At 40.7% G+C, this 71777-nt stretch overlaps 3 protein-coding genes across 8 annotated transcripts; 2 read left to right on the top strand and 1 right to left on the bottom strand.

The window, feature by feature from the left end:
• The first annotated feature begins 26819 nt into the window (after nt 1-26819).
• brpf3a (bromodomain and PHD finger containing, 3a) lies at nt 26820-48448 on the top strand. 2 transcript variants are annotated; one of them, XM_026935374.3, is made up of 13 exons: nt 26820-27885; nt 32569-34084; nt 34221-34374; nt 35668-35799; nt 36632-36760; nt 38340-38652; nt 42317-42592; nt 43067-43519; nt 44116-44194; nt 44279-44364; nt 44458-44525; nt 44608-44762; nt 45705-48448. In XM_026935374.3, the coding sequence occupies exons 2-13, from the start codon at nt 32586-32588 to the stop codon at nt 45886-45888; spliced, it is 3528 nt and encodes a 1175-aa protein (XP_026791175.1). In that variant the 5' UTR covers nt 26820-27885; nt 32569-32585; the 3' UTR covers nt 45889-48448. The 2 variants fall into 2 exon arrangements, with proteins under 2 accessions (XP_026791175.1, XP_026791174.1); XM_026935373.3 differs by having other exon boundaries at nt 26821-27329.
• Nucleotides 48449-49605: 1157 nt separating this feature from the next.
• mon1bb (MON1 secretory trafficking family member Bb) lies at nt 49606-59080 on the bottom strand. Of its 2 annotated transcripts, none has more exons than XM_026935543.3 (5): nt 58859-59080; nt 57778-58404; nt 56536-57328; nt 55215-55362; nt 49606-50966 (listed from the first exon to the last, which is right to left on the bottom strand). In XM_026935543.3, exons 2-5 carry the CDS (start codon nt 58361-58363, stop codon nt 50799-50801), a joined length of 1695 nt encoding a protein of 564 aa, XP_026791344.1. In that variant the 5' UTR covers nt 58364-58404; nt 58859-59080; the 3' UTR covers nt 49606-50798. The 2 variants fall into 2 exon arrangements, with proteins under 2 accessions (XP_026791344.1, XP_026791343.1); XM_026935542.3 differs by having other exon boundaries at nt 58779-59076.
• Nucleotides 59081-60781: 1701 nt separating this feature from the next.
• On the top strand, nt 60782-71445 carry cxxc1b (CXXC finger protein 1b). 4 transcript variants are annotated; one of them, XR_008300572.1, is made up of 14 exons: nt 60782-61198; nt 61823-61935; nt 62033-62133; nt 65819-65946; nt 66116-66271; nt 66797-66928; nt 67079-67186; nt 67286-67464; nt 67597-67804; nt 67896-68006; nt 68152-68201; nt 68302-68398; nt 70544-70752; nt 70889-71027. XR_008300572.1 is itself a non-coding variant. In XM_053226935.1 (14 exons), the coding sequence occupies exons 2-14, from the start codon at nt 61841-61843 to the stop codon at nt 71322-71324; spliced, it is 1665 nt and encodes a 554-aa protein (XP_053082910.1). In that variant the 5' UTR covers nt 60786-61198; nt 61828-61840; the 3' UTR covers nt 71325-71445. The 4 variants fall into 4 exon arrangements, 3 of the variants coding, with proteins under 3 accessions (XP_053082910.1, XP_026791327.3, XP_053082911.1); XM_053226935.1 differs by lacking the exon at nt 70544-70752 and adding an exon at nt 71178-71445 and having other exon boundaries at nt 60786-61198; nt 61828-61935; nt 70889-71041; XM_026935526.3 differs by lacking the exon at nt 70544-70752 and adding an exon at nt 71178-71445 and having other exon boundaries at nt 60787-61198; nt 70889-71041.
• Nucleotides 71446-71777: the final 332 nt, after the last annotated feature.

Genomic DNA, 71777 nt, shown 5'->3' with positions numbered 1-71777 from the left:
GCTGAATGTTGCGTCCCTACTTTCAGTTAGCTCTGCTGTATTTACAAACAATGTTAGAGTTCAATCCTCGTGACTTGGTGGTATATATCTTCCACTATGTTTAACCGTCTCTGGCAGTCTTCCACTATTCATAGAACCACAGTTACACCCGTAACCAGCATTAGGTGCCGAAGATTTCCTATGGAGATAGTAAATCTAAACAGCGTCTCTGTTTGCCTGTTTGCTCCTTTAGACTCATTTTCGATTAGTGTGTATTATGAATCCTGACAGGAAATTCCACGTGACGTGCATGTGGGATCAATTACCAAATGGCCAATTTCACATCATAAGAATCGTGGTCGTAAAAAAAAAAAAATACACGGGAATCATAGAATTGAATACACAATTTAAAAAATATTAAAAAAACTAACAAAAAGAACACAAAATGCTCAGAATTGAAAACAAAATTGTGTTTTCCTTGGTTAACTTACTCTGATGCTCGCTGTCTCTGCGATTTTTTGCTCATAATTTAATTTTCTTTTCATTCTTGCTTCAGTTTTCTTTGCCCTTGTTTCCAAGTTCTTCATTTATGATTACAAAAGTTATGAAAGGAGATTCCTGTAGACAAGGGGTGGGATTAAAGTCTCCATTGGTCCACTGGTTATAAACTGACGGATCTTCTCTAGCCAATCAATAAGATGGGAGTAGATGACGTCATGGATGCACGACTCTGCCTTTTACTGTTCAAACATATCGTGAGCGGGTGAATATGGACAATCCCGCACAGCCACAAGTAATCAATATGAATTGTTGAAATATTCTTGTAAAATCGTATGCATAAAGTCAGTCTCTTCATGAGTAAAATGTACTAAATCATTTCTGAGTATTTTATCTCTTGATTGGACTTGATGGATTATATGATAACCATACTTAAATCATACCCTGATCAGGAAAATTCTTCTATAGAATTTATCTTGGGAATTTAATTGATACGCTTAATTCTTCTTACATGTTTGTCTTTTGTGGCTAAATATTAAATACCAGCTCTACTGAAAGACTGAGATGCTCGAATTGGCCATAATTGTAGTCTCATGTCAAGCATCTACTGTTAGCAAATGTACACAAGGTTTAATGTGCGATTGAAATTTTCAGTATTTTAATTAGTTAAAGAATATTTTAATAAACTGGACAAGTATAGCATCATTGTAGCTCAAACAGTAGTAGTGTGCTAGCAACGCTAAGGTCATGTGTTAAATTCCTAAGGATTGCATGAACTGATGAAATGTAAACCTTTAATTCAGTGTATGTTGCTTTGAATAAAGGGTCTGCCAAATGCATTCATGTAAATATAAATAATTGTTCTCATTATGTACTTTTAAGACACTCCTAATGTTGGGGGCTTTGTGTTTACTAGATCGAATATTCAGAGGTGGTTTCTGTAGCACAGAGTCTTACCTCTGTACTAACCCAGGCTCTTAATCAAATTCCTGCACCACCACTTCCACAAGCTCAGGACTGTCAGATACAGGGTCAGGAGCAGCATGATCAGAGGCACATTCAAGCATTAATCAGGACATGGCCAGGTGCATGCTGGTGGTAATATGAACTATAGGTGCATGTTGGTGGTAATATGAAATATAATATATATATATACGCTGCATGGCTTCCTGCAGTTGCGACAGGAGTCTCTCTAAAAGAAACCTCAGTACTGCCTATGGAGTTATACACAAAATGTTAATTGAAATCATTCAAACACAGAAAAACAAATAATTGTTAGATTTGAGTCCACAATTAAAAAAATACTGAAAAAACTAACAAAAAAGTAAATTTATTATCTGCCTTGATTGGGCAAGGAATTGTTTGTTTTTAACAATTCCTTGATAGATATTTATCTATCTATCTATCTATCTATCTATCTATCTAATGAACTCTACAAGCATTGGCACCCTATCTATCTATCTATCTATCTATCAACTCTACAAGTATTGGCACCCTATCTATCTAATCAACTCTACGAGTTCTCGCTCAACGGCAGCATAGCCACACTCATGTTGGTCAGCTTCCTGCTGATGTACAGGAGGTCTCAATGCGCACAACGAAGGGCTGACTAAAGTCGGGGTTCCGCAACACTGGCGATCTGGTGAGGGCCTTCTTGAGGGACTGGAACACCAGCTCGGTCTCCTCAGTCCATCGCACCTGGTCTGGCTGGCCTTTCCTGATTAGGTCCGAGAGGGGGGTGCTTAGGGAGGAGAAGTTGGGGATGAAACAGAGATTGTAGCCTGTGAGCCCCAGGAAGGCACGTACATGTCATTTGGTGGTGGGCCAGGGGTACTCTCTCACTGCCTCGATCTTCCTCTCCTGGGGTTTCAGCAGGCCCTGGTGGGACCGATAACCCAGGTACTGTGCCTCAGTCAGCCCCAGGTGGCACTTAGGGGGGTTGGTGGTCAGTCCCACCTTCCAGAGTTCTCCCAGAGGTGGTGTAGGTGATCTGTGCAGGTGGGGGAGTGAATGATGGCATTGTCCAGGTAGGCAGCAGCATAGGGGCAGTTGGGTCACAGGACAATGGCCATCAGCCTTTGGAATGTGGCTGGGGCCCTGTGCAGCCCAAAGGGGAGGACCCGGTATTGCTAGTGGCCGCTGGTGGTGCTGAAGGTGGTTTTGGGCCGGGCGTCTGGGGAGAGGTCCACTTGCCACAAGTGCCACAAATGCAGGCCCTTGGTCAGGTCGAGGGTGGAGATAAATCGGGTCCTCCCCAAGCACTCCACCAGGTCATCCATACAGGGAAGGGGGTAGCTATCAAACTGGGAGATCAGCTTCAGCTTCCAGAAGTCATTGCACAAATGCAGGCTTCCATCAGGTTTCGAAACTAGAACTATGGGCCTGGACCAGGGGCTATGGGACTCTTCGATGATTCCGTCCCACAGCATTCTCCTTACCTTCACCTTGATGGCTTTATGTCAGGCCTCTGGGACTCGGTAGGGCCGCTGCAGGACTACCACCCCCTGTGTGGTTTTTACCTTGTGCTGGACCAGATCTGCCAAGCCAGGGACCGTGGAGATGATGTCCGCGAACTGGTCCACCAGCTCAATCAGCTCTTGTCGCTACACAGGGATCAGATCTTCCCCCTTCTGGACCAAAGCACATTCCAAAGGCTCTGTAGAGAGACAGGGAAATAAGAACAGGGCAGGGGGAAGTGGGATCTATGTTTTTAAGAGGTTGATATGGTATAGGGTGCGTGCTTACTGGGCTGCTGCAGGTGGTATTTAACCAGGCCTGCCCTTTCAAGGACTGTAAAGGGCCCTTGCCAGCAGGCCAGAAACTTACAGTTGGTGCTTGGAAGCAAGAGGAGCACTTGGTCTCCTGGGTGGAACTACCAAAGCTGGACTGGCTGGTTGTACATGTGCTGTTGGTCTGCCTGATCCCGTGCGGGCCAGGGCACATATTGGCCTCTTGTTCCCTTAATTAATATAGGCAATTCCCCTGCCCATAGTTTTGGCTGTTGGAGCTGCTCCCTTGCTCTCAGGCACTTTTCTCCTTCACCCTGGATCCACAAAGGAGTTCTCTCTTCTTCTTCCATGTCTTCAAAATATAACTGTCCACCTAACACTTTCTTTTGTTCCCTTTTTAATGTTGTTACCTTTTCTATCCCTCACTGCTGACTGTCTGCTTCTTCCCTTTTTCTGCTGTCTAAGGTGCTCTTCTGTTTCTTGTAACTGCTCTTCTAATTTATCTATCTCCTCATCTATTTCTTCACCTATACTCTGTCTGAGTCTTTCCTCATTATCTCTTACCCACAATGTGCTATCTGCCTCCTGCTCTCCCACTGTTGTCATAGCTTCTCTTAATTGCTGATAGCAGTCTAAGGGCTTTTCCTTTCTTTCTCTATCACAGTGCCAGTCCCCACTCTCTTTCCTGTGTACTTCTTCTACACCCCATGTTTCCTGTTTCTCTAATTCAACCTCCCCTCTAACATGCACTGTACCTGTTACCATTGGGAACTGTCCACTGAGTGGCGCTGGAGGGGCATAAGGTGAATGCCTATTTCATCCGCTCCTCAGATTTTTTTATCATCACTTTTCAAAATCTTTCTTGCTTGCTTCATGCTTTTCCATAAAGACTCCCCTTCTTGTTTGAACAGTTTTTCTGTCTCTTTTTTGGCTTCCCTCTTCTTGCTTTTATCTTTTACTTTATGATTTTTGATTAACGTTTCCATCTCCATGCATAAGGACACATCAAATGATCCCTCACTTGGCCAGGTTGTGTTCATGCTTCTGGTTCTCTTTTCCCATTTTTTGGAAAATTTTACTGAGTTCTTTAGGGTGTTTGTTCCCTAAAAACTCAACAAGGGTTGTTGCCATAATGCATCTCTATAGTCTGAGCTTACCTATGGAATTATGAGAGCAGTACATATTTAAAGTCACTACAGTTTTACTAAAAGTCAGTCCTTCTATTGCTTATTAAATTAAACAGATATGTACACAGTGCTTTGAACTAGGCCCACATTGCATACATAAACCACTAACAGAACAATTTTTCTATGTCTAAGAAGCATATAAGCAACCCCCAAGGAATATCTGATTTAAAGTTAACACTTATCCAATAAGCTGACACACTTAACCATAATGTTCTGATTGGTTCCTTTGTTTCGTGTGTCATGTTCTCATTGGTTATTTTTGTCATGTGTTCACCCTGTTCTGTATAAAAGTTGCTCACACCTGCTCCTAGGTTGCTGATTATTGTTTGTGTGTTTATAGCCATTCCTAGTTTTCGTGTTTCCGTGTTTCCTAGTTTACCTGTGTTTTGACCCTTGGACTGTTCTCCTTGTTTTTGATTGTTTGCTGCCTGCCCTGACCATTGCCTGTGTTTCGGATTAGTCTTTTGTCTCTGCCTTTGTTTGTACTGTTTGCTGGTGCTCGACCCTGCCTGTTTTGACCACGTTTGTAAATAAAGCCTTGCATTTGGATCCCCAACTCCGTTGTCGACCCCACTTTACAACTGCACAGCACATTCAGTGCTTCCTCATAGCATGCACACTCTCACCCTTACTCTCTTTCGCTCCTCTACTAACAGTTCATATTATAGAACCAAGCACTTAAGAAAACTATGCCAAATGTCCCCGAATGGACATTCTACACAGTGTCTACTATACAGTGCAAGACATAGAGCATAAACTCAAAAGCAGATTTAAATGAGTTAGACCTTTTACACCCAGCAAAAACTCACATGCCACCCAGTAGAGGTTGCAGTTCCCTGTCTGGATCACAATGGCTACATTCAGACGAATGCCCAAATAAGGTAAAAAAAAAAAAAAAAAAACATGTATTTGGGATGTTATTATATGCAACTCTTTGTTCTATGATATATCTAGACCAATTTAACAAATATTCCAAAAACCTATAAAACTTTTATTGATGTTTTTTTCTCAACAGTCACAAAACACACAGAAACAGCTCATTTGTCTGTCATATGGGAGCACTCTGATTTGCACACACACCCACACTAGCATACACACTCCTTTTTCCTGGCTTACTGATTGGCTCACACAGTCGTACAGACCCCAAAGAAACTTTGGAACTCATCAGTCATAACTTGTCTCCTTAACTACGGAGCTCATCATTCACTCACTCTGGTCACCGTGATATAGTCACATCCGTCTCTACCAGTTCACACTTAAGTGATGGACCAGGAGAGGTACGTGTCTAATATCTGAGGCCCACACACATAATTCTTCCATCGCTCCTCACACAAATGCCGGCAAGGTGCTGAAAGGACAGCGCTGCTTCAGCACTCCCATTGTTTTGGACAGCCAGAGTGCGCGTGGCTGCGAGGCAGAGCAATCTAATGCAGCGTGTCTGGCAGCCCCAGTGATGTTCCCCACATTTCTGCCTCTGGGTGCTTGTGTTCGGCTGCCTCGTGATCTCATGTGTCACAGTGGTGGAGGCTGCAGGCATGAATACAGCACCTAGATACGTGATGGAAGCGGCACTGCAACAACTCTTCCAGGCGAGCCTGCAGCAGCAAGCCCTGACCCAGAAGCTGGCCCGCGGCCTCCAGGCAACCACCCAGGAGCTCCTGGAGCTGAGGAAAAAGCCAGATGCCACTGCAGTCACTGCCAGAGTCTCATGCTCCACAAAGAAGAAGAGGACCAAGACGAGGCGAGCAAGGGTCTGGCCAGCGTGCCTTGCCCAGGATGAAGGAGATGCCGGAGGGACCTCCACAGGGGAGCCCTCCTCTCCCTCCCAACTAGTCCTGTGTCCTCTGTGTATTCCCTCGCTCGAGAGGGAAATTTCGTCTGGGAGCAGAAGGAGGATGCCAGACTGAAGAACTGCTGGGCTCAGGTGCAAGTCATTGAGGGAGTACACCAGCAACCTGACCAACAGCTGCCAGTCACCTACTTCCTGGTGCAAGGGGGCCTGCTATATCTCAAGACGGAGTGCCTGAACCAGCCCTGCGAATTGCTGGTGGTGCCACACAGCCGCACCCAGGCTCTTATGCACCTGGCCCATGCGCACCCACTGAGGGGGCACCTGGGGCCCCGGAACACCCTCGAAAAGCTGAAGGACTGGTTCACCTAGCTTGGGTTGGACGCCGAGGACTGGGCCTTCTGCCAGCAGTGCCCCCAGTGCCAGAGGACGACCCTCTACAAAGCTGCTCCTGTGCCACTCATCCCTCTCCCCATTATCAGCGTCCCCTTAGAGAGGATTAGCATCGATCTGGTAGGGCCGATGCCTAAGTCGGCTCGGGGTCACGAGTACATCTTGGTCATCATGGATTACGCCACTTGGTACCCAGAGGCCGTCCTTCTTCGGAAGGCCACCTCCCGGAACATTGCTCGAGAGCTCCTTCTCCTCTTCAGCTGTGTGAGGATCACCAAGGACATCCTCACGCCACCTGCAAATTCCTGGCCCGCTGGCAGGGCCTGTTCACGGTCCTCAAAAGGGTGGGCCCCATCAACTACCATTGCAGCAGCTAGTTGAGCACACAGACACTCAGGTATATCACATCAATCTACTAAAATAAATGGACTGAGCCTACCCCTTTTGTGTCTGTGTTTGTGAGCCTTCCCACAGATTCCTCGGAGCATGCCTTAGTCACGAGCTCCCAGTACTGCAAAACCCCGACTTCAGCCTCACCTTCATCGTCCAAACAGACACATCAGAGACAGGGCTGGGGGCTGTACTCTCAAGTCTTCGAAGGGGAGGAGCACCCAGTCCTCTTTGTGAGCCGAAAGCTGGCCCCTGCAGAGAGGAACTACACCACCATGGAGAGAGAAGCTCTAGTCTTTGTAAGGAATTTAGCTCACTTAGATGTTGACTTTTAGTTTAATCTTACATTTATTACGGGAGTAAAGGTCATTGATGCAACAGCAATATTGATTATCTTGGAGAAATTCTATCAGAATTAATTTACGCCATTAACTGCTCATTTCGTCCACCAAAATGTTTAGTGAGGCGTCTACCAACTCTGGTAACTTATCACTACCGTGGCCACCGGGAGTAATACTTCCTCAGATGAAGACCTTTCTAGAACAGGGTACTAAGACACCTTAGGAACTTAGATGGTGATTAAGAAAACACAGCACAACATCACCCTGAACATTGACAAGACTTCATTACACTAAACTACTACACACATAGACTAAGACTACTACATACAACTAACACACACTCACAGACATACACTCTCACACACATAGGAATATGGCATGAGAAGAATATAACAATCAGTGATAACAATCAGAAGGTTGAGTTCTTAGACAAAAGTATGAGAAGTCACTAGACCCTGACCTGAATGAACCATCAATGTGTTGGCATTAACTTGTGAATTGGTTAGAGAATTCTTAGTGTTACTGCACCAGCTTAATGAAGTTGGGAGGTATCAATACTTGTTTTGCTTTGGTGGTGAATGGAAGTAGTTGTTGGTAGTCAGCAGGTTCTAGTCGGACCAGAGTTGGAGGATCTTGGAGAAGTTGCTGATCGTCGCCTGAGAGGGAGGATGGAGTCTGGACGGCTGGGTGAAGGGTTGAGTCAGGCAATGTTCAGTGAGGAAAGCCTTGGGGTCTTCTGGTGCAAGTTCTCTTCCAGCTCTGTTCCAGTTCCAGCTCAACTCACTTTCTTTGGCATGCAGTTTTTTATGCTGGTTTGACTGAGCGGGCCTCCTAAGGTTTTCAACCAACCGCGGGTCGGCTTGGAGACGATTGGTGGCCAGTTTGCCTGGGCATCGGGCTAATTTGCATGTCACCCCTCCTGGGTCACATCCTTCTTAATGTCCATTGTACCTTGGCCTTATTTGTCTTTAATACTTATAATAACTGTGTGATATGAGATACTAAGATTTGCAAACCATCAACAGCTTCAGCACATGAAAACAAACACGCAGACACCAAACACGACATACATAAGTGTGACCATTAGCTTCTGGATACAATGGTGTGTTTACAGAGTAACACAGGTCTAAGATTATACAATTTTCCGCGGCAGTACTGTATCGATACACGGATGCCAAGTATCAATATTTTATTATACTTTTTGGTAGAATAATAAAATCAATTTCTTTACAGTCCACTAGATGGTGGTGTTGAGTTTTTTTATGGCGAGGTCAGCTGGGTCAGCTTCAGCATGCAGTAAGTTAGTATAATAAAGATGGCAGCATCACAGAAAGTTATCAGGAAAGTCCTGTCTGCATTTAAATCGGATGTATGGACTTACTTCGGATTTGTAAACAAGGAGGGGACAACTGAGATGGATATGACATATGGGATTTGCAAGGAGTGTCATATGAAGGTAAAATACTCTAAGAATACCACAAACCTTTTACATTTAATTAAGGTGGACTAGACTAGATTGTAATACAAATAGTTGAGTTTGTCAGGTGCATACAACATTTATGACAGGTTTTCATGAAAGTGTTGGTCAGTATGTCTGCACTGCAGCAATAAAATTGAAGTGAGATAAACAAACTGAGAAATGTTTCTTTTCAGTTAAAACTGATGTTGCCAAAGTTTTCCTTTGGGGACATAATTTGAAGTTGGAAAAAGGTAATAAATTGCAGTATATCGCAGAATATCGCAATATATTTAAAATTGCAATAATATTGTATCGTGGGGCCTCTGGTGATTCCCACCCCTAGTTCAGAGCCATAGAGCTTAAAGAAAAACTGCTGTGGAGGTTGGGGGATGAGGATGAAAGAGAACATTTTAGCCCAGACTTACAGTAATTCAGAGGAAATTTCTTTGATCAGTTAAAACTGGACTTGTGGTGCAGTAAAATTCCATATTCAGCCTTATTTGAGTGATCCAGAAATCACAGATGAAGAGTTGATAGAGAGGGAAAACGAGGCTGCAAATCTCAAAAAGGACTGGCAGCAGAAACTGAGAAAGGCAGTTTTGGGTAGAGTCCCTAGACTAGGTGAGATCCAGGTTGATTTGCATTCCAAGAAGTAACCAACTGCTCCCAAAAGCCAAAAAGAGAGGTGGACTCCAAGGACTTGATCCAGGTACTGCCAAACTCATTGAGCGTCGTGAAAATATATTCACTAACAAGCCACAGCAGCAAGTACAGAGCTCCGCAGTCAATCATCAGAGGAGACCAGGTGGTTGTCAGGCCTGTCAGGGAGCACAGACTGGCAACATGTGGACAAGAGGGACAACATTCCTGTGGCTTTTGGCAAAAGAGAGGTCAGCAGGGAAATGGGAGGGGGCTGCTGGGTCGTGGCACTTAGTAGCCCTACTGTCCGAGTCCCAAATTAGCCAGTCACAGGAACAACAATTAGCAAATGAACAGAAATCAAGAGGCAAAATCAAGAGTGAAGCTATTCCTTCCACTTTCCTTGACAAGAATGCCTCTCCAACCCAGAACATATCTGTGGGATATACTATATCACCACAGCAAACAAAGCTACTGAATCTAATTGGAAATAGATGTGCTGTCCACTGTCTTCTGGATGGAAATGCTGTAGATGCACTGTGGGAAACTGGGGCAAAGGCCTCCATTATTAATGAGGAACGGAGAAATGTACACCTATCCCACTGTCATATCCGTCCTTCTTGAGGACCTCTTAGTGTCTAGTGAATTGGTAGGGCTAACCATAAATCATACAGAGACCTCTTTCACTGGGTAGATGAAGAATTTAAACTGGGCAGCAAACCAAACTCACCAAGACCATTGTTAACACCAGTACTATTTTCTAGTGATCCCAATATGAATGAGAAGCCAGTAATTAGGTTCAACGTAGTAAACATGGTGATTTGGAAGGAAGGAAAGCTAAGGTCGAATCACATCCAGTGGGTGAGCAGCGTATTCTCTGTGACATTCAGTACTGCTAAGTCATTGCTGAAATTAATACATACTCGAGATATTAGGAGTGAGGTGAGAGTAGCACAGACAGGAAAGAAGAGAATCCGCTTGGCAGCGCGGCATAGGCATCTAAGGCTAACACAGGACTGACACTTAGGGGTCAGGACCTGCTCTTCTACCTCCTGAAGCACTTACACTACTTGAGGAGTTAATGAGAGCTTAGTCACAGTCAGGGCAGAAAGAACAATATACATACATTTGTACATTATACATGTACATTTTTTTACACCACACTTTTTCAACACACTTTCATAAACTCAACAAAAAAGACAAACCAACAGAAAAGGGGCTGTCACTAGTTCACTTTTGCCTTGTTCAAGTTCACAGCGTGTGTGGGTGTGGGTGTTTGTTTGTACTGCACACTCCGCCAGCCACTGGAACAGATCTGGCACTTCATTTGTAGTGAGGTCAGTCAACAGGCTGGTGACATCTGAAAAATTATGCACAAACCTACAATAATAGCTGGCTAGCCCCAGGAACTGCCTCACCCCCTTTTTGGTCTTGGGTCTTGTGCAGACCGCAATCGCTGCTGTCTTATCAATTTGGGGACACACCTGTCCATGGCCCAAGTGAAAGCCCAGAAGCCATACTTCCACCCATCCACTTGCACACTTCTTTGGATTTGCTGTGAGTCCTGCCCATCTCAAGGATCTCAGGACAGCTCTCAGATGTTGTGAATGCCACTGCCAATCATTACTGTAAATGATAAGGTCATCTAAATATTCAGCGACATATGCATCATGCAGGCAGAGTATTCTGTCCATGAGATGTTAAAACGTTGCTCTGGCTCCAAACAAACCAAATGGAAGGGTAACAAATTGGTGTAACCCAGAGTGGAAAAGGCTTTTTTTCTCAAGGTATTGGAGTGAAGGGGATCTGCCAATACCCCTTGGTTAAATCCAGTGTTGAATTAAAAGTGAGCCGCATATAACTGATCAAGCAGTTCATCTATGCTTGGCATTGGGTATGCATCAAATTTAGACACTGCATTGACTTTAGAAAAGTCCACACATAAATAGAACTATCCATCGACCTTAGGCACCAAGACCACCGGGCTGCTCCATTACTCCCATGTTGAGCATAGCATTGAGTTCATCCCGAACCACATTTTTTTTGTGTTTAGGCAAATGGTAGGGGCAGCTGTGTACCACCACACCTGGAGGAGTCTTGATGTGGTGTTCTATGATGCTCATGCAACTAGATGCGAAAAGATATCAGAGAATTCCCCTTGCAACCTGGCAACCCGTTCTCTCTGGGACAGTGAGAGGTGGTCTCCACAGGGCACCGGTGTGAATTGGGCCATATCTTTTAGAATTGACTCTGGTCCCAGCTCCTTCCTCTCAGGAACCACCATTGCCAGATCCACAGGATCTCTCCTCTCCATGGTTTCAGGAGATTGAGGTATATTTGAAGCACGTCACCTCTATCCATTCATCTGACCTCATAGTCGACTTCTCAGACTCACCATGTGTAATAAAACAAATACATTATTTCCCAGTGCAAATTTCCTTAGCCAAGTACCCCAGTCATACATTTGGGACTGTTGTTCTTGGGCCAGATGATAATTCTCCTATGTTAGGTGACTTAAGGTGTGGAGTTTTGCTCTCAGGTCCATAATGTGCTGACTTTCATTTTTGCTGTTAGAAGGTCCCCCCTCCCAATTTTCCCTAATGATGTCTAAGATGCCACAAGGCTTGTATCCATACAATAGTTTGAATGGGAAAACCCCATGGAGGCTTGTGGGACCTTTCATACTGCAAACAACAGGGGTCCAAGTCACTTATCCCAATTCAGAGCATCATCGTGAAAAATTTACTAATCATATTTAAACCATTTGACCAGCCCATCTGTTTGCACATGGTAAACAGGAGTTTCCTACAGTAAACAGAAGTTCTGTATGGCTCTTTGTTACCAACAATTGGGTTGTCTCTTACTTGAATTGAGTGTCCTGTGTCACTCGATTAAAGGATGGGATAACGCAACATTAGACTGGATTTGTTGACCCTTAATGATTCTTAATTGATTGAAGGAGTGCTTCAGGGTCTTGTCACACAACTGCTCCATGGGGAAATCCCTGAGGAGAATCCCCGCAAAGGGTGGAGAGGCCGAGCCCTCCTCCATGTCCTCCTGACAGAGAGCTGACATCACCCCAGCCAATGCCGGGCACATTACACACCATGCCTCGCTCCTGCAAGACCTATCCACAAACATTTCTTGTACTAATGCGTGAAACCCTGGCCAGTTTGTCCCAAGAATTAGTGGACGGGTGAGGCAAGGACTAACTGCCACCTCTACTTTGTACTTTTGCACTGGAATTTAATAATGACAGGCACCAGCAGATACTCATGAATAACCCCGTGCACACCTCACCTTCAAAATTGTGCAAGTCCCAATGCCTTGCATTTAATCAGGTTTTGATGGATGGTGGTCTGGTTACACCCTGAGTTCACCAAGGCCTGATGTGTACTTCCTTGTATACTCACTGATCCACAGTTGTGGAAGCAGGGGCATGCTCGAGCACCAGTTTGTGAATGGAGAGCAGAGCTGGAGAAGGTGAGTGGTAAAGAATGCACATCTGTGTGAATTGTACTAACAAAGGTTCTGCATTGCAGTGAGCTGACGCAAGGATAAAAAGGAGAGAGATGAGCACCTCGAGAGAGAACCAACCAGCACAGAGCCGTGTGTTTGCATGTGCTTATAAAATAAAACCACTGAAAAGCGTAAGTAAAAGATAACAAATAAATCGCCTTTTGAGTTGTTCCAAGCCTGCCTCCAGCTTCCTCATTCTATCCAGGATCCAGATCAGTCACCTCATAGCAGGCCTACCACCTACACAGGACTCCCACCAGTTTGTCTGCCAACCGAACAGGTTGACAGTGGATGCAATTTTCATTTGGATGCTGTTCATTGACTTTGGCTCTGAATTTCACACTGTCATCCCCACTAAACTGGTCACCAAACTCAATGACCTGGGCATCAGCACCTCCATATGCATTTGGATTCTGGACTCTACATTGTTCCTGCAAAGCTCTGCATCTGAGGGTAAAGGACATGTGATTGCCCAACCTAACAGACTGAGATCTATTGGTTAGGACCTCAGTCTGTTAGGATGGGCAATCACATGTCACATCAGTGAGACTGTAGAGCGTGTCTCCAGCTTCAAATTTCTGGTTGTCCACAACTCTAAGGATCGGTCCTGGCACCATAATACTTCAATTCTGGTTAGAAATGCACAACAGCATCTTTACTTCCTGAGGAGAAAGTTCATCCGTCTCCCCAGATATTAACAAGTTTCTATTGCTGCACCATTGCGTGCATCCTGACCAACTGCATCACAATGTGGTATGGCAGCTCCACAGTGTCCGAAGAAAAGCAATGCAAAGGGTGATGAAAACCACCCAACACATCATTGGTGCCTAACTCCCAGCCATTGAACATCTACACCACAGGAGATGCCTACGTAGAAATGTCTTGTTGATAAGAGAGGTGAGAGGAAAATGGCCAGATTAGTTTAAGCTGCCAGGAAGGAAATAGTAACTCAAATAATCACTCTTTACAGCCATGGTGAGCAGAAAAGCATATCAGCATGCACAAAACATCAAACATTGAGGTGGATGGGCTAAAACAGCAGAAGACCACATTGGGTTCCATTCCTTGTCAGCCAAGAACAGGAATCTGAGGCTATCATGGGCACAGGTTCACCCAAACTGGACACTTGAAGATAAGGATAAAGTCACCTGGTCTTTTTTTCTGGTCTTCAGCTGTCCAGATGGAGTGAGTCTGTGCCCTCAGATTCTTGTTCTTGGTTGACAGGAGTGGAACCTGATGTGGTCTCCTGCTGTTGTAGCCCATCCACTGAAAGGTTTGATGTGTTACGCATTCTGAGATGCTTTTCTGCTCATCACAGTTGTAAAGAGTTCAATTTCAAATTCAATTTTCATTGGTCACATACATAACCATACACTGTATGACCAAGGCCGGATTATCCATATATGGGATTGGGTGAGTGCCATGGGGCACCAGCCAATGGGGGGCACCAAATGATTAAGATAATGAGTAGACCTTTAAAATATTTGTCATATTTTCTATATATATTATTTACTGAAACAGAACAGATACAAAATTAACAGTTAATACAATATACAACAAAGACAAAGACATCGCCAGCTTGTAAAGTCAGGGTGTGTTTTGCTGCTGTGTATCTCTATGGTGCTGAATCCAGCTGTTGATAAGGTTGCTTGCAATAGTCTTTCTTGGGCTTACCTTATTTGGTATATATGTGCAATGATTTTTTTAAGACATACTCTGTAATGATTTTGCATGTAGTCCTCATACAGGCCATTTATGATGGAAATAATGATATTTAGCATGACATGTTGATTTGAGAATCAGTGTAAGGGCTAGAATGGCATTTTATATATATATTATATTACATATTATATATATATATATTATATTACATTTTATACTTGTCCTGGTTGAGGGCCCGAATGGCCTGTGGGAAGAAACTCCTTCTTATTCTTTCTGTGTTGGCCTTCAGGGAGTGTAAGTGCTTCCCCGGCTGCAACAGAGAGAAGAGTCCATTGTTTAGATGGCTGATGTCCTTCACTATCTTCCTGGCTGTGGATAGACTGCAGGTCAGGGGGCTCAGTGTGAATGATACACTCAGCTGATCTCACCACCCTCTGGAGAGTCTGCCTATCTTGCTTGATGCTGTTCCCAAACCAGGCTGTAGTTCTTCCCATCAAGAGTAAAAGTTCCTTAGCACCTTAGAGGGCAGTTTAACATCCTTTAAGCTTCTAAGGTTTTAAAGATGCTGACAGGCCTTCTTCACCAGGGTGTTAATGTGACAGGCCCTGTGTGATGTTACTACAGACTTCCTGTCAGCTCCAGTCTGGTCATTCTCCTCTGATCTCTCTCATCAACAAGGTGTTTCAGCCTGCAAACCCTCGACACACAGGACGTTTTTTTGTTTTTCTTCCCATTCTGTGTAAAGTCACAGAGATCTGATCCTGGAAATGCCTGGCTTCCCCACCACACCAGCAAATCTGCCAGGGCTTTGCCCTGGTCCTGTTGGGTATGGAAGGTTCTACCTGTGTGGAGAGAGAGAGGGAGAGAGCTGGGGAAGACATCAGGGAAGGAGGAGAAGGGGGGAGGAAAAGCCAGGGACCAAGGACCACCACTAAATGATCCTCCACCCGCTGAACGGCTTGCAGGAGTTGAGCAATGAATTACCCCCAGCTCAATGATCTGTTCCATGTCCCATTCCTCTGCCATCAACCACTGGCAGCAGGAGTCCTTCAGCTGCTGTGCATAGCTGAAGGGGTAGCTGACCTTGGGGAGCTGTAGCAACCGAAAGCATTGGTGGTGCTCCTCTGGTGTCTGGCCAACCCGCTTCAGGACTGCCCTCTTTACACTTGGATACTCTAGCTGTGTCTGTGATGGCAGCTGCTGGGTGGCAAGCTGGGCTTCCTCCATTAGCAGGGGAGAATTGGAGAGCTCTTTCTTCCTCTGGCAATTCCCATGCAGCTGCCGCATGCTCAAAAAACTCCAAGAAGGCCTCCAAATTGTCAGAGGAGGCTATCTTGGTGAGCATCAGGTGTGGAATGGTGGCAGAGGACACAGCTGAAGATGTGGTGGGATGCAGGAGCTTCTGGAGTGCCTGCCAGCACTTGGCCTGCTCCTGCATGAGGGCTTCGAAGCACAGCTTTTGCTTGTTGTATTGGTCAAGAAACACTTGATGTTGTGTTTGGTGGAGGCTTGTGAGGGGCTTTATGATCTCACAGAGTGGGGAGGTCTCCATGGTGGCATCTGAGTCTTCCAAAATCCTGAGTTTTGACACCACTGTAGAAACTGGTCTGTAAGAGTGCAGAGGAGGCTGTGGGAGGCAGACAGAATTTTGGCAGAGCTCTGGGCTTGCGTTTATTTACACAGCACTTTTTCAGTGCACTGTCAAAAACTCAACAAAAAAGAAAAACCAATAAAAAAAGCTTTCACCTAGTTCAAGTTCCAGTTCATGGTCCACGGTGTGTGGGTGTGTGTGTGTGCTTCTGTGTGTATTGCATTCTCTGCCAGCTAGATCACTCACTCACTCTCTGGTTACGGCAGTTACTGAAAGCACAAAGAAATGCACGTAAGTAGACTGGTGGTAATAAGACACAGGTTAGAATCATCACGTTACCTTCCAGTTCAACCCACCTCCTCTCCATCTGCAGCTGATGCTCAACTACACCCCCGCTGCCACACGTGCACTCAGGGAAGTTAGAGTTTTTAACACTAAAATGGGCTATTAGTGAATGCTTCTGGGACTACCTCTATTATGCCCCACATTTTGTGGTCTTCACACACACCAATCCCCTGACTTGCAGTCTACTCTTGACTGCAATGCTCAGTGCACTGGCCACCAGTGGGTTGCCAAACTGGCTGATTTTAACTTCACCATAATGTATCGTCCAGGTAAACAATATGCTGATACAGACGGCCTTTCAGGGATGACCCTAGACATGGACAGTTTCATGAAACAGTGCACAGAAGAAATAAGTCAAGTAAAATACCACTACAGTGGGTCAAGACTGCAAGTCTGGATGTTGTGTATATGATGAAGGATATTCCTTTATCAACCTTAGGTAAACCCCTGACCTCAGATTAATTCATGAGAGCCAAGACATGGACACGGTGATTGGGTGGGTCCTCCAGTTTAGACAGGAGGGTCAATGGCCAGCTGCGCACCAGCTGAGAACAGAGCATCCAGATGTGAGATTCCTGTTACAAACATCCTATATTGGAAGTATGGTGGTAGACTCGAGCTTGCCCTGCCAAAAAAGCACCATCAGATAGTTTTCAGGGAGTTACATAAAGAAATGGGTCACCCAGGGGTAGAAAGGACCCATGAGTTAATAAGAGAGCAATTCTGCTGAGCTCAGATGCAGAGGGATGTGGAACACTTTGTGGCCAATGTCTTTGAGTGCTTCAAAAGAAAACCACCACGTAAAGTAAATCAGATAGTAAATCAGAGTAAATCTGATATTATACACATCAGATGAGATTGTCACAACACATCCATTGAACTAGTGTCAATGGAATTTTTATACCTGGAGAACTGTAAGCAGGGTTATGACTATATACTGGCCGTAATGGACCACTACACATGATTTGCCCAGGCATTCACCACCAAAAAAATAAGTCAGCCAAGACTTTAGTAGATATAATCTTTAATGACTTTGCCCTCTGATTTGGATTCCCTGAAAAGATGCACCATGACATGGGAAAGGAGTTTGAAAACCATAAAACTGGTCATACCAAGACAAAAAAAATAAACAAACAGTATTTTAGAATATAGTAAACCTAAAGCACAGGTAGCAAACCAAATGAATTGTGGATGTCATACAAATGGTTTGTTACTGCGTAGTTGTCATCTAGGACAGATGGATGGTTTACTGAACCTGGAAGAAAATGAATGGTTCATTTGTGGACACAAATGATACAAATGTAACAAATGGACATTGGATTTTTGCCAGTTGCAATTGAGTGTAAAACACTGCTGTGAGTTGAACCACTCCAATCCAATGATATGTACTGTTTAAGTTAACGTCAGGTGACATTCAAAGTTGTACAGGAGAGTGTGGCACCACAATGATTAATTGTTGATTAGGTGGCACCAGTTATTAAATGTTTTATTTAGTTATGTGCTCTTTGTTCTCTTTATTGAGTTCCTGGCTTTTTACGAAGGGAGAGATAATAGGTGTCACAATTAAATTGATATTATCATAGTTTACTGTTTTCACCAGTGGGTGGCAGTAATTGTCCTGCAGGTGAACATGTAATCAAGCAATTTCTGCAATTGCATTGTAATGTGAATATCTCAATGCAGGACATGATTAGCAGTGATACAGTCCTGTCTAGGATTTTTAATTAAATATCAGATAATTAAATATGTAGCACCAGCATACACCTATCAGCCATAACATTATGAGCACCTGCCTAATATTGTGTTGGTCCCCCTTTTGCTGCAACAACAGCCCTGACCCGTCGAGGCATGGACTCCACTAGAGCCCTGAAGGTGTGCTGTGGTATCTAGCACAAAGGCGTTAACAGCAGATCCTTTACGCCCTGTGAGTTGCGAGGTGGGGCCTCCATGGATCGGACTTGATGGCCAGCACGCCCCACGGATGTTCAATTGGATTGAGATCTGGGGAATTTGGAGGCCAAGTCAACATCTTGAACTCTTTGTCATGTTCCTCAAACCATTCCTGAACAATTTTTACAGTGTGGCAGGGCGCGTTATCCTTCTGAAAGAGGTCACTTCCATTAGGGAATACCGTTGCCATGAAGGGGTGTACCTGGTCTGCAACAATGTTTAGGTATGTGGTATGTGTCAAAATAGCATCCACATGAATGCCAGGACCCAAAGTTTCCCAGCATAACATTGCCCAGAGCATCACACTTCCTCCGCCAGCTTGCGTTCTTCCCATAGTGCATGCTAATGCCATCTCTTCCCCAGGTAAACGATGCACATGCACCCGGGCTTCCACATGATATAAAAGAAAATGTGATTTATTGGACCAGGCCACCTTCTCCCATTGCTCTGTGGTCCAGTTCTGATGCTAATGTGCCCATTGTAGGCACTTTTGGCAGTGGACAGAGGTCAGCATGTGCATTCTGACAGGTCTGTGGCTCCACAGCCCCATAAGTAGCAAGCTGCGATGCACTGTGTGTTCTGACACCTTTCTATCATAGCCAGCTTTAACTCTTCAGCAATTTGTGCTACAGTAGCTCTTCTGTGGGATCAGACCAGACGGACTAGCCTTCACTCCCCACGCGCATCAGTGATCCTTGGGCGCCCATGACCCCGTCACTAGTTCACCAGTTGTCCTTCCTTTGACCACTTTTGGTAGGTACTAACTACTACACACCGGGAACACCCCACAAGGCCTGCCATTTTAAAGATGCTCTGACCCAGTCATCTCACCATCACAATTTAGCCATTGTCAAAGTCTCTCTAGTCCTTACGCTTGCCCATTTTTCCTGTTTCCAACACATCAACTTCGAGAACTGACTGGTCACTTGCTGCCTAATATATCTCAACCCTTGATAGGTGCTATTGTAACGAGATAATCAATATTATTCACTTCACCTGTCAGTGGTCATAATGTTATGGCTGATTGGTGTATATGCCTGGTCTTCATTCTGAGGTCACTACATATACAAACAAGAACTTTATAACATTTTGTAAAAACAATAATACACCAATAAATGCATTGTATGTTGGCAGCATACATGCATTGCCACTGGAATTAAACATATGACATCACGAAAAAGCAAAAGATGGAACTGATATATTTAACTATACAACTAAAAACAATATTGTACTTTATATAATTACTTTAAAAAACTTCTGGCAATAGACAATAGCCATAAGAGCTTTGCTACTTGCTTGCTGTTTTTAGGTGTTTATTCATGTAACGTTGGGGGGTCGACAACGGAGTTGGGGATCCAAATGCAAGGCTTTATTTACTAGCGTGGTCAAAACAGGCAGGGTCGAGCACCAGCAAACAGTATAATCCAAGGCAGAAGCAAAAGAGTAATCCAGAACACAGGCAATGGTCAGGGCAGGCAGCAAACAATCAAAAACACAAAACAGTCCAAGGGTCAAAAACACAGGTAAACTAGGAAACACAAACATGGAAACATGGAAACTCGGAAACTCAGAATGGCAATAACAATCACAAACACAAAACAACAATCAGCCCCTAGGAGCGTGGGTGAGCAACTTTTATATAGAACAGGGAGAACACATGACAAAACCAACCAATGAAAACATGACACACGAAACAAAGGAACCAATCAGAACATGACACACAAACAAGGGTAGCACATGACACAGGTGGGGCAAGGAACACATGGGAAATGGAGCCCTGAGGACAATGGCAAGAGTCCGGGGTGGAGTGCCCTCTAGTGGAGTTCGTGGGCACTCCAGCTGGTGATCGTAACAATTCAGGTTAAGTACTTTTTTTAAAGGTGTTTTAGACTTCTGACCAAGCTCCAAAATTAAATGTTACAAAATGCATATCTTTAGAGAAATGAGGACCAGTTAGATACAAGACAGTCTGAGAAAAAAACAAATTCAGTTTAATACAGTTGTATTTATATAGTGTTTTAATAATAGACACTGTCACAAAGCAGCTTTACAGAATAGATTTAAAACTCTAATGAGCAAGCCAGAGGCAACAAAAAAAGGAAAAATTCCTGTCCTTGGTGAGGAAAAAGGAAAAATTGAGGAAGAAACATTGAGAGGAATCAGACTCAAAAGGGAACCCATCCTCTTCTGGTTGACATCGGATAGTGTGATCATTACAACAAGCTATAATTGTGCTCGGTTATATTACCAACAGAACAAATCACACATCACCATGTTGACAGTGAGGAAATTCCACAGCTGGTCAGCTTGAGGGAGTACAGATATCAAGACAAGGACTGAGAGATTATATATTTCAAGAGAAAAAAAGTCAGTGTTTTTGAGGAGTGGAGTGATGCATCCAAATGCAAATGAAAACATAAAAGGGAGACTTCTAGATTTAGGACATGACTATGTACAGTGCTTCCAGAAAGTATTCACTGCCAAATGAATATTTCTCTTTTTGCTGTAACGCAAAATCAAATTTATGCACATCAGAATGGGATTTTTTTCCCCTGCTTTTGCTGAAGTGACTGTCTATAGAAACTTTATTATAATGGATTTCATAATGCTCCTAAGAAAAGGTTCAAAGCTTTGCTAATGTTTTAATAACCTTCTCCATCTTTTTTCCTCTTAAAGCTTCACAGGCAGTTCCTTGGTCCTCATGAGAGCAGGACTGATCTGATCTGCAATTTTAGCTGTGACACCTCCCAAAGCCAGATATATTTATTGTGCAAGCCTACAACTGGACACAGGTGTATTTAAAATTAACACAAGTGTACCATATTGAGCTCTCGAAAATTAAATACCAGTGTGAGCTCTCTAAAATTAAATACCAGTCTAGTTTAGATTGCTAAAAGAAAGGAGGGTGAATACTTATCAATACTTTCTAGACTTTTTAAAAGAAAAACCACCATAACGTGCCTTAGTAAGGTGTTTGGGCCAGCACGAACAGTTTCAGTGCTCTCTGATACAGATTCTACATAACTCTGGAACTCTGGAGGGATGAACACTGTTCTTCTAAACAATTTTTCCCTTAGCTGTTGTTTTGATGGTGGTGGAGAATGCTGTCTTAACACAATCTATCGCAGGTATTCAGTTCAGTTAAGATCTGGTGGCTATAAAGGCCATCATTTTCATCTCATTCCATCCAAACAATTCAAAGACTACTCATGCCCTGTGGATGGGGCGGAGTCACCCTGAAACAGATAATGGCCATCACGATGAGAAAATTTTTTTACCATAGGATAAATTTGATTAATCAGAAGAATTTTGTTTTGGACTACAGTAACCCTTTCCTCTAAGGCAGGGGTGTTGAACTTATTTTAGGTGACAGGCCACATTACACTTCCACTGTCAGGTAGGCTTGCTGTTATTTCAAGCAAGGGATATGCAACTAAATATTAAGTGTTTTTTATTTGAAGACTATCTATTTCTATAATTTTGCTCACCAAAAAACTGGGTGGTCTGCAACCGAATGTTCTTGGTTGCTTAGTACATCTAGATATAAATGTCAGGAAATGAAACCTGAAATTCTGATCTATCATTTCATATTCATCTTTTGGTCCCAAACCCAAATATCTTCAGTGTAAGGCAAAAACAAAAGAATTGGCCAATCCTTCCAATACTTTAGGAAAAGACTGTATATCACCTACAAAATGCATGAACAGACTAAAATTCAAAAACATTAAAAAAACAAACAAACAAAAAAAAAACCATTGTGGTTTTACTTAGAGACGTATAATCTCACTATCCAGTGTCTCCCAGAAAAGTAAGGGTCCCCTTTGAGTCTGGTTTCTAAAGGTATTTCAGGGAGTTTTTCCTCACCACTGTCACCTCCGGCTTGTTCATTAGTGATCTAAATCTACATCTGGATTAGATTTAGATTGTAATGCTGTTTTGTGACAACATCTATTGTTAATTTTAATGTCTATTGTTAAAAGCACTATATAAATAAATTTGAATTGAAAAATTCAGAAGCATCCACACTTACGTTTTTTCAGTTATTTATTTATGTTTTCCTTTAATTTGTTACCCGCCTGTAGAATCATGGTGCTACAGAAATAAGAACAGATTATATAGTAAAGTGACTCATTTGTAAAGTGAGAGTAGAGTGCAGTAAAGTAGTTTGTGTACACAGAGTGGGAAATTAAATTTAATGGCCATCAGGCAGACCTGTTTGAGAGTCTAACAGCCTGTGGAAAGTAACTGTTCAAGAATCTGGTAGGCTTGGGCCAGGTGCTAAGTAGCCTTCTTTTAGATTGGAGGAATGTATACAGTTGATGAAACAGGAAGAAACCTTGAGTGAAACCAGACTCAAAAGGGAACCCATCCTCTTCTGGGTGACACCGGATAGTGTGATTATACATCATTTCACTTCTATAACTGTATACTACAAAATCAAATAGTGCTGAGTGTGTTAAAAGAAACTTGAGTATGAGCATCATTAGAGTTTTAAAGTTGAAGTTTTTGTATCAAACTGAAGTTATCAACTGTTCAATGATGGAGACTTGTCTGCAAACTATTCTTAGCAATTGCTGGCTTAAGGCTGTCCAAGAAAGAACATCCACAGCCATCTTTAGGGTGTCTGTGTGGTGTCATCCAGAGTCAACCCATGGTGATCTGTAAGCCATCAATTGCTGTTGATCCTCCAGTCCAGTCTGTTGTTGAAGTGGACACCAAGGTATTTATAATCACTAACCACCATGACTTCCTCTCCCTTAATGAAGATGGGCTGGGTTACCATCTTCTTCCTTCTGTAGTCCACCACCAATTCCTTGGTCTTGGACACAGTGAGTAGCAGTTTGTTGTTCTCGCACCACTCCACAAATCTGTCCACCACCATTCTGTAATCCGCCTCCTGCCCATTCTTAATGCACCCTACCACTGCAGAGTCATCACAGAATTTCTGCAAGTGGCATGACCCAGTGTTGTCTTGGAGGTCCGAGGTGTAGAATCTGAACAGGACCGGAGACAACGAAGCCCTGCGGTGCTCCTGTGCTAGTCACCACCTGTTCAGACATGCTGCTACCCAGTCTAACAAAGGTTAGCGCAGGGGGTTAGCGCAGGTTGAGATGGGAGGGTGTGAACTGCCAGTGCTCACCTAGTTTATTCCAGTCTGTGTATTCCAAACAGTCCATACAGGGCCATTGAAAGAGATCCATCCACCATCCATGTGATTGGTTGGTAGACTTTACTCAAACATACTCATAATGAAATATTCTACACTCATTCATTCATCTTAAATATACTATATGGCCAAAGGTTTGTGAACACCTAAGAATCATACCTATATGTGGGCCTTCCCCAAACTTAGAAGCACACAATATCCTAGAATGTCTTTGTATGCTTTAGAATTACATTCTCCTTTCACTGGTGCTAAGGGGGGCAAACATTTTCCACCATGACAATACCCTTAGGCACAAAGCAAGGCCCATGAAGACATGGTTTGACAATGTTGGAGTGGAAGAACTCAAGTGGTCTTCCCAAAAGCCCTGACCCCAACCCCACTGAAGACCTTTGGGATGAATTGGAATGCTGGCTGTGCCCCAGGCCTCCTTGCCTGACATTAGTGTCTGACCTCACTAATGCTCTTGTGGCTGAATGGGCACAAATCCCTGCACCCTTCCCAGAAGTGTGGAGGTTATTATAACAGCAAAGAGGGGACTAAATTTGGAATGGATTGTTCAAAAAGCACATATGGATGTGTTGGTCAGGTGTCCACAAAATTTTGGCCAAAGAGTTTATGATGCATTGGTAATCATATATTCATATAATAGAGCATCATCACTGTTGTGTAACACCTCACTTTTCTTTTTAAAACTTTAACTGACCTGGCTGTGGGTCGTATTTTATGGAATGGTATTTTAGTCAAAATTAAATGAATAAATATGTGTATGATATAAATAATAAAATTAGTAAATTAAAAAATAAATAGATAAATGTAAATAAGTAATACTGAATTCATTATTAGAAAACATTATTTCATAATACTCATTTCACAACAACTGTCACATTTCACCTTGTTTTTATTTCATAATATCAGGTTTTATTTCAATTTTTTTTCCAGAAAATTCCATGATATCATTTTTCATTTCATAATCAGTCTTTTATTTAATTCTGTTGTAATCTGTCAGTCATCTCCAATGGGACGGGGTCAGAGAAGATCATTGGTTGCTAACACATTCAGGCCAAAGCAATAGCATAGCAAATACAATCAATACATAGCCTGTGTTGTTTTTTTTAGGTGAAAGTGTATGTTGCTTGAATACATGGCCGAGAAGGCTATTATTGAACTTCTCAGAGAGGTTGCCAATCATTTAGATGGCATTCTTTCACCTCAATCTCGAAGACTGTCGAACAGCAGCTTTCAGAAGTCTTCTGTATGAACACGATGCTCAACCAGCCTTAAACATATGACAACTTATTTGTCAATATTTATATAGTGAAGAACACTTATGTGCCCGAGCAGTGGCAGCTGGTGGTGATATTAGATGGGAGGCTAAAATCTAATATCTTATCAAGATCTTGTCATTAAAACTAATGTTGAGCAATGTATTACATCACAAAGTCTCACTGACATCAAAATAATAATACTAGGGCAAAGTATTACAAACAACTGCACAGACACACATGACAGTGATAGATGCTTCATGCCATTTTGTGTATTTGTATTATGACCAATAATCTGATGTGGATGCAAAAAAAATGAAACTTTATATTGAGTTTTTTATCTTTAAAAAACAAGGGGCTTAGCCCTGCTAGCACATTTATACCAGTCACCCCTGCACCTAAGCATTTCTAAGAAATCTTCAATGCAGGTCAAAATCACCCTCTAAATCATGTCTATCTATTTGATCAGCTAAAGAAAACTTTGCATCTTGGAGCTCATTGAAGTCTTCCATAAGGTTCATAACTTTGCACAGGTGTTCAGTGGGATTTAGGTCAGGGCTTTGTGCAGGCTACTTGGGTTCTTCCATACTAACCTTAGCAAACCATGTCTTTTTGGACTATACAGTTGTGTGCTTCCAACTTCATGTAACGGGTGAATTTGCAACAGGAAGGGAAGGCGCACATATGGGTGTGATGGTCAGGTGTCCACTAACTTTTGGCCATATATACTCACTGTCCACTTTATTAGGTACACCTTATCCAATCAGCCAATCATGTGGCAGCAGCCCAGTGAATAAAATCATGCAGATGCATGATCTTCAAGAGCTTCAGTTAATGTCCACATCAAACCACAGAATAGGGAAAAAGTGTCATCTCTGTGGCACGGTTGCTGGTACCAGATGGGCTGGTTTGAGTAAACTGTTGATCATCTGGGAATTTCAGACACAAAAGTCTATAGAGTTTACACATAATGATGCAAAAAAACATTAAGAAAAAACCAAAAGCAAATTTTATTTACAGCTGAAATTAAGATAACAATTTAGCTTAACTGATTTTTTTTTAAAGGCATTTCAATTTATTAGGTGTACGTTATGTTTGTTTTTCCCCAATAGATAGGGTACAACTATATACCCCATGAATGAAAATACCTGCATAGAACTGAACCATATAAGATGTTAAAACAAATATTAATTGGAACAGAATGACAGGTGTGTCATAAGACAAGAATAAAATGGTCAGTGCAAATTACAACCAGAACCATGATATTTTAATTAAACCCTTTGAAGGCCGTAATTCCACAATATGGCAGAGCGTTGGTTATGTTCGGAATAACACACAACGAACTGTGCTGTCATACGAAAATAATCCATGCCGGGGATATGGCCAGCTGCAAAGTGGATTATTTTCATCTAACAGAACGATCTAAGGTGTTTTATTCCACTTATATCTCAGTGATATGCCCACAATCACAATTTTTTATTTATTAATGAATGACACATTCATTACCATTTAGAGTAACATTTAATACACATAACCATTTAGAGTTACATTTAATGTTATGGAACACTGGTCAAACAAGTTACAATTCCTGTTCTCACTTACATTATAGCTGTTATAAAAAAGTTGATCCTTCAACAGCCTTGCCTTTCTTTTTGAATAAGTTAATAATAAAAAAAAAATCATAGCTTGTCACCAAGAAGCCGTAAATTCCTGTTCTGAAGACGTCAGAAAACTTGAAGTTGCAGCTTTACCTCTGACTGCTAGCCTACAAAGTGCAGACACTGGAGACTCCTTCCATAAATGTCAATAATCATCTCTTTACAGAAAACGTCATATCAAATACACTTATATACACTTTTCTTTGTTAAACAACGTTTTTTATCCGTTTATTATTAGGTTTAGATTATGCGGAGCGTCCAGCATACAAGTCCCTAACGTTTCTATACAAAGCCAGAGCTACTGTCAAAGCCGCGCTATTATAGAAAAACAATCACCACCTTCAGATTCGAGAATTCAGCGCCCAAAACAGGTCGCCGGTAGTTTTTTTTTTTTTGCACGTGCTCAGACCTTGTTGGCTACTGGGAGATGTGACGTCATGTAGAGTCTTGGTACACCCAATCACAAGACTAGTCTCAACTGGAGCGCGGTGTTTTTTTTTTTATTATTATTATTAAGGGGCGTATTTTTCGAGTCTATTTAATTATAAACCAACGTTCGTTGTAGTCCGGACGCTGAGCTGTAATGTCACGTGTGTATTTGGAAAATACATGGAGATTGTAAAAATGATAATACTGCACAAATGGTCCGAAAGTGGTATTTAGGAACGTTTTTGTAGGAAGTCACCTCAGTGGATGGCTTGAGGAAGCTACAGAAGATGACGCTGTCTACCTGAATATGACCAGCTTTCCATACACAGTGATCAATAAACAGTAAGTTTCCACCTTTAAATCACTAAACGGTTAGGCTAGCTCGGTGATTGATGATGCTCGTGTAGCGCCGCAGATCTGAATTTAACAAACGGCCGCAGCACTGCTGCCTTTTCTGATTAGTTCAAGAGACAGATACAGGCAAAGCTGTTTGTTCTTTATAGTTTAACTCAGCAGTATTATATAAACACGAATAACAAAGAGCAGTAGTGCATTACATGATTATTTCCTTTTTTCCGGATTAATAAATGCTGTGTTCACAAAAATTAAGGTATTTTGTTATCAGTGTAAACCATCGGAGACCAGATTGTCTCTCTGTGCTGTTAAAATGGCTGACTCTCAGCACAGTCTTGCTTCAGCATTGGTATTTAACCGCGCTGCAACCAAACTATATCACCTGGTAGAAAGGAATCACACAGCTCTGCTTGGCAATTGGCCTAAATTAGACACGTGGTTTCAGTCTGTCTTCTGATAGGTTTGGTTACAGTGAAACCTATTTCCAAGATACATGCCGTTCAGGCCGATACCCCAAACAAATGCAATATTCCTGTCCAGATAGGTAATTCAAATGTACTGAATTTAATGTTTCATTTGGACACGTTTGCAGGCACAATAATGCATGTCCTGTAAGCAAATGCATTGTAACAATCAAAGCAACTACTTTAGAATTACTTTATACTAGGCTTGTGCGATATAACCATTTTTTTTATCGTCAGTACACAATTTTACACTGTCGCGATATCCAGTGACGTTTACTATGACAATATATTTCCAGACCTGCTAACCTTTACGTGTCTTGCGTAGGAGCTCCGGAATTTAACATCGGAGTACGCTAGTACGGATTATTACTCAGAAATACGCCAAAAGAGCACTCTTTTTAAACCCAATAAAACGGGATATGAGCCGGGTGTTTTGAATACTAATATAAACTGAGACCACCTCTAAGCCTCACCCCTTCCCAATGTTACATCCTCTCGGCTGAATTCAGAATAGAATAGAATATTTTTATTGTTATTGTACAAGTACAACGAAATTCAATTGCAACTTCCTTGCTTGAAGCTGTAAGAAAAATATATAGATTTACAAATCTACTATACGGTCATTAACATGATGAGAGTTGGTTTATGAATATACTAACATAAATAGTGTGTATTCCTGTATGGCCATGCAGACAGTGTAAACAACGTAGAAGTACAAGCAGCAGTAGGAGCATTTTTATAATTGTAGTGCAACAATTTAGATGTGCAAAGAAACAGCAGTATTTATAGCAATACTAAGATGTTGAGGAAGTTTTGTGCAAAGTTTGAGTAAAGAATAGACACTGTGTGCAGTATTCAGTAGTACAGAGCACCACCAGACAGTAGTCATACAGGTGCCAGTGATAGCATGTTACTGTGTAGTTGATCCGTGGCTGGTGTTTGTCAGTGCAGTGAGCAGATGTGTAGTGTGAGAGTCTGTTCATTGCAGCTAGGTAGTTATGGAGGGATTTTGGAGGACTCGTTCACTGCAGCGATGGCCCTGAGGAAAAAGGTTGTGCGGGCATAGATAACATAATATAACATCTTGTAACGTCTGCCAGATGGTAGAAGGTCAAACAGGTGATGGCAGGGGTGGGTGGAGTCCTTGCAGATGGTGGTTGCTTTCCTGAGACAGTGGGAGTTGTAAATGTCTTCCAGGGCTGGTAGTTGTGCTCCAGTGATTTTCTGGGCACTGGAGACAACCTGCTGCTGAGCTTTCCTGTCAGCTTTGCCACTGAGGTGGTGTTGCGAGACCATGTGAGATCTTCTGGGATGTGGACACCCAAGAACTTGAAGCCAGACACCCTCTCCACCTTGTCTCCTTTGATGAGTATGGGTCACCATACTTGGCCACAAGTCACTTCACTTCAGGTTCATGCAGCCCTGTAGTGTACCCAGGGGAGCCTTGAACAGTTTTAAGGGGGTATGCAAGAAAGAATTATGGGCCCCCTCCTTTCCGATGAAATTTTTTTTTTCAGGATTTTTATAATAAAATAATTTATATTTTTAGAGAAATGAGATTCTTTGCTATTATACAACAATAGGCTGCTTCATTGTCTTTTTATTCAAGAGTAAACACTCCCACCATTACAAAAGTTTCATACTTAACAACAATTTTCCTTCCTATTTTTAAGAAGACATTACATTCCAGAAGGCAGTAAAAATGAAGAAATATCAAACATGCCAAAGCGGCTGAACACCTCAACAAGCCTCTATACGCACAAACGTAATAACTTTTTCCTGCAGAGCTGCAATTTTAACCAGTCCTATAGACAAATGTCATTCTTTACATGGCCAAGAGGAAAAAAAAAAAAAAAAAAAAGGAGCATGGTAAAATATTTAGCAGGGGTTGCTTTTTGTCCTTAACGATGCTGGCGTGTGTGATTTCTGTCAGCATGTCACTCCAAATAACAAGGCAAGTCATAAATTCTGTACTCTATTTCATTAGACAGGGCATGTGCCTCTGAAAAAAATTTCCCATCTTCAGATTCATACTCAAGATTTTCCAAAGCGTCAAATATGTCACCAAATTGAGACCTCAGCACTTTGAACGAGTCAGGCATGTAGGTCGGGCATGCAGTCAAATTCAACAGCATAATATTTCACATCTTTGACTTGTTTACTGATTTTATGTAACACACAATCTGCAGTGGACTTTAAGAATTCATTTTGTGTACACCAACATAAATATGAAGTACACTTTTTTCCTGTTGATATTTTTTACACGTGTTTGCGCCATGACAGAGTTATAACGGGCTAAAAGTTTGATTAATCCAAGGAAGTTTCCATTTCTTGAATTTCCAATCAGGGCATTTTTACCTCACAAAAGGTAAGTTCCACTCTGCAAGAAACAAAATGCAATCCAGCACTCTGGTCAGCACTTCCATCTCAGCATTTCTTCATCAATTGCAGTTTGTAGTTGATTTACAATGCATTTTCCCAGTCTTAACCTAGTCTCAAGCTCTTTCTATGCAAGGTAAGCATCAATATGGTTGTGCCCCATTTTGTGTTGCTGTGATCGTGACAGACATCGCCAGTTACCATATCCTTTCTTGAAGCAGCTGTTGAGTGCTTTTTCTCCACTGAAAACTTTGCATGCAAAGCAGTATACTTTGTTTGCTTTATGGGAAAACATCAAACAGTCTCATCCCATTTGTTTCCCATTTGTTAATCGTCTACAACAGGAGGCTTTTGTAAAATGTATATTACTGTCCTGTGATCTTGGGAATGGACAATCAGGGCATTTTGGAGGACCATTCTCAGTCAGCATCTTACAGAATGAAACAGAGACTTTACCTGGGCAAGGCCAGTTTGAGGGATCTGGGTCATGATCGAGCAACACCTTGACATTTACGTTCTCTGCTTCTTTACTTTGTTGTTCCTCGCTATCTTCCGTGACACTGATGGTGGACGTGCTTGGTCTACTGACAGGCTGTCCTGCTTCACTTTCATGGACCTTGCATATTTGTGTCTTCAGTGTCAAACACTGGCCTCCCTGTAGGTAGCCTATAGTCAGCTGGTCCTGCCAGTGACTTGAATGCTGTTGTGTCGTACTGTTTCGTCGCTGCAGATTATTGCTTGTTTATTGTTAATCTGCTGTCCTGTCTCACTGCTAGCATCCTCACTGATGCCGTCACACGTATTGCTACTCTTTCCCTGTCTGTCACATCACGACCAATATTTGTTTATTCTGATTTGTTAAGACCCAATTTGTAAGGGGATTTTTCATCCTTTTCACCTACTTTTTTATGTTTTCACCCTTTTCACCTACTTTTTTATGTTTTCACTTTTGGGCACCTGACAAGTGCCTCTTTCCATCCATCATGTTCTTCTAAGCGTCATTAACATCATGCACGCTGTATTTTGAAGTGACAGGAGAGCGAGTTCACATTCACTTATCACTTTCCATAATTTACAGATTTTATTTTATTTTACTACACTACTAATGGTTAAATGTGTTTGTGTATATAAGATTTTTAAAAAATAAAATAAAGTGGTGATTTGGGGCCCCCTAGCGTCCTGTCGGGCCCATATGCCTGGCATACTCTGCATCCCCCATAACGGCACCTCTGGGTACCAGTGGTACAAGTTAGAGTGAAGTACAGGTGGGTGCCTGTCTGAGGGCAATCTGACAGTAAGTCCAGGATCCACTTGCAGTGGGTTCAGCTGAGGCCTTGTCCATATTGTTTGGAGGTTAGTTTCCTCGGGATGATGGTGTTGAAAGCAGAGTTGTGGTCAATGAATAGCATCCTGATGTATGTGCTCGGTCTTTAACCTGAGGTCTTGTAGTTGTAGCGCTGTTGCCGGGAACATGTTCAAAGACGTTGTTAAGCTCATTGGAAACAGTGACATCAGTGACCCTCCTCCCTCCCCCATAATTTGGTCACCTGCCAGTTACCTCTCCTGAGAGAGCTCTGACCCATCATATGATGGCTTCCAACCGGGGAGGGTGAATTCTTGCACATGCTTCCTCCAGGACATGTGAAGCCAGCCAACCACATCTTTTCGAACTGCATCACAGGTCAGCGTAACACACTCTGAGGAAAGCACGATCTGCCCTCATCTGAATTCATGAGCTGACAGACACCCATGATTGGCCAGAATCACAGTGATTGACAGGTGAGAGAGAGTATGCCCCTCCCACCCATTGATGGCTGTGACATCATGGGGATTTAAACTCACAGGGGATTTGAATCTCCTGATGACAGGACGAATACTAGGGCACCACTCAGGAGACCCCACATTAACATTTTTTAATTATTTTGCTTGCCAACCAGTGCTCAAACGCATTCAAGCACTAAGCAGAAGATCAACAGTGAAAATGTTGGCCATGTGCACATTAGACAAGTCATTTGTAAAATGATTATATAAAAATGTACTGTTATTCTTTTCTTTTCTTTTCCTTTCCCTTTTTTTCTTTTTTTTTTTTTTTTTTTTTTAAACTGCATCTTACATTCAGCAGAGTTTTTGGCTGTTCCTTCTGCACAGCTGTATTATTACACCCTCCTGTTCTCTACCTAAACGTCAAATGGTGGAAATGCTCGTTTTACTTTCTTATTTTAGGCTATTGGTTCTGGATGATTAAATTGTTTTTAATCACATTTTTTTAAAAAGGTAAATTACCAATAGGGAAAAATCTATATCGAACAAGCCTATTTTTTATTTAATAATTTAGAGCCCATGCATTTAGACCCCAACACTCACTTATTTATGGAATTTTCAAGGTATAAAAGATTTTAAAATGAAGAAGCTAAGGAGACGAAGTTGTCAGATTGCATTCAGCAGAGGCAGAGGAAGGAGCAGTTCCTCCAACCACACAGACCAGGATATTCTTCTCCGCACTCCTTCCCCATGTAGGCTCAACTTCTCAATATCCAAAGACACACTCACATATGCCCAGTCTCAGAAAATGGTGGAGGTAGAGCTTGAGGGGAGAGTTCATCGTATTAACATTTCTGACCCACTCAAACTCATCACAGAGGATGAGATGCTGGCGCAGGACCTGACAGAGTGCAACAGCAACAAAGAGAACAGTGACCAGATTGCAAGCTATGCTCAGCAGGACCACACTGTCTCTTTACCTAAGGACAAGAGGAAAGACAGCAAACATAGTGGTAGGAGTAGACGCTGTGTTGGCCAACACTACACCCACAACCAGCTGAGCTCATCTCATCACAATCAGTTAGTGAGCCCTCTACCTAAGCCCACCTTCCACAGGGTGGACAACTACTTCCCATCAGAGGCTCTTCCTCTTCCTATGGCCTACTACCGCTACATGGAGAAGTCCAGTGAGGAGCTGGAGAAGGAGGCGGAGTATGACATGGATGAGGAAGACATGGCTTGGCTGGAGATTGTCAATCAGAAACGTGTGTCAGATGGGCATGCCTCAGTCTCTCCTGACACATTTGAGTTATTGATTGATAGGTTGGAGAGGGAATCCATTCTGGAGTCCAGGACCCAAGCCTTGTCCCAGAGCACCATTGATGAGGATGCTTTCTGCTGTGTGTGCCTGGATGACGAGTGCCTTAACAGCAATGTCATCCTGTTTTGTGACATCTGCAACTTGGCTGTGCACCAGGAGTGTTACGGAGTGCCCTACATACCCGAAGGCCAGTGGTTATGCCGCCGCTGCCTGCAGTCCCCCTCTCGGCCTGTGGACTGCGTCCTTTGCCCAAATAGAGGAGGTGCATTTAAACAGGCCAGCGATGGCCGCTGGGTCCACGTAGTTTGCGCTATCTGGATCCCGGAAGTTTGCTTTGCTAACACAGTATTCCTAGAGCCTATAGAAGGAGTGAATAACATTCCCCCTGCAAGATGGAAACTCACTTGCTACCTGTGCAAGCAGAAAGGGAGGGGGGCCTCCATTCAGTGCCACAAGGCCAACTGCTACCGTGCATTTCATGTCACTTGCGCTCAGCGGGCTGGGCTCTTCATGAAGATTGACCCAGTGCGGGAGACTGGCACCAACAACACCACATTCACTGTGAAGAAGACTGCCTTCTGTGGGAACCATTCTCCTCTTGGAGCATGTGAAGTGGGGTACAGTGAAGAGGGTGGAGGCTTTGTAAGGGGTAGGGGTCAAAGGTCATACACTCTAGTACCCACAATTCAGCAAAATCAGCATGGGAGCAAAAAGGGTTTGGTTACACAGCAAAAAAAGAAGACAAGAAAGAATGCAGATGGAGTTTCACGCAAGTCGGCAGTGCCACTACTCCTCGTGCCCCAAATCCCATCCTACAGGTAAGACTTTTTGCATTTCCTCTCACACCAACCTATTTAAATTTTTATGCCATTCTATGTATCAGTACAGAAAATAATATTCATTTTAATAGATGTATGGGGGAATGAAGGCTTGATTTGCACTACTTCTTAACAGGCTTAATAAGATTTGCACAGGCGTGCCAGTACAGAGGAAGAACCAGTTCATGCAGAGGCTTCATAATTATTGGCTGCTAAAACGTCATTCCCGTAATGGAGTTCCACTCATCCGTCAGCTCCACTCACACCTACAGGTTCAGAAGACAGAAGAGGTCTGGGAGCCTTTAAGATTTTCTATTCTTCCTTCACATGTGGTGTCATGGGCTGTATTCAGAGTTGAGTTATGGATTTAGGATTTAATTGCACGCATTGGTATTATGACCTCAGATTTAACTACAAACTTAGTAGTTAGCAGTATTCAGAATTTATGAGAGAGTTATGCACGTGGGGTGGAGTTTGTCTAAAACCAAGGTGTGTATGTTATGTACAATTCTGATCTTGAACTTAAGTGCATTTTCCTAGCATAAAATCGGTTTGAGTGGGGAGCAGTATTAAGTAGAGCACTTCTGTCTGGCAGTTTGAAGTAACCACAATGTGCCACACTGAAATTATTATTATTATTTTTTTGGCTGTAAATATACTCAAAAACAATGGAATGCCATTCGAGGCAAATATTAAATATGTAAACATGACCCAATCAATCAATCAATCAATCAATCAACAATATCGTTCCTTTAAAGACTTTTTGTTTTGCACCAAAGACATCGCTGGAGAAACAACTTAATTGGAGACACACCATGATAAAATAGTTTTTATCCTGCACACACATTACGATTTCATGAACTTGATTTAGTATCTCATGGCTTCATTAAGTTGTGTGCATCAGTTGCTATCAGTGCAAAATATAAAAAAATAAATGCAAAATAATAGGATGTACTCGATCAAGTCCTATTTTGTAAGCTGTAGAATAATGAGTGTGGAAGCCATATTATTAAACGAAACTTGCAGTGATTAATATTATAATTACAACTAGATCTATTAATGCAGTTATATATTGGCAATATACTAGACTCCTATTAGATTTATTTTCATATATATCATTGTAGTAGTCTTTTTTTATTGGCCATTTTTAAATTATCTCTTACTTTTATGTTACATCATACTGCATATTTTCTTCTTTAGTCTGCATTTTCTGTCCCTGATTTTTTTGGGTTTAAAGGCAAGTGCTTGTGATTAAAGGTGGTGGTCTAGACACTCTGACACTTTTACTCAAGAAAAATTTGGCAACCTCAGAGGCATGAACGACATACAGGTGATTTTACTAATCTGAATGGCAAGTTCAGAATATCCACTTAAGTACCTGTGTAACCAAACTCTAATATGCCCAAATTTCCCCCGTAAATATTAAAATATCTTTAGGACTTAAGTTGCTGACTCTGAATACGAAGCCTATTATCAGTCAGTTAGAATATTCACATCAAGATCATTAATAAACTTTAAGAAATCAGCATTTTGTTTTTATTACCCTCTTAACAAGTAACATGCTTGGCAATGATTCGTTGCAGAGGGAGCCGGATGCCAAAGTGCAGGCGTTGAGGGTGGAGCTGAAATACTGGCAGAAGCAGCGGCAGGACCTAGAGAAAGCTCGACTCTTGATCGAGCTCATCCGCAAGAGAGAGAGGCTCAAACGTGAACAGGTGTACATGTATGCTTTTTACTGCAAGTTAATTACCTGAGAAGAGAAACTGTAGTCCCTCTGAACACACACTGAGTTTACACAGCTATTTCAAGGAATCCAATAGATCTACATTTTTTTGATTGCATGTATATTCTTAATAGCATTTTTTTTTTCTGCAACTTTTTGTCCCTGTACTAGACAGAAACATCTAAGCCATTATCAGCTATAATAGAGAAATCCACTGAGCCAAACGCTGTTACCATTTTGTTTTGGGTGATTCTGTTCTTTTAAAAAAAATAAATAAAAAATTTAATCATAGCCTTCATTACTATACTCACTAGATGGAGGAAATCTCCTTTACTCCTCTCTCCCACGTTATGGGTTCAGGAAGTCATTGCTGTGAAACTGGAAAAAAGTAATGAATGGTCACAGATATTTCATTTGGAGTCTGGACCCTTTTTTTTTTGTCCTTGCTAGAACTTCTGTCTATTATCTTCTATTATCTCATGTATACATGCAGTTAATATTGTAACATGTAATAATGTACATTGGAGTGACTTTTTTTTATTCATTTATTTTTTTTCTGCTTTTGTTTTTCTTCTTTTTCATCTTCTCCTTCTTCTTTTTCTTTTTTAAATGATCTGTCCAAGCCATTATGATGTACACTATGTATAGAGCATACAGTACAGTATGTACTCAGTAGGAAACAATTGGTGATTCTGCATGATTCTGCATTGCTGTATGTTGAAGAAGTTTAAAAAAAAGTTTATGGGAAAATGATATTGCCTTGTCCTGATTTTTTTTTTGTTTAAGAAAAAAGTTCTCACACTCCCCTTTTTTGCATGTGGAAGCTAAAACTGCAGCAGGTGACTTTGGAGCTCCAGCTCACTCCAGCCTTAGTACTGCTGCGCTCCACACTAGAGCAGCTGCAAGAAAAAGACACTGCTTGCATCTTCATTTCACCCGTCAATCTGTCTGAGGTAAATACATGATAAAAGAATGCAAATTCATCCTCTGAGCTCAATTTAACCCTTATCTCTCTATAGTTTATAACAGCAGCTAGTTACACCAATTGAACTTCAGTTCTACATACCCTAGTGTGCTTGTAGATGCGCCTATATGAATACCTTAAAGATTCTATGTCCTAAAACCAGTTTGTACCCATGTCTCACCATTTCAACAGTGGATAATGCTGCATTGGACTAATGCTAGTAATTTGGATTTTCTGATCTATGACTAGGAGAAACCAAAGAAAAAGCCACCTGGAATTCCTACTCTGAAGGTTGGGAAGGTCTCCTCAACCCCAAGTTCAGTCAACATGACTGCTCACGCTGTAAATAAACAGTAAATAAAATACCTGTTCCCTACATAAAAAGAGTTTATAGTAGTATTTACTTTACTTCAACACAGGCACATTACTTTGTTAAATCTATAACACTGACCATACAGTCTGTTTTGAGAAATTACACATCATAAACTCGTAATCACTAATGTTAGGTGGCTAGCTTGTTGCTACCAAAACACATACTTCCATATTTTTTTCCACTTTGTAGCTCATATGTGCCCAGCTCAAAAATCACATAATTCTGAGTTCATGCTTCCCACTTGCACACTGTAGACTTGTACCTAAGAACTGCTACTGTAAGCAGTGATACTCATACTGAACATTCTTTCAACACTTACTTTTTGACTTCATAGTATACAGTTGTAGAACCGTAATGCTGTGTTCAACTAGAGGGCATAACTTGTAATTCCCGACCACTGACTAGGAAAAGCCAGAAGAAATGCTCCTTCAACTCAGAATTCCTACTCAGAAACTCTGGGTAGTCTTCTCCACTACGAGTTCCTCCGAGTCCAGGGAGTCAGCATGGCTGCACACAGCATCAGAAGTAAACAAAGCATTACTTCTTATCTTTAAATGAGTTATGTACAGTATAACTATATAAAGGATAAGTATTGGTATTAGATCAATTTACATACAGACATTTTCTCTTGTTAAATCTATAACATTGACTATACAGTTCGCTGTTTTGAGGAGGAAAATATACATCACTCATCATATTTAGCTGGCTCGTTTGTTGCTAATAAAACATGAACATGGAAGTGTCCATGTTTTTTCCCCATTTTGTACCTCAAATGCACAGAGGTCAAAACTGATGTCATCCCATGCTCCAAATTCCCACCTCTGAGGTATGTTGTATGCAGCATAATTTTCATTGTCATCCAGAAAAGGATGGGTTCACGTTTGAGTCTGGTTCTCTCAAGATTTCTTCCTCATGTTGTCTCATGGAGTTTTTCTTCACCACTGTCACCTCTGGTTTGTTCATTAGAGAACTAATTATAAATCTATATTTGGATTTCTGTAAAGCTGCATTCTGACAGTGTTCATTGTTAAAGCCCTATATAAAAAAAAATCAAATTGGATATTAGTTACAATGTACGTTAAAGGAAAGGTCCAAATGTCCAAGTTTTGTTCAAATGGTGCAACTAGCTGTTGGGCAACAGTCTATTGAAAAATAAATTGAACAGTTTTGCCACCTGCTTCATTCTGTTACATAGGTTCCAGATTATCTGGAGTTTGTTTCTGAGCCCATGGACTTCTCTACCATGCGTGAGAAGCTGGAGGCACATAAGTACAGCTCCGTGGCAGATCTGGAGGCTGACTTCAACTTAATGGTGTCTAACTGCCTGCGGTACAATTCCAGTGACACAGTGTTCCACAAAGCTGCCATGCAGCTCAAGGAGGTGGGTGGTGCCATCTTGCGGCACGCCCAGCGCCAGGCTCTTAGCACAGGATTTGACCTTTCCACAGGAATGCATCTTCCAGACTCAGCCAGCAAAGTGAACTCCAGCCAGTCCTGCTGGGACAAGGGTAAGTAGGGAGATCACCATAATGAAAATCTGTGGGTTTTTTAAATTTATATTTATACTTTGCTTTTTTTTCACACCAGTCTATGCGCCATACCCCATAATGACAAAGCAAAAACCAGATTTATGATAACTTTGCAAATTTTTAAAAAGAAAAATCTGAAATATCACATCAACATTAGTATTCAGACCATTTTCTATGACACTTAGCTCAGGTGCATCCCATTTTTCTGGATCATCTTTGAGATGTTTCTACAATTTGACTGGAGTCCATCTGTGGCAAATTCAGTTGATTGTACATGATTTGGAAAGGCGATTGGAGATGGGACAAACTTGCTGAAGGTCAACCATCACTGCAGTGCTCCACCAAGCTTTACGGCAGAGTGGCCAGACAGAAGCCTCTCCTCAGTGCAAGACACATGAAAACATGAAATTTGTAATTTATTTTGCAAATTCCAAGTGGGCTTTCATGTGACTTGCACTGTGGAGAGGCTTCCATCTGGCCACTCTGCCATAAAGCACAGATTGGTGGAGTGTTGCAGTGATGGTTGACCTTCAAGTTTCTCCCATCTCCACACATGATCTCTGGAGCTCAACCAGAGTGACTATCGGGTTCTTGGTCACCTCTCTTACCAAGGCCATTCTCCCCTGATTGCTCAGGTTGGCCCTTCGGCCAGATCTAAGAAGAGTCGTTCCAAACTTCTTCCATTTAAGAATTATGGAGGCTATTATGCTCTTGGGAACCTTCAATGCTGCAGAAACTTTTTGTAGCCTTCCCCAGATCAGATCCAGAACACAATCCTGTTTCCGAGCTCTGCAGGCAGTTCCTTTGACCTCATGTCTTGGTTTTTTGCTCTGATATGTAATTTATGCTGTTAGACCTTAAATAGACAGGTGTGTGCCTTTCCACATCATGTCCACTCAAAGTGTAGAAACATCTCAAAGATGATCTAGAGAAATGGGATGCACATAAGCTAAATTTCAAGTGTCAAGGGTCTGAATACTTATATCAATGTGATATTTCAGTTTTTTTTGCATAAGGCTGCAACAAAACAAAGTGTGAAAAAAATGAAGGGGTCTGAATACTTTCTGAATGCACTCTTATTTATATATATAGTGACTATATATTTATATATATATATATATATATATATATATATATATATATATATATATATATATATATATATATATATATATATATATATAATATACCGATCAGCCAGTGAATAACATTGATTATCTCGTTACAAATGCACCTGTCAAGGGGTGGTATTAGAACAGGGGTAATAGAATATTACAACAGTGAACAGTCAGTTGTCGAAGTTGATGTGTCTTGATAGGTCTTGTGGGGTGTTCCCAGTATGCAGTGTTTACTACCTACCAAAAATGGTCCAAAGGACAACTGGTGAACCGGCGACATGGTCATGGGCACCCAAAGCTCATTGATGTGCTTGGGGAGAGAAGGCTAGCCCATCTGGTCCGTTCCCACAGAAGAGCTACTGTAGCACAATGTTAATGCTTTCTATGATAGAAAGAACACACAGTGCATCACAGCTTGCTGCATATGAGGCTGCATAGCCGCAGACCAGTCGGACTGCCCATGCTGACCCCTGTCCACTGCTGAAAGTGCAATGGGCATGTGAGCATCAGAACTGGACCATGGAGCAATGGAAGAAGGTGGTTTGGCCTGATGAATCACATTTTCTTTTACATCATGTGGACGGCCGGGTTTGTGTGCATCGCTGACCTGGGGAAGAGATGGCACCAGGATGCACTCAGGGAACAAGGCAAGCCAGGCAAAGGCAGTGTGATGCTCTGGTCAGTGTTCTGCTGGGAAACCTTGGTTCCTGGCATTCATGTGGATGTTACTTTGACACATACCACCTACCTAAATATTGTTGCAGACCAGGTACACCCCTTTATGGCAGTGGTGTTCCCTAATGCCAGTGGCCTCTTCCAGCAGGATAATGCGCCCTGCCACACTGCAAAAATTGTGCTGGACATAAAAGTCCGATCCATAGAGTCCCCACCTTGCAACTTACAGGACTTAAAGGAATTGCTGCTAATGTCTTGGTGTCATGTACCACAGCACCCCTTCAGAGGTCTTGTGGAGTCCATGCCTCGACAGGTAAGAGCTGTTTTGGCAGTACAAGGGAGACCTACTCAATACCTACCAGAATTATTTATTTATTTATTTGAAAAAAAAAACTCTAACCCTACCACTATGCATCCTGAAGCACTGGTGAGAACAAGGGCTGCATGAAAAGCAATTTACAGGATTGATTTAACTCTTGAATTTGTACAGTTCCTCAGCGTCAGCTAGGTCACTCAAGTTCATAAGATGCCCTGTGGAAAGCGGACACCTGACCATCACACCCATGTGTGGGCCTTCCTCAAACTGTTGCCACAATGCTGAAAGCACACAACTGTCTAGAATGCCTTTGTATGCTGTAGCTTTAAGATTTCACTTTCCCTTTACTGGAATTTGGGCCTAGCCCAAATCTGTTTCATAATGGCAATGCCCCTGTGCACAAAGCAAGCTCCATGAAGACATGGTTTGGCAAGTTTGGAAGACCTCAAGCCCTGCACAGAGCCCTGACCTCAGCCCCATTGAACACCTCTGGGATGAATTGAAATGCCAACTGTGTGCCAAGCCCTTCTCGCCCAACACTAGTGCCCAACCTCACTAATGCTCTTGTGACTGAATGGGAAATTCCCAAAATCTAGTGGAAAGCCTTTCAAGAGTGGCAACCAACTTTGGAATTTGATGTGCCATGTAGTGTATCTAATGTGACTACTTAAGCTAGGGAACTAACTTTCAAAACGTCTTTCCCAAATTAGTGAATTGTTGTTTATACTTAGATTTACTTTAGTTTTTGTGTTTTTAGAATCTTCTAAGAAGCTGGATACAGTGCTATACAATTTTATATTTTTAAAATGAATTGAAGGGTTTTTTTTTTTGTTTTTGTTTTTGTTTTTTTTAAAGAGACTCAGCAGAGATATGCTGACCTGTACACAGCTCAGGGTCTGCGTGGGCTATATGGAGCAGTGGCTCTATAAATAAAAGCAGATTTCGTTTGTGAATTTGGGCCAGTTTCTATAGAAGTATGGTTTTGGAGCTGAGTAAGGTAGTGTTTAGGATGGACTACTGGAGAAAACTGCTGATGATAGACAAAAAATGAATGAACTTCATGCAAGAGCCCACCTAGCACTGTTTCTTTGTTTCATCCAGCAGGCTCCCTGTGAACCTTTCTGCCAGGCTTTCTAAACTGAAGCTGAAGAAAAATTTCACCTTCCACAATAATATTGACACAAAGCACTTTTGTGAAAAATCAATAGAATTTTGTTGGTTGCTATATCACATTAAGTGTGGAAAAATATCTGACATGATTTATCTTGGTTTCATTTTTTTAACATCACAAAAACCTGCAATATTAATAGGGGTGTGTAGACTTTTTTATATGCACTGTATTTGCCTCTAAATGGGGCAGTCTGTAAAAAGCATGGCTGCTCTGAAAAGATGTGTAAGGGTAATGATAAAAACTATAAGCCATTAAAATGTTTCCCTTTAACAATATAGATGTTTTTAAAACACACTGATCACTAGCATACATTTCTGACCAGCAGTTTTTAGTTCTTTTCTTTCCTGTAATTTCTCTATATAGTGGACATGCTTTTGGACCCTGGAAATAGCTTCCCCATGTCTCCAGAGGCCCAGCTGAAACAGCTGCTTGAAAAGCTGGACATGTTGACATCTATGTGTGCCAGCGGAGAACGCACTAAACGGATGCGACTGCTGCGCAGGGAAATCGACAGTATCCGGCACAAGCTCAGCTGCCAGCGGCGAACTTCACGACTGCTCAGTGGCAACATCAAAAAGGAAGACAAGCGTGAGGAGGAAGAACGGAATGAAAAAATTAATTATGCAACAGTTATTCCAGGTGCTCCCTACGATTGAAATCTTCCAGTTTTCCATAAATTTTCCATTTATTGCTCTATTATTACTTTATTATCCACTTGTATCTTTTATTCTTTTTAGCACAAGGGTTCCCAAAATAGGGGTCATGCCCCCATGTGGGGTTGCTTGATTTACACATGGGCTCATAAGAGAAAGTCTCTCCTGTTTATCTCCTCTTCTGTTTTATTCTTGTATTTTACAAATAAATATTATGAATATCGCTTTAGCTATGAAGAGAGATTTTCTGTGTTACTATTTTGAAATGTTACTGGGAGTCGTATTCAAACAAGCAACACTTAAATGAAGAGTGTTACGTGTTATTTTAGTCTTTTTTACTATCCTGACAAGCTGCACTAACATAGAAGTTCAGAAATAAAAATGGACAAATCTGAGTCCAGAGAATCTACAAATCAAAAAACTCAAGAGTCCACATGTCTCACCTCCTCTCCTTTACCAGGGGATGCCCCACCAAGTGCTCCAGTCTTCTGCCTGGAAAAAGGAGGAATGATCACCCATGGCCAGTTTTATAAACAGCAAGGAAGCAGAGGCAGGGGGAGAGGCAGAGGCAAGGTGAAAACTCCCAGTGAGGCTCCTGCCCATACAGAAGTAGAAGATGATAAACTCCATCTGAAGGAACGACACACTCTGGCCATGTCCTCAAAAGAGGAGACTGATAACAGAGTTTCTTCTCTGGACGGTTCACCCTTTTTTCCCAAGTTGGGTGTAGGCCGCCGCACATCCATACTATTCAAGAAAGCTAAAAATGGAGCCAAATTGACCAAAAGCATGCTGTTTTCACTCCAGAACAGAGTCAGTCCTGACCAAACAAGTGAAAAACTGCCAGATCATAGATCTCAGTGGAGCCTCCTTTGCACACCACCAACCCCAAAATCTCCTTCCAAAGAGAATGGTATGGAAATATTCTTTATATTATTTAATCATTGGACATTGTTGGTCACCAGTAAGTATTGTCTAATGTAGAGTGGTGAACTTGGGAAGTCTTCTTTTTATTATTATTATATTTCCACATGGGAGTCTATGGCAGATAGATGGACAGTCACAGCTACCTTCACAGCCACTCAAGTGCTCAGTAGGGCAAATTTGGACATTCATTTACAATAATAACTCTGCAATTCCATGTTCCTCTAATTCTCTGATTGTTTTGCTATATATATATATATATATATATATATATATATATATATATATATATATATAGATAAAGATATATATAGATAAAGATATATATATAGATAAAGATATAGATATATATTCCACCAGGACCTAACATTAACAAATAAGCTTTGATTTGGGGGCTACTGAAAAGTGAGGCAATATCTCAGCAATGGCTTGATGTTTTGGCTTCAAAGTTACTATATCTCAATGGGAACAAATGCTGATTGTCCCAGTGGCTTCTGGTTTTCCTCCATCACTAATGGGCGGGGCCAAAAAGCATGGCCCCCTTAATCACACTCGCAGCTACATTTTTCACTATTTTTATTTCAGTCTTGACAAATGGTCTTAAAAAACAGAAGAATAGCGTCCCAGAGTCAGAGCGTTGCTCTACTGCTTATCAAAACATCAGGTAAGGAAGGACACTTACACTTAATATACAGGCAGGATATAGTGAATATATTTACCCTTTTTTTATTGCCTTTTCCATGAATAGTTCTTCACCTCCCAAACACAGTCAAGGCAAACCATCTTTAAACAAGGTCCTAGTTGGGGAGGGAGAGAGCACAAAGGCTGATTCAGGTAGATACAAATATGAAATAAAATGAAACTTAGATGTTTTCACACATTTGGAATACTGATAATTTAATCTAATGTCTAATGATTCCCCAAAAGAGACTAACCTGGAGCCTCTCAGCTTGGTTTGGGCTAAATGCAGGGGCTATCCCTCATATCCTGCAATGGTAAGTTTTTCTGTAAGCCAGTCATTCTTTTATCGAGTTAGTTAAATAACCTGATTATTCTGATCATGCTGATTTTATGCAGACAGTAGATCCTGACATGTCCAAAGAAGGAATTTTTCCTAATGGCATTGTAATCCCAGAACCACCTCAAGAAGTGCTGAAACTGGGTGAGCGCAGACAGATGGAGACCGAGGACAAGCTATTCCTTGTGCTGTTCTTCGACACAAAAAGAACCTGGTAAGCAACCCAAGGCCTAAGCTATAAAATGTTAATATGATCTGATTTAAATGACATACAAATCAGGAATTATAAAACCTGAAGCAGATGTGAAAATGTTCCTCTATGCAGACTGAGAAGTGTGTGTACAAATGTTTTTGTGTTCATGTTCTGGTAAGTTAGTTCATGGTAACTTTTCCTGTTACATGAGTAAGAGTGACTGAATGAATTAATGGAATTCCCAAGAAACATAAATAGATAATTGTTGGTGACGTGTTCTAACAAACACTTGACACTTTCCCAGATTTGTGCCTATATTTTTTTCCTTTTTGCTCTGGTGTGTTTGACAAATAACGTAACCTGTTTGTGATTAATAAACAGGCCACTGATAAAGAATTAGGAAAATTTTTTTCATACATGTGGACTTTAATAAGTCATTAGTGGGAACTTGTAGGAAACGATTGCAAGTCCATGTAACACTCGTCAGTTCAGAGGGGAATAACGGAATGGGAGACAGGCTTGGGATTGCTCAACTGAGAGAGAGAGAAAGAGAGAGAGAGAGTAGCTCAGCTCAGCTCTTTCTGCTCGGGTTTCATGCTACTCAGCACATATCTGCGCTCTCTTGTGTGTGGTGATTCCTTACCCCGCCCCGCAGTACACATGTAGGATTCTTTTACTCATGTCTTTATAAAGGAAGCCTCACGCTGAGTAAGAAGTGTTTTCACAGTAAAGATGACTGAATAAACACCAACAGATACCGATGTTAGTGTAAAAGGACTGCATATGATTGCTGTGAAGTCTCATTCATACTGGTTCATGCGGTTTGTCAATTATTTTATTGAACGTTTTAAACTGCTAACCTTTGAAAGTTTGCTTTTATTTAATTTGTATGAAAGTGTCTTCAGGTCCTCAGAACAGGTATTTTGTTTTGATCCTAAGTGGTTCTCCTTTTTTACCTAATAGGCAGTGGTTACCATTGGGCAAACTCCATCCAATGGGAATCGATGACACTGTGGATAAACTTCGCCTGATGGAAGGCAAGAAACCAAATGTACGGAAGTCTGTACACATGGCATATGAGCGAGCAATGAGGCACCTCAGCCATGTGCATGAAAACATGAACTTCAGCCCCCCGTCTTACATTTAAAGCACTTTACAGTGGGATACTCAAAAAGATTGTCGTAGTGCTTGAAAGTGAATCTTTAGAAATGTTCATAGATATTTTATGTGTCAGCATGATAATTTATATGCCGTGGAAAAAAGTCAGGTGTCATGTGACCACTATCAAGCAATTTAATAAATGTACTGACCCATCTCTAAAAAAAAGTAAAACTAAAATGGGACATCTGCAATGACTGTTGCTGGTTATGTTTAGGCCTACATGCAGCCTAATAATCTGGTAATAATCTGACTGATGGCTCAGTTGGAATAAAAAAAAAAAAAAAAAAAAAACGTGTACACTTCCAGTATCTGAATCTGCATGTGTTTGAGTCATGAGTCACACTTCCTAGTGGAATAATAAGGCCCTAAAAAAACTCAGTTCAAATGTGAGATCAAACTAACTTTGATAAATACTAGTAATATTAAAAGATGACTAAGGTGTAATATACAGTATGTCTGTTATACCAATAGATTATGTGCACATCATTTTCAACAATCAATGCATTCTTGTTTACTTTTTTGTGATTATGTTTTTGCTGAGACAGAATTTATATAAAACCCAATAAAACAAGCAGTGTGATTAAAAAGTTTAACATGCTGCATTCTACACATGTACATAACTTTGGATGGAATTACATGTAATGTGTAGATAAATGAAGATTGTCTACAGCGTTTGGATTTATATACACCAATCAACCATAACATTAAAACCACCTGCCTAATATTGTGTAGGTCCCCCTTGTGCTGCCAAAAAGCTGTGACCTGTTGAGGCATGGACTCCACAAGACTCCTGTAGGTGTGCCCTGGTATCTGGCACCAAGACATTAACAGCAGATCCTTTAAGTCCTGTAAGCTGCGAGGTGAGGCCTCCATGGATCAGACTTGTTTGTCCAGCAACATCCCACAGATGCTCGATCGGATTGAGAGCTGGAGAATTTGGAGGCCAAGTCAACACCTTGCACTCTTTATGCTCCTCAAACCATTCCTGAACAATTTTGGCAGTGTGACACATTATCCTGCTGGAAGAAGTCACTCAGGTCCTTACACATGCCCATTTTCCTGCTTTCAACACATCAACTTGGAGGACTGACTGTTCACTTGCTGCCTAATATATCCCACCCCTTGACAAGTGCTACTGCAACGAGATAATCCATGTTATTCACGGCACCTGTCAGTGGTTTTAATGTTATGGGTGTCCTTGGTCTGCAACAATGTTTAGGTAGGTGGTACATGAATCCTTTCCATAGTGCACCTTGGTGCCATCTCTTCCCCAGGTAAGTGACGCACATGCACCCGGCCGTCCATATGATGTTAAAGAAAATGTGATTCATCAGACCAGGCCACCTTCTTCCATTGCTCCATGGTCCAGTTCTGATGCTCATGTGCCCATTGTAGGTGCTTTCGGCAGTGGACAGGGGTCAGCATGGGTACTCTGATGGGTCTGTGGCTACACAGCCCCATATGCAACAAACTGTAATGCACTGTGTGTTCTTACACCTTTCTATCAGAGCCAGCATTAACATTTTCAACAGTTTTTGCTACAGTAGCTCTTCTGTGGGATCAGACAAGACAGGCTAGCCTTCGCTCCCCACGTGCATCAATGAGCCTTGGGGCTTAAGCCTTGGGAACACCCAAAAGACCTGCCGTATTGGACCCAGTTGTCTAGCCATCACTATTTGGCCCTTGTAAAAGTCACTCAGATCCTTACACTTGCCCATTTTTCCTGCTTCCAACACATCATCTTCGAGAACTGACTGTTCATTTGCTGCCTAATATATCCCACCCCTTGATAGGTGCCATTGTAATAATCAATGTTATTCACTTCACATGTCAGTGGTTTTAATGTTATGGCTGATCGATGTAAATATATATAAATTTCATTTGGAATCTTAAATTTGGATTGGTAAATATTTGCATATAAACACAACCAGTGGTGTTGAAATCAGGCAGCCAGGACACTTGGCAAAACGATCTACTTTTTAGACATTGGTGTTTAACAGCCAAATCTGTCACATTTCACCTACTATACTTGCATTTTTAAAATGATATTGACCTTAAACCTTTGATGGATTGAAATTGCATTCACACATTTGTTGTTTTCATGGCTTTATTATTTGAGAGAACTTTTTTAATCTCAACATGTAAGTTTTATTTACAATGCATGGATTAAGTAGATTTTGGGACAGACCCTGCTTTTGTATATATTAAAGCATGTATGTAGAAGATATTCACTGGTTTTTAAAATCTAAAATGTAAATTAAGTACTGTGAACATTTTACATTTAATTTTTATTTCTATTGTGTGGTTACAAAATTATTTAATAGTAAGGATATTGTTTAATTTTAAGGATTTCATTTTTAACAATGCTCTGCAGAGCATAATAAGAAACCTTCTGCATGTGCAAGTCAAAAAAGTAAGTAGGTCCATAGATCATGTATACAAAGTAAAATAGAAAAAATAATTTTTAAGCCTGTAAAATCAACTCAGTGTGCCAAACATGCCTGAAAGTATTTTGTGAGAAGAGAAATAAATACACTGTTGTTTGATATTTTGTTCCAAGTATTTTTCAAGCGAATGCCACTGCTCATGGAAATTGAACAAAAAAAAAGTATAATTGTGTTACACAATGTCTTCACTACACGGTTTTGAGCAAATAGTTTAGGTTGCAAATTTGAAATTGAAATGTGTTCAAATGATAAAGTGGGAAAAGTTATTCATTTATTAACAGTCAAGTCACTTTCTGTTTTGTGGCAAGCCCTGTGACCAAACAATGAAAAAACATTTAAATATCACTGAACTTGAATGTCTAGCACCACCCTCTTCTGTCACCTGTTTTTACATGCCAGTAATATGAGATGACAATGGAAAGTGATACAATGACTTTTTACCAGCAATACACACCAGCAAAATCCAAGACTAGATATTGTGGTAAAAAATGAAATCACTGAAAACCCACACGAGATGAGATGACATGCCTTCATTTTACAGTACAAGATAGTTTACCAACAAAATATATTAAAATACATTTAATTCAAGGCAGTCTTCAATGAGTACATTTACAGGTATAAAATAATCTGATTTGATAAACACATTTAAGTAATTTGATAATGGGAAAACACCAGATGTGCATGAGTCAATAAACAAGCAAGTGTGAAATGCTTGCACTGGTACATTTTAAATCAAGTAGGTTGTAAGTTTTTAAACTATTTTATTAACATAGTAGCTGAACAGTGTGCATAAATGCTACATCATTTTTATAATACACAATGTATATTTAATCTAGCATGTGTTTCTTATTGGTTGGAAGAACAACTGACTCAAAGTTAGTGTCCTCTAATAAATCACTCAAGCTGATTTACTAATAAATAGTTTTCCTCTGTGCTCCTTCAAGTTATTTTTATTTGGATACAAGGAGAGAAACAAGCTGGTTATGTTAATGCACATGTGCAGTATACATGCGTGGATCAACCTCATAATTTATTTTTACTCTGATTTCCAGAGTATTTCGCTGACCAATCTAATATCAGATTCTTGCACTGATGTCCGAAATAAGTAAAACAAAGTCGCATTAGTTTGCACATAAACTCACTCCATCATATCATGCCCATTTTAATTGCAGTTGGACAAAAACTAAATAAAAAGCTTGCTCTGAGGAAATAACTTTGTAAATTTTAAATAATGCCTTTTACCTGTATGCCTAAGCTACAACACCAATTACAGAACTGAGATTTTGATCTGTTTTTTTTTTTTTTTGTCTTGGAAATCTGGTTGGGAGTAGACAGGTTAATTCAAGGGTAATACATTAAATGTTGGCCACTAGACTCGTGCTATGTTGATTTTTCCTGATCTTGATTTTTCGTTTTATAGTAGCATGACAAACACAATCTTCCAGAACCATTTAACCTAAAAAAAAACAAAAACAAAGGAAAACAAGCATTTCCACAATTTCCAGTTTAACAACAGTAGGGGAGGCATAATATTATTACCAGCTATGAAGTTTGGAACTGTGGCAATCACAAAAACTCAGCTGGATGGTGTATTTTCAAGTGATTCTGCAGTAATGTGCAGTAAACTGCTAAAAAACAAAAAAAAACCAAAAAAAAAAACCACACATTTCAATGTAATCCTTTTAAATATCAGTTGTCTAATATCCACACTGCCAACATTTTCTCAGTTTTTGCAGCTCAATGTTGAGCAGGAAAGTGCCAGTCAAAAAGAAAAAAAAATGATCACTTTTTTAAATTATCCTTACCATTAACATTATTTTAAAGTGTTAGATCTGACACTTCGTTTAAGGCCTATTTAATCTCTGTGCAATAAACATCACTGGATATCCTGGCAATATAATATCATGTAGGGACAATAATATTGTTATTCACTGATATTACACAAGCCTAGTGGCCACTCCTGGTGTCTCTTTAAAAATATCTTTTTTTATTCAAACTAGCCAACTGTCAAACAGCTCAATTTTATAGAACACACTGACATGAAAAAGGTTTAAGACAATGCCGCTATTTAATTATTCAAATTAAATTAATGTTAATATGGAGACAGAACACATTTTTTCAGCTCCTGTTCTAATAAAGGAACATCAGCATTTTAAAGTGATAACATGGAGCCTAATGTTTGATTAATTTGATTCACGATAATCTTTGTACAAAATCAAGAAATCAAGCACCTACTTGATTCCATCATCCAAAGACATGTTAAGTTAGGACTGCAATATTTCAAACATTACTATTAATAACAAAAGTAATAAAGACTTCTCCTGTGCTGCTGAGGTACTGGGCAGAATTTAGTGCTCAGCATGATCCATATCCATCTGAAACGGAGTGCTGATTGTCAGTTCTGACACAGAGGACATCATTATTAGCAGAGTTCAACTGAGCACCACTCTCAGCTTTTGCTTGCATTGGGTGTGGTTGAGTACTTCGGGGGATATCGTATAAAGAGACGGTCCTCCTCCTTCTTCACCCACCGCAGCAGTTTCGTAATAGCGTTGATGGCACAGGACTTTGTTACAAGAGGGCTAAAGCAAGTATACAGCTCAAATTTGGTTGTAACCTGTAGTGAAAAAAATTAAACCACTCGCTCAATCATTTTACATTTACCAATGAAATCTAGGTATTATTTTGAAAGTGATGTTAGTCAGTTATATAGGAATTACTGACTCACAGCAATGATTAGAATCATAATTAAGTAAAGAATAACACACAGCAGACGGTGAAGAGGAGTTACCACTCTGAAGTGGATTATTTTCCTATAACAGCACATCCCGAAGCTTGTTATTTCTTTGGTACCACAACAAACATTTATTATTTATTAATAAATTTTGTCCATTTATAGTTACATTTAATGTTAGTTCCTCTTAGTTCCTCTCACTCATGTTAAACCAGCAGCATTTTCCTCAGTAGCCTGTCTTTTTTCTCTCTCTCGAAGATAAGAGGAGCTTGTCATGTTATTGAGGAACCACAAAGTGTAAACTCCTTTGTACTGAAGACTTTCCCGTGTCACTGACACTGGAGACTCTTTGCATAAATGTTAGCTACTGAACAGAAAGGTTCAGTATCCAGGGTCAAATGCAGCCAGCGGACAGATGTCTCTTCTCACCTGATGGTGGCAGCAGACTGTGTTAACATCATTAGCTAAAATGCAAGAGCCTTTTTTTCGCTGACTACACCTGGAAATTAATTTAGAGAATGATATGTAGTCATGGCTAGAGACAAAAAGCGCAAAGTTAACAGTGATTTCAAAAGAGCTGGAAACCTTTAAGCATAGGAAACCTTTTGTGAATTCTTGAAAGAATCCTTAAGTAAAGTGGATTTGCAACCAAGTATTTAAAAAATGGCAGTTTATTTTATGATTGTTAGTTTGTCCAATTACATTTGGTCCCTTAAAAAGAGGGGAGCACATATAAAAAGCTGTAATTCCTAAACTTTGTACCAGATTTGGATGTAAATAACCTCAGATTAGAGCTGGAAGCTCCATGGCAACTAAAATATACTGTGGCATTACAACATATATATATATATATATATATATATATATATATGTTGTAATGCCACAGTATATTGGAGTATATTGTGTGTGTGTATGTTATATATATATATATATATATATATATATATATATATATATATATATATATATATATATATATATATATAATATATATATAAATATATATATAAACATTAGAACCACTGACAGGTGAAGTGAATAACATTGATTATCTTGTTACAATGGTACCCATCAAGGGGTGGGATATATTAGGCAGCAAATTAACAGTCAATTCTCAAAGTTGATGTGTTGGAAGCAGGAAAAATGGGCAAGTGTAAGGATGTGAGTGACCGTGACAAGGGCCAAATTGTGATGGCTAGATGGGTCAGAGCATCTCCAAAACGGCAGATCTTGTGGGGTGTTCCCGGTATGCAGTGGTTAGGACCGGCCAAAAGTGGTCCAAGGAAGGACAACTGGTGAACCGGTGACAGGGTCACGGGCGCCCAAGGCTCACTGATGGGCATGAGGAGCGAAGGCTAGTCTGTCTGGTCCAATCCCAGAGAAGAGCTACTGTAGCACAAATTGCTGAAAAAGTTAATGCTGGCAATGATAGAAAGGTGTTAGCACACACCGTGCATCTCAGCTTGATGTGTATGAACAGAACTGGAGCATGTGCGTTGCTTATCTGGGGAAGAGATGGCACCAGGATGCACTATGGGAAGAAGGCAAGCTGACAGAGGCAGTGTGATGCTCTGGGCAAGGTTCTGCTGGAAAACCTTGGGTCCTGGCATTCATATGGCTGTTACTTTGACACGTACCCACTACCTAAACATTGTTGCAGACCAAGTATACCCTTTCATGGCAATGTCATTCCCTAATGGCAGTGGCATCTTTCAGCAGGATAATGCACCCTGCCACACTGCAAACTCAACAGATCAGAGCTGTTTTGGCAACACAAGGGGACCTACACAATATTATGCAGGTGGTTTTAACGTTATGGCTGAGCGGTGTGTGTGTGTGTGTGTGTGTGTGTGTGTGTGTGTATAATTGTGTTTAATTTTTTTTAATTTATTTTACTTTACATTATATTATTATAGTTTACATTATAACTCTGGAAATATACACCAATATATCAGCCATAACATTAAAACCACCTGCCTAATATTGTGTATGTCCCCGTGTGCCACCAAAACAGCTCTGACGTGTCGTGGCATGGACTCCACAAGACCTCTGAAGGTGTGCTGTAGTATCTGGCACCAAGACATTAGCAGCAGATCCTTTAAGTCCTTCAAGTTGCAAGGTGGAGCCTCCATGGATCTGATTTGTTTGTCCAGCACAGATGCTCCATCGGATTGAGATCTGAGAAATTTGGAGACCAAGTCAACTCCTTGAACTCTTTGTCATGTTCCTCAAATCATTCCTGAACAATTTTGGCAGTGTGGCAGGGCATATTATCCTGATGGAAGAAGTCACTCAGATCCTTACACTTGCCCAGTTTTCCTGCTTTCAATCACATCAACTTCAAGGACTGACTGTTCACTTGCTGCCTAATATATCCCACCCCTTGACAAGTGCCACTAACGAGATAATCCATGTTATTCACGGCACCCGTAGTGGTTTTAATGTTATGGGCTGATCAGTGTATAAAATACTTTAGTTTTTGCTATACAGTGAAGACATTTGGATTTGAAGAAGCCATGAATAAGAGCTGATAGATCAGAATTTTAGCTTTCATTCATTTATATTTACATCTAGATGTGATAAAAAAAAAATTTGGAACGTGGCACCTTTAGTTTGAAGCCAGCCATTTTAACCAGTTAATAGCTCCGAATGGCTACTCTTAGTTTGAGCCCTGGGTTTTGCTTTGTTGTTAAAAAGGATAAACCAACATGAAGATCAGAGAGCTGCCTATGGGAGAAAATCAAGCCATTTTGAAGCAGAGACAATAGGGAAAATCTATCAGAGCCACTGCACAAGCATTGAGCATAGCCAATACAATAATTTGGAATGTCCTGAAAAAGATAGAAACCACTGGTGTACTAACAACCAGACATCAAACAAGTCAGTCAAGGAAAACAGCAGTTGATGGTAAACGTTGTCAGAGCTGTAAAGAAAAACCCAAAAACAACAGTAAGTGACACCAACAACCTCCACAGGGCAGTGGCAATCCACCATTCAAAGAAGATTTTGAGAGCAGAAATATAGAGGCCATAAAACAAGATGTAAACCACTCATCAGCAATAAGAATCTGAAGGCCAGATTGGAATTTGCAAAGAAATAGAGAGCCACAAAAGTATTGGAACAAAGATTAACCTCTACCAAAGTGATGGAAAGGCCAAAATGTGGAGAAAGAAAGGATCTGCTCATGATCCAAAATATATGAGCTAATGTCATAGGTAGTGTTATGGCTTGGGCTTGCACAGCTGCTTCTGGAACGGGTTCACTAAAATTTATTGATGATGTAACTCATGATAGTAGCGGCAGACGAAACATTCTGTCTACCAATTTACAGAGAAATGCATCAAAACTAATTGGGAGGAACTTCATCATGCAGCAAGACAATGACCCAAAACACACCGCCGACACAACAAAGGATTTCATCAGGGAAAAGTGGAAGTTTTTAGACTGGCCAAGTCAATTTCCAGGCTCGGCCAGTCTAAAAGCTTAATCCAACTGAACATGCATTTCACCTCCTGAAGCGGAGACTGAAGGTAGAAAGCCCCCAAAACAAACAACAACTGAAAGAAGCAGCAATACAAGCCTGGAAAATCATTACAAATGAAGAATGCAACAGTTTGGTGATGTCAGCGAGTCGCTTGCTGTTATGTGACGCAGTTATTGCAAGCAAGAGATATGCAACCAAATAAAGTGTTATTTACTTATTTATTGTTAAGTGTTATTTGACTATCTGTTCAAATACTTTTGCTCACCTAAAAATCAGGTGGTCTGCCACTGAAGGTGCCATGTTTTAAGTTGTAACGCATCTCTATGTAAATGAAAGCATATTCATCTTTTGATCTCAAAACCATATGTCTTTCGTGTGTAGCAAAAACAAAAGAATTGGCCTTGCCTTTACAATACTTTTGGAGGAAACTGTAGACCAGAACTGTCAGCGCTGCTGTTATAGAAAATTAATCCACAGTTTCTGATTAGTGAATTCACCAGAGACATGGACTAAAGCTCATTAACCAATATATCTCTTGATGAAAAGGCAAACCGACAACTGGGATACATGAGACTGCATAAAAGCAACCAGACAAGACCAGTATGTTGTAGGACTCGGGTAATTGTTAATAATCAGTGACATCATACCCAGGCCAGCAGGGTCTCTCGTGCTGCCACACGGTAGATGAGTTTAAGAGGGCGTGAAGCGCTGTGTATGCGGCCATGCATATCTCTGTAAAGGTCCAGCAGCCTCATCTTCTCCTCCTCACTGTCGTAAGGAGCTTCCATCTCTGGGCTAAGAGCCACAAGCAAACAGAAATGTGATCCCAGTGCACAGGACACGCTTGGCAAACTCAGTTCATCTGTCTCCATTTTATATAGAATTACTGGCATTAGCATTAGAAAATGTGTGCAATTTTCAGTTCAACCACCAAAAGGCATAGTACAGCCTGGTTAAAACTAAATCTTGTGGATTTTAAGGAGACAGCTCTCAATAAAGTCATCGTGGTCACTAACCACAGAAATGTACAAATTAAGAAGTGATGTGCCTTTAATTTTTGTACAGTTTAACTGTAAAATTCATGTGATTATGGCTAGGCACAATGAAGTGGAACAGGACACATTCCAATGCTGTTCAAAGGTCAGATACAAAAAAAATCCTCTTCAGGAATTTCTGGAAAATATAATCCCAAAAGCGGGAAAGTGGTGCAGGAGGACACAAAAGAATATAAATTACAAATACACTATATGGCCAAACTATATGGATACCTGACTATCACACCCATATGTGGGCCTTCCCCAAACTGTTGCCACTAGTAAAGGATGTCTGTGTGTGCTGTAGCATTACAAATTCCCTTCACTGGAGCTAAGGGGTCTAAAACATGTTCCTCTGTGCACAAAGAGAGGTACATGAAGACATGATTTGCCAAGGTTGGTGTGGAAGAACTTGAGTGGCCTGCACAAGGCCCTGATCTCAACCCCAGTGAACACCATTAGGATGAACAGGAATGCTGACAGCACCCCATCAGTGCCAGACATCACTATTGTTCTTGTGGCTGAGCAAATCCCTACAGCCACACTCCAAAATCTAATGGAAAGGCTTCCTAGAAGAGTGGAGCTTATTATAACAGCAATGGAGGACTAAGTTTGGAATGGAATATTCAAAAAGCACCTATGGGTGTTATAGTCAGGTATCCACAAATGTATTGCCATATACTGTATTTCACATGACTGCATCAGAAAGTGCCACACTTCTAATGCCAACAAAAACACTGAAAAATAGTTTACAATGATGAGAGAAGTATTGTCCACACAAATTACTAAAAAAAAAGTTTCTGATATAAAACAAGCTTGAATATAAGTTATTCACTGGCAAGAGTAAACCAGACCCTGTGCTGACTTCAATGTGTCTGCAGAAGAAACTGAAAATGAATATTTGGTGTTTTTATGTCAATTCAGTTGAGTTTACCTGGTGAACTGTGTTAGCTGATGGTGGTTGTCTGGAACATCAAAAGGCTTGTACATAAAGTGACGGAGATCAGACACTCCCACCTGACTAACACTGTAGGACTGAGCTTTGGCAATGGAGGTCAAAGCATTTTGGGCCTGCATGGCTTCTTCAATCTTCCTCTTGCACTCTGCCACTGCATAAAATGCCTCATTGTCCGTGGAGAGCAGCAGCAGGCACACTGTGCACGCAGGTGGGTCCAGGTAGGATATGTAGGTGTAAAAATAACAGTCAGGATTAAAGCTGGGCAGGCAGATTGGGGTCCAGATCTCACCGGCCTGGAACGCAGAGGAGGCACCAATAAGATTGAGCAGGAGGTGAAGGTCAGAGGGATCCAGCTTAGCATCCTCAATCACCATCTTCTCCTGCGCAATGGTGAGCAGCTGATTCTTGGCAATGAGGATAGAGAAGACTAGGTTGGGAGTGATGGCTTTCTGAAGTATCTGGCTAAGAGAGTCTCTGAATGAAGAGGCAATAGGTAGACAGTGCACGGCTGAGAGCAAGAAACTAGGGTCAAAGTCAACCAAGTTTAGTAAACCGTCTAGGATCTTCTCTGAGCCAGCTAGCAATCGGCGCAAGTCATAGTTCTTCTTGTGCTCAAAGATGCGGGTGATGCTGGCTTGGGTGAGCATACTCACAATCTGGTTATAGACATAAAGCAGTTCATTACGTAGCTGCTGCTCGGACTGACGGGTGCTAGAGACAGAGACAAGCACCAGAGGCCCCTGCTGCATGAAGACCACTGTATGCTCATCTATAGCACAAGAGTGTCAGATAGAAGGGTTAAAAACAGCAATTATCAGTTGAAGAAGAAACAGCAGCATCATTTAAAATAAAATCACTTGCTGTCCCACAGGATATGATGCAAAGGCAAAGATCTGATATTTGATACCACTGAATCTGCTATGTTACAATATAATGTGATGTGATTTGAGTAGCCTGTGTTCGATATGTGACCAACTTTGTTCAGAATCTGGGGAACGCCTATAGTTAATATGCAAATGATAATGAGGTAGAGGAGGATAACTCTGATACCTTAAGTATCAGAGTTACATGCAAAAAAAAAACCTTGCTAGCCCATTAAATGATTTACACAATTTTTAAATATTGTTTACATACCAGTTTTCTTTTTCTTTTTAGGTGATAAAAATCAATTTATGACTGTTGCATTGATTAATTTCACTCCATGTAGAAGGTCAATACCTGAGTAGACAGAACGAATGATATTGTCCCCACTCTGAATGAAGGACACCAGAGCCATCATGACACCCATGGTGGAGGAGAGGGCTTCCTCACTGCCGTAGCGGGAGTAGATGGGCTTCCCGGCCTCACTCAGAACAAAAACATGCTTCCGGTGCTGTCTCCAGCTCTCTGCAGTCACATCCTCGTCCCAGTGAGAAGAAGCCTCTAGGGGAGTTTCTGAGAGAGGGGATGAAATTCTCTTTGTGCACACACCCTGCTCTTCCAGGTTTCCTCGAGCTAACATGGCCACAACAAATTCACCAGAGTCTTCATGGCCATTGTCCTCCGAAGGTTTACCAGTTTCTGATACATCAAACACAACAGTCTCTTCTTTCTTAATGTCCACAGGATGATATTTTGGGTTTAAATTGTCTTCTGAAGAACTGTCTATCAGCTTTGTCTCTTTACCTCTTTCCATTCTTGGGAGAGTTATGAGATCTTCCACCTCTGAAATACTGTCTAAATTATTTTCAGATTGCCTTTCATTTTTATCGCTCTGATGTAAAGACGTGATAACAGGTGAGTCCGTCGTCTCCATCTTATTCATATTCACTCTGATTCCCCTTATTCATGTAAACATAACATGTACTGAGGAAACGAAGGAGAAATATTTCTTAAACACATGCTTTTAAATTCATAAACAAGTAAAGCTGCCAAGAAAAAAAACTGAGTGAAGAATGACAATTCATATGTACCTTTAACGACATAGTCAATCAGTATACATTATACTGACAGATAGATGAAAATGAAAAACGAGCTAAAGTAGATATAAAATACTTAAATACAGAAAACATCTCCTCCAGTGTACAAACTCCTGTTTATTTTACTGGTTAAAATTAAGAGCAGCAGATTCTCTCCACACCTTCACAGGCTAACTAGTTAGCTATCTAGCTAGCGTACGTGATACCTAACATATAGAGACTTTTTTTAACCTCTTAGGTAAATTAGTTTAGTCAACTTACTGTCTAGGGAAGGCATCTTTAGGGCAGAATGTATCAGAATAGTATTCTAAACAAAACAGTTTTTCATCAAGAAGCTGTACCGGCTAGGCTTTTGTTGAAGCGTTACTCTTGTCCTCTTCCGCTGCGATTTCCGCTGCGCATGCGCACAACTTATCTTCTTACCTTTAATTTCTTAACACATTTTAAAAGACTTGTCCAAAAATGCTCATAATTCATAATTAAACCTTTCGCTGGCCCCAGTGTCAGAAGATGTGAAAACCAAAAATTTCTGTATGCAAACATTATAATCTTTATTCTCTTTCTTAATGGCAGTAAAATTTTGTCAAAACGCTAGTATCGAAATATTGAACGCCTGTGCTGTACATTGTGTTTTTTTTTTTTTTTTTTTTTTTTTTTAATTCCGGTAAACTGGGACAGTTAAACTTAGCAGAATTTATTTTCTTGTCTGATGAGTGACTGTCAAAACTTACTGAGCCCATACAGTGGAACTGCTTGATAGAATTAACATGACTCAGGAGATGTGGCCATCATCAAACAGGAAGTTGAACTTGAAAATTGTGAGGTAAAAAAAAATGCTTTGACTAGATTTTTTTACACATATTTATGATGCATATATACATAAGATGTTCTACTTGAACAAAATAAAGTTAATCTAAATCATTTACAGATATTTAGAATTTAATCATTTTTCAAGATAGTGGAGTGAGGAAAGGTGAAAGGATATAAAGGATGCATGAAACACCCCCACAAGTATGATTAAATGATGGATTTTATATGCATTAAATGTTTTTTTTAATGAAGCATCTTAATAATCAGGTGAATAATGTAGACAGTGAAAAATAGAACATTACTCAGTATGCAGACTACAGATTCTGTAGTTTCACTGTATACATTATTCACCTGATTATTAAGATGCTTCATAAAAAAATATATATATACCGTTTATTTATGATACACCATTTGCATATCATTTTTGAGACTGATGATGATGATTAATAATAATAATAATAATAATAATAATAATAATAATATGCTACTGCAAGAAATATAAAATGTTATTTACATTCTAGTGGTGTTTTTTTTTTTTAGAAAAGAAACTATGGAAACTATTTAGAAATGTCCAAACACAGTTATTGTTGTTGCTGTAAGAATTGTATGGAATGTTACTCAGGCCAACATTAAATTTTAACTGAGTATTAGAATATGTTGGTGTAAAAAAAAAATTTTCAAGACTTGTTAATGAAATGAGATTTACTGATGCCATGAATAATTATACAAAAAATAAATATTGTTTTAATCATGTCACTGATTATGAAAATAAAGGCCTAAACCAAAGAAAATATGTATTCCCAACTTAAAAAATATGTCATTAATAATGGCTTTCAGTCGGTCTTGACAAAGGGTAAGCCACTTTCCTTCAGAATATGATATAAACTTTTTTTTTTCAGTTTAAATGTAGTTAACACATGGATTTTTTTTTTTTTTTTTTTTTTTTTTACGGCTGTTTTTCAAAACGGAAAGGGTAGGTGCTTATTGAACATCACAGAAAGCGCTATTAAGTTTGTTTTGTTGCTGATTTATTTAAAATGGTCGTTTTGTAGAAGGTCAAGCTGTTTTGATTGTGTAAGAGCTTGTGGACGCGCGCTTTCTGAATTCGGCAATATTACCGCTAAGTGTCTAAAAGCCGCGCCCATCAAAGTTTACGTGCTGCTAGATTAGCCGTGGTTTCAGGAAAAGCGGCTGGCTTAACCGCAGTGAGGCTTCGAACGGCTTCAAAGCTTTTGCCACAATAAGGGCAAAACATTTCAATTTGTGAAACAGCTGAACTTAAATCATTCAACCGTGTTCGCTAGGCTAAGATAATAGCAGACTGAAAAAGCATAGTTCCTTTTCACTTTGATAGTCATACCCCGTGTCCAATCAGAAACGAGCACGTGATGTTCAATAAGGTCCTACCCTTTCCGTTTTGAGTTACTGTAATGTTGTTGTGTTTTTGATTTTGCTGTTGTGTTTTTTTCTGTCGTCTTTATTTGTTTGTCATTTTATTTGTTGCTGCATTTTTAGTTTGTTAAAGTGTTTTGCACTTTAGAGCCACCGTATGATTTCAGAAATGTATCTTGTGTTTGGGGATTATGTGTTTTAATAATGGTCCTGTAGGTGGCGGTAAAACTCCATGACGTTGTAATATTTCCTCAATTCAAAGAAGAAGAAGAAGAAGAAGAAGAAGAACGTTTAATCGTTGTGTTAGCGTAGCGTTGTTTTCTTTTGTTTTAATTTTATTAACTCATTCTCGGTATAAAGAATAACTGAACAGGTTTTAAGTTTACAACCAAATTAAAGCTAAAAGACGACCGTCCACTGGAGAGTGTTTTAAACGAATAAGCCGCCTTGCGTAAATCCGCAGCTAATTAGCGCCGATGGTGAGTGTGCTAACCACAGCTAACAAGACAGGTTCTACAACAACGTATCTTCCGTGTGGAAAAAAAAAAATCTTCCGTGTGAATTAGTGTATAGTTTTGAGTAATTTCCTTGTTGTATAATTAGAAGTCATTTTTTACACGCTCTTCTCACGAGGAGTGCTCCAGGCTAGGTGACTGATTCCAGTATTGTAGTGTCATTTGCGTCTCACTGATTTAACATTTAAAAATCTGTGTATAAAAAAATTATAAAATACGTTAAAATATAAAATACGTGACCTTAACAACAAGCTCCATTGCTGTTTTCTGCCCAGTGAATGAAAAAGCTTTATGAGGAGGTTTTCAGCCTGACACAATCCTCAGCCAATGTTTCTTTGTTTTCAGTTTGCTTAATTCCTTGTTTTTGGGTTTGCTTAATTGTGTGCAGAGTATAAATAGTGTACATTTTGTGTATACTATTTAGACTGAGATGTGAAAGCACCTTAAACAAGTTGACTACTTTGCTTTGAAAAGCATCCCAGTTAAGGCAGAGCAAGAAATAATTAATTATCCTGTTTTTGTACATTTTGTTCTATACTAGTTCAGTAATAATCCTCAGATGTTTGTGTTTTGTTTACCTTCCCTAAGGATAGTGAGGTGTCAGATATGGACCAAGTGAGAGCAGTGGACAACAGTATAGAAGAGGAGAAACCACCTCTGTACTGCATCTGTCGGAAACCAGACATCAACTGTTTTATGATGTGAGATCAATGTGCAATTTATGTTAGTGCAGTTTTGCAGCCTGTGTACATGTTTATTTTGTCTTTTGCACTAGATTACTCAGTTTTGTGTCTACAGTGGCTGTGATAACTGTAACGAGTGGTTCCATGGACATTGTATAAATGTGACTGAGAAAATGGCCAAGGGTATCAGAGAGTGGTATTGCCAGCAGTGTCAGGGTAAGTAGCCCATCATCTTTTATTCAATTAAAAGGATCACAACACTTACTTGTTTGCAAGATGATTGCTACCTTTTAGAATGGCTGGAAAAGTTCTTAACATAAAGCTAGGTGAGATAAGGTAAACATAAGGTTCTGTTCTACCCCTTTTAATTGTCAGGGGCGCTAACAATAATTTTCTTGTTTGTGCATACCGAGACCTTCCAAAACTGACTCAGATGTAATTAACGCGAACGTTCTCACCTCATGCGCATGTACAACCTCTGGAGCTATCTACGCTCTGAGGTACCAACTGGCAGGCTTTTAACTAGCGCTGTTAGCATGGTCTGATGTGTTCTTTGAATGTACCATGAACTCCGCAGAGTTGGGTGGATACTCTAATACACACTAATGGTCCTGGAGTCGGGTTATCCTTTGTTCACCCCTCATTTTCTCTGCTGCGGTGTGTTCCCTGTCAGTGTTTTTTTCCACTGAGAGTTTACTCCACTTCGGGCTAAACCACAAGGTTTAGCCAAAAGTTGTTGTCAAAAGAACCACCGCATTAAACTCTAGACTCAATATTGTTTGAGTGTGAGGAAATTCACTATGCCGTAGTGCAAGGATTTTATCGAAGGTTTTAACACTTCAAACCCAACTAGATAGGCAAAGTTCCTCACGACAAATTTTGATGCTGGCTTGACTAAGCCAGTCTGAAATTTTGAAACTGTTTCATAAGCTTGAAGATAGTTTGAAGCTGAAAGAAAGAAAGGGTGACAGAAAGACAGACAGACAGTTGCTGATAGAAAGGTAGGTGACAAATAGAATGTTCATGTAGATAGTCAGATGGAGTGAGCATGTGGCACAAGTAGATAGATGGAGAGAGAGTGTTATTAGTAGAAAGATAGATGGAATGAGAGAGATACAGGTAGACTAATAGAAAAAAAAATGGAGAGAGTTTGTGTGTGTGTGTGTGTGTGTGTGTGTGCTACTAGTAGATTGATGGAGAGAGAGATGAAGTGAGAGTCTCTGTTACAGGTACAATGACAGTGAGAAGGAGAGAAGAAGGGCTTCAGGCCGTGTGCACACAGGCATGTGTGAGTTTTGACAGTTGGAGTTTGAAATCTTGAGCATTCTGAACCAGTCTCTGAACATTCTGTCAGTGTAAATGAATGGGAGTTTTTGGGATTATGGGAAAACTGTTGGTCCAATCAGTTAGAAAAAAATAGAGCATGATCAGGCTGAACAGCTTGAGGGACTCTGCTGAATTTGGTGTAAGTAGCTCGAAAGCTCAATGAGTTATAACAGTCAGAAATTTTCAGTGAAAGTCAATGGGGAATTTTGGCTAATTTGAGCTTCCATAACAGGAAAACCATAATTCTGATCAGTTAGAAAAGTCAGAGCACACTAAGTCAGAACAGGGTGAAGTTTGGTGAGTTTGGTGCATGTAGCTTTAAAGCTCTGGGAGGAGTAGTATTTTAAAATTTTGGGTCTCAGAATAATAATAATAATAACTAGATAGGTAAAGTTTGTCATCACAAACTTTGATGTTGGCTTGACAAAGCCGGTTTGAAAGCTTCATATTAGTTAGTCATTATTAGTCATATTAGGTCTGCATATGATGTGATATGATGCATTTTGATTGCTATCTTGCGGTCACGAGACTACCTATAATGCAGTTCTCCTCATTGAGTTGACTGTTACGATATGTCACATGCCTGTGTTTCTGTAGTTTTGTGATTCCACTTATTCTGGGGGTTTCACATGGCATCACGGGACGTGCATGTGACGTCACTAGAATACCCATAACGCAGTTCTCCTCATGCAGCCAACTGTTTTGATATTTCACATGCCTATGTTGCGGTAGTTTTTTGATTCCACTTCTGCTCATTGCGGCAATTGTTTTGATGTATGACTTGGCTGAAGTTGTTTGGTGATTAGACTCAGTTTATGGCATGTTGGGTCCTGCTACTGATTTCTCAATGAGTGTGATTTATGTGAGGGGGGTCCAAAATTTCCCATTATTGTCTATGGGGCCAGAATAGGGCCATTTTCCGGACAGTTCTGGCAAAAATTCTGAAACGCGATGTGTATGTGCCAGGTCTACTCCCTAAGAAGTACGAAAGGATATCTGATACAAGCATGTCAGCCGAACGACATCCTAGCTGTGACACTCGTGTTTTATTCCCCATTTGTTCCCCATTCGCCGAAAAAGTGCAGTATTCTTTTCTTTTTTTTTTTGGTCCGCAGTTCTAACATGACTTACATAACTTATAAAAGTCATAGTGCACCTCTCCTCAATGAGCTGGTAGATTTGAGCCCTCATTCATGTCCGTAGCACAAACGGTATGGGATGTGTTACGCGCTGAAGTTTTGTCCAGAGATGATGATAATAATAATAATAACAATAATAATAATGAGATCACAGTAGTGATGGAGTGATGGTTTGCTATGCAAGCACCACTAAAAATAATAATAATAATAAGCTTAAACAGCAGAGCAGAATATTGGCTTTGTCAAGCCAACATAATAAACTCAATTTTGTGAGCATTTTGTTTGCTTGGTTTTATAGTTTAGTAACCATTTGTTGCTCAGAAGAGAGAGAGACATAATTAGAAACAAAAGGACTTTCTCCTTCCGAACATCATCATTTTAGTTTTATGATCAAGTATGAGAGTATCCAGTATCCAGTTCTTTAAATAAATGTTCAAAATGCACCTATTACACCTGATTCAGTTTTTTTTTTTTTTTTTAAAAAAAAAACAATAAAAAGCATATAACGTTAGGTGGTGGGTGAGAGGAGGATGTTAGCCAAGCTGACATCTATTATGAACAACACCTCTCACCCCCTGTATGGGACTGTGGAGACCCTGTGTAGCTCTTTCAGCAGCAGACTGCTACACCCCCAGTGTAGGAAGGAGCGCTACCGCAGGTCATTCATACCAGTGGCTGTCAGACATTACAACACCGCATTACAGTGATGTTCAGATGTGCAATATCTTATAATTGTATATAATTTTATTTCTTACAACACTGCATTACTGTGATGTTCATATGTGAAATATTTTATACGTTTTATATAATTTTATTTCTTTTATTATTCCTAAGATGTATATATAGTTATAGTTTTAACTTTTCTTTCTTCCTTCCTTTTCTTTCTTCCTGCACTTTAACTGTCTGTGAGCTGCTGTGATAATTGAATTTCCCCACTGTGGGATCAATAAAGTTTGTCCTGTCTTGTCTTGTCTTGTCTTGTCTTATCTTATTCACAGCTGTATGTGCCCGTCTGTGAGTGAGTGTCTTTGTCAGTCAAACCACTAGTGCTGGACTCCTTTAAAGCCTCTCTTTACAAGCCTATTAATTATGCAGAACTGAAATGCATGAGTGTGGCAGTCACTTCCATCACCTGTCAAGGTTTCCTCATGATATGGTGGCATTTTATACAGATGATTCTCATTGCCCTAGCATGTAGAATGGGTGAAATGGAAGGCTAGTTATGTGTGTAATACAAAACCACTAGGGTTATTTTTCATTCAGAGCCAGCTCAGTAAGAAGGTCCTAGGAAAAGATGGAAACATGATGGCAAATACTTATTATAAATATTTATTGCAAATACTGTTCTACATTAAACTTCATAATTCTCACAGCCCCTGGGGATTATCCAGGGTTAATAGAACTACATTCATAATGATTGTTTCTCTAACTGACAGAAATGGATCCCTCGCTTGAATTAAAATACCGGTCAAAAAAGTCACGTGAGAAAGAAGTTGAACCAGAGAGAGTTGAAAAACGATCCAGTGCTCCAGACTTCAAACTTGATAAGCGCCGTGGATCTAAAGTGAGTGTTCACAGCATTTACTTGTTTTTTTTTCCACAGCCATGTTCTTGTGACCTGTCTGTTAATAAAGTTTCTCTGCCGTATACAGACGTATATCTTTAAAACATCTGTTAAATACCCATATATTTATTTACAATTACATAAATAACAGGAAAGTTTGTTGTTACAGGTGAAACGTTCTGCACGCATGTGTGGTGAGTGTGAACCGTGCAGACGTACTGAGGACTGTGCACAGTGTGACTTCTGCAAGGACATGAAAAAATTTGGGGGCCCGAACAAGATCCGACAAAAATGCAGACTGCGGCAGTGTGTAGTTCGTGCAAGGGTAATTGCGTAAATTGCTATGAGTAAGTTGATTATTTGCGCTGTTGTAAGATGTGAAGCACCTCGTGTACCCAGCAGAGCGTCCACCCAAATCATGGCCAATTTTGCTCTTTTGGCTCTCGGAATGGGCTCCTTTGGCTCTCATTGGCTCTCCCAATGTTAGAGTGAATGCATTTCTGTTGCACCACTCAGGAACCCCTCAACCTTCTTTCAGGGGAACTAGGGTATTTTCCTCTTGTCATCTTGATCCAGAAATAAAAAACATACCACTCAGCACAGTAGGAAGATAACTGCATAATTGTATAATGTAGCACACCAGTGTGGAAGCATCTTCACTTATGTTGTTCCACTCATTTATTCAGGATTTTTCTTTAATTTGTCACCTGGCTGTAGGTAATGTGAGCTTGATGACCACAGACAGCAGGAGGCAGCAGGAGTGCGCTGTAAAAATGGTGCTTCACATCAGTTACCGTGTTTGTACTTATATTTCTTAAATGCTATGTCTCTTTAAATGTGATCTCTTAAGAAAATGCTGCGTGTTCGAGATGAGGAGTTTTTCTTGCATGAGAGGACAGAAAATAGGATGCACAGACAATATTCAGATGATTATAATGATGGTGAGATGGAGCTGTACTCGCGATACAAGGACCAGAATATGGTAATACAATGGTGAAATTCAAGTTACTCTGAGTCAGTGATCAAAGAATAAATTTTTATTTTTATTTTTTTATTTTTTTTATTTTTTTTTTTTATAAATACAGCATTATGTAACTGTTTTTAGCTTCTTGCTTTTGTCACTCTTGTGTAGCCATGGGGCAGTGAGGATGAAGAAGGTCCAGTTTACATCCCTGCCCAGTGCAAGAAAGCTATAAAAGTCAAGCATGTTAAGCGTCGAGAGAAGAAATTTGACAAAAAGGTACAAAAACCAAGTGTTGTGTTACTGAACATGCATGTGTTACAACTTTATTCTTTGATATGGTCTTCAGTGCATTGCTCTGCAATTGTCCCTTTCCAGAAGGAGTCTCGCAGGCATAAGCAAAAACAGAAGCATAAAGACCGTACAAGGCACAATGATAGAAGTGATGGCCGTTACACCGGAGACTTGCACCAGTGCTTGGGCCCTAGCTGTATTGAAGTGGCACGTCCCAACTCAAAATACTGCTCAGAGGACTGTGGCATGAAGCTAGCAGCCAAGTGGGTCCTGTCCCCCATTGTTATTTATGCATGTTTGAATTTTAGTCTTTTGAAGACACCTTTCATCATCTCTAAATGTACCTTCCACATAACTACAAAATGATCTGGTTTGTGTGCTTGCTGGTTTGGCAGCCGGATCTATGAGATTCTTCCACAGCGTATCCAGCAGTGGCAGCAGAGTCCGTGCATCGCTGAGGAGCAGGGCAGGAAGCAACTGGAGCGAATTCGTAAGGAACAGCAGGCTGCTCGTATGCGCCTCGCTGAAATGGAGCGCCGCTTTCATGAGCTGGAGGGAATCATCGCTAAAGCCAAGCAGCAAGTGGTTCAGCAGGATGAGGAGGTGGGAAGTCACTGGTCCAGTGGCACTGCAGAAGCTTTCTTTGGTTAAGAAAGCGTTAGCAATGGTGCTTGTATTCTGTGTCCCTCTGCAGGTGAACGAAACAGAGAGTGAAGACATGGATCTCCAGATCTTTTGTGTATCTTGCAGTCACCCCATTAACCCTAAGGTGGCAATGAGACACATGGAGAGGTGTTATGCTAAGGTGAATATAGAGTCTTTAAATCTGCTCAGATGTTCCTTCACTTCAGCCTTCTATTTCTGTGGCTCTCCAGATATCGAGAGTTGTTACTCAAATGTTAAAACCATGCTAGATGTTTTACAGCTTTTTTTTTGTTTCATATGGGCAGTATGAAAGCCAGACATCCTTTGGTTCTATATTCCCAACACGAATAGAAGGGTAAGAAAGATTATTTATGCATTAAAAATCTATTTAAAGAAATAAATGTAAATATTATGTCTCGAGTTGTTAACAAATATTCTGTTCATTGTGTTTCCAGGGCAACAAGACTCTTCTGTGACGTGTATAACCCTCAAAGTAAAACTTACTGCAAGAGGCTTCAGGTTTTGTGTCCAGAACATTCCAGAGACCCCAAGGTGAAAACCTAGTCCCGTAATCTAAGAGTAATTGTTTGTGTGTGTCTGTCTGACTGTCTGTCTGTCTGACTCTCTGTGACCAGAGGGAGGGGTTGTAACCATTAGCAGTGACACTTTGCTCATCACTCTGAAGCTCCTTAAACAGGAAGAGCTTGCCTCACTTGTAAAAAGAAGGACAGCAAGTGCGATTTCTTTTTTTTTTTTTTTTTTTCTTTTTCTTTTTCTTTCCCCCTCTTCCCCCCCTCCCTCTACAATCTCACATGCTGTTAGGTGTCAGAATCAGAAATGTGTTCATACATATATTCATTTTCTTGCATACTATCTAATTGGATACCTTTCCAAGCCAATAGAAGACGGTTGAAGGAAGAATATCCCAGTTAGAATCATGCTAATCACAAGGCTGTTTTAATCACATCCTTTTCTTTATAAATGAGGTTTCTACACCACCGTTGGGATATTTATGACTGTGTATTCTTATTTATGGATATTTACAAGTGTGCAGGCAGCACTTCAAACCGGAGGACTATGAAACAAATTTGAAAGCACAGATACTAGGTCTTCTGCCAAGAAGATGCTAAACAGTGATTGTATCTGTATTTAGTACAAAATAAAGAGCAGAGAAGCACCAAGCCCAGAAAAAAGGAGCTGAACTGAGATAGAAGATGTAGTTGTCTGCTAACAAACTCTTGTCTTCACCCATGTAACTACTAGTAAGATAGCTAGTAAGGCATTAAAACAAAAGTAAGTAATCATGTAACATTGCTAGCTTCAGTTATTTGGCTCAGGGTAAAGACCTACAGCTGCTCTCTGCTTGCTTCCTTTAGCTCTTCTTGCTGGTGCAGTTTTTTGTCTGTATATTTTGGTTGGATATTACTATGTGACAGTACCTCAAAAAAAAAAAATCCTCATCCGTTGAGTCATTTCTGTTGCTTGGCTAATCCATTTGCTTCATCACAATAATTTAACAGCAAAGGCATTGCTGAATGTACAATTATCTAGTGAACACTGCATTCCCTCCTCCTCTCCCCATTTCCCTCACACCCAAATATCCACCATAACCATTGTAGTTTTTCAAATTTTGTGCCCACCTCCATGATACATAATTAGGAGGGGGCTTCCCCAGTATTCAGGCCAGGAAATATTGCTACGGAGCCAGCTGCATCATCACTGTAAGATGCGAGTAGGGATGTTTGTGTACATACACCGAGCAGCCATAACATTAAAACCATCGACAGGTAAAGTGAATAACATTTCTTATCTCATTACAGTGGTATCTGTCAAGGGGTGGGATATATTAGGCAGCAAGTGAACAGTCTGTTCTTGAAGTTGATATGTTAGAAGCAGGAAAAATGGGAAAGCGTAAGGATCTGAGCGACTTTTACAAGGGCCAAATTGTGATGGCTAGACAACTGGGTCAGAGTATCTCCAAAACGGCAGATCTTGTGGGTTTTCCCGGTATGCAATGGTTAGTACCTGCCAAAAGTGGCCCGAGGAAGGACAACCAGTGAACCGGCTACGGGGTCATGGGCGCTCAAGGCTCATTGATGCGCATGGAGAGCGAAGGCTAGCCCATCTGGTCCTATCCCACTGAAGAGCTACTGTAGCACAAATTGCTGAAAAAGTTACTACTGGCTATGATAGAAGGGTGTCACAGTGAACACACAGTGCACCGCAGCTTGCTGTGTATGGGGCTGCGTTGCCGCAGACCAGTCAGAGTAGCCATGCTGACCCTGTCCACCACCAAAAGCACCTACAATGGGCACATGAGCATCAGGTGGCCTGGTCTGATAAATTACGTTTTCTTTTACATCATGTGGATGTGGTGTCTGCATGTTGGGGAAGAGATGGCAACAGGATGCACTATGGGAAGAACGCAACTTGGCAGAGGCAGTGTGATGCTCTGGGCAATGTTCTGCTGGGAAACCTTGGTTCCTGGCATTCATGTGGATGTTGCTTTGACAAGTACCACCTACCTAAATGTTGTTGCACACCAAATACATCCTTTCATGGCATTTGTATTCCCTAATGGCAGTGGCCTCTCTCAGCAGGAGAATGTGCTCTGCTACATTGCAAAAATTGTTCAGGAATGGTTTGAGGAACTTGAAAAAGAGTTCAAGGTCTTGACTTGGCCTCCAAATTCCACAGATCTCAATCTGATCGAGCATCTGTGGGATGTGCTGGACAAACAAGTCTGATCCATGGAGGCCCCAACTCGCAACTTACAGGACTTAAAGGATCTGCTGCTAACGTCTTGGTGCCAGATACCACAGCACACCTTCAGAGGTCTTGTGGAGTCTATGCCACAATGGGTCAGAGCTGTTTGGGCAGCACAAGGGGGACCTACATAGTAATAGGTAGGTGGCTTTAATTTTATGGCTGAACGGTGTATGTATCAGTGGTTAAATTGTGGATTTTGGCCAGTGTGTCCCCTTAAAAAAAAAAACAAAACAAAAACTTGCATCATTTCCTTGTTTTCTGTCTCTCTTGCAGGTGCCAGTGGATGAAGTGTGTGGATGTCCTCTAGTGCGTAATGTCTTTGAGCCAACAGGAGAGTACTGCAGAATGTCTAAGCGCAAATGCAACAGACACTACTGCTGGGAGAAACTCAGACGAGCAGAAGTAGACCTCGAGCGTGTTCGAGTGGTGGGTCAAACGTTACACCTGCCTAATTATACTCTGCCTGTGCATGTGTTAAAGCACCTGTGTACTGCTTTCAAGAATAGCACTATTTCTCCTTATTTTAATGTTTCTTTGTCTTTTTTTTTTTTTTTTTAATCAGTGGTACAAGTTGGATGAGCTGTTTGAACAAGAACGTAACGTAAGAACAGCGATGACTAACAGAGCAGGGCTGCTAGCCCTCATGTTGCACCAAACCATTCAGCATGATCCTCTGACCACGGATTTACGGAGCAACAAAGACAGATAGCGATGCGCCGAGTTACACCTCCTCTCTACCTTTTGTGTTGTAATCAATGGAGTTTATTTTGTATTGTTTATTAATGTTGTCATGTGGGTGGAACTGACAGTAATAAAACCATTTTCTACAACTTGTAGATCTCATTTATCATCTGTGTCTGGTGCTCCATTTTTATTTATGATGCAAAGTGTGGCTATATTATGTCAACGTCAGAACAAAAATAAATTGGCGCTTTGAGAAATGTTGTGCTTCAAATGGTGTCATTTTTGAGGTTACTGCTTTTGGATAGTTGTCCAGCTTGGCTTTGTAAAGACGCAAGGGCGTAGATTTGCTCATGGCATTGGTGGGGACCTAAGATTCTAAACACCCCCACCCCCCCCGCCCTATTATCCTGTTGTTTTGACCAGGCACTTGATAGCTGTGCATCTATTGGAGCTGCTTCTTGAGCACAAACTGTGACTG

This window comes from Pangasianodon hypophthalmus, chromosome 20 (assembly GCF_027358585.1).
Source record: "Pangasianodon hypophthalmus isolate fPanHyp1 chromosome 20, fPanHyp1.pri, whole genome shotgun sequence".
NCBI classification, from domain to species: domain Eukaryota; kingdom Metazoa; phylum Chordata; class Actinopteri; order Siluriformes; family Pangasiidae; genus Pangasianodon; species Pangasianodon hypophthalmus.
This window is presented reverse-complemented; position numbering and strand designations above follow the sequence as displayed.

Coding starts and splice junctions, on each gene's coding strand:
- cxxc1b (XM_026935526.3), top strand. Junction 66,929..67,078: donor GATACAAGGACCAGAATATG/GTAATACAATGG, acceptor ACTCTTGTGTAG/CCATGGGGCAGTGAGGATGA. Junction 67,187..67,285: donor AGAAGAAATTTGACAAAAAG/GTACAAAAACCA, acceptor GTCCCTTTCCAG/AAGGAGTCTCGCAGGCATAA.
- mon1bb (XM_026935543.3), bottom strand. CDS start 58,363: ATGAATAAGATGGAGACGACGGACTCACCTGTTATCACGTCTTTACAT. Junction 57,329..57,777: donor CATTCGTTCTGTCTACTCAG/GTATTGACCTTC, acceptor CTTGTGCTATAG/ATGAGCATACAGTGGTCTTC. Junction 50,967..55,214: donor GAGAGACCCTGCTGGCCTGG/GTATGATGTCAC, acceptor TTTTCACTACAG/GTTACAACCAAATTTGAGCT.
- brpf3a (XM_026935374.3), top strand. CDS start 32,586: ATGAAGAAGCTAAGGAGACGAAGTTGTCAGATTGCATTCAGCAGAGGC. Junction 42,593..43,066: donor TTATGCAACAGTTATTCCAG/GTGCTCCCTACG, acceptor CTCCTTTACCAG/GGGATGCCCCACCAAGTGCT. Junction 44,365..44,457: donor GAGCACAAAGGCTGATTCAG/GTAGATACAAAT, acceptor ATTCCCCAAAAG/AGACTAACCTGGAGCCTCTC.